The sequence below is a fragment of the Strigops habroptila genome, chromosome 5 (genome assembly GCF_004027225.2).
Source record: "Strigops habroptila isolate Jane chromosome 5, bStrHab1.2.pri, whole genome shotgun sequence".
In the NCBI taxonomy this organism is placed as follows: domain Eukaryota; kingdom Metazoa; phylum Chordata; class Aves; order Psittaciformes; family Psittacidae; genus Strigops; species Strigops habroptila.
Genome location: NC_044281.2, coordinates 81905718 through 81977806, shown reverse-complemented (window position 1 = coordinate 81977806; position 72089 = coordinate 81905718).

Genomic DNA, 72089 nt, shown 5'->3' with positions numbered 1-72089 from the left:
AATTACAAAAACTGTATATGTTATGTTACCAACCTCCATTACATGTGCTTTTTCTCTCAAGCACATGAACCTGAAAACATGCTTGTGTGTGAGCAGCCTTTCCAGGGAAATGACTGTTATCTTGTAATCCCAAAAGAAGGATTACACCCGCTGGGGGATGGCAGTGATGGTAATGAGGAGCAGCCTGCAGAGCATAGCCCACATGGTCTGAGGTCAGCCCTGAGTATGGGCTGTATGGAGGCAGCTACATCGACTAAAAGCATCTATCTGGTCTTGGGTGGGAAAAGGCAATAAAATAGTAAAATCAAATTTATGTCTTACTAGGTCACTGTGGGCATGTTCTGAGGGATGTCTTAAACCCTATCATCCATCTCTTCCTTCAGGATCAAACATGGTCTATTTTAGGTTCTACCATAATCAGCTGCAAGCTACTGAACATAGACAGAGATGGTGGGTAAAGCATCATGAGTAGAGATCAACAGGTTACACACACACAAAAGCTAAATTATGAGGAACACTCCTTAAAAGGGAGAGCATATGGCACTGATCCCTTCCAATCTGCTGTGTAAAGCCTAATTCTATTACTTTTATCACTTCCCATCCCTGGCAGTGTTCAAGGCCAGGTTGGACAGGGCTTCGAGTAACCTGCTCTAGTGGAAGGTGTCCCTGCTCATTGCAGGAGATTGGAACTGGATGAACTTTAGGGTTCCTCCAACACAAACCAGCCTGGGATTCTGTGATTCTTTTCTCAATTTGAACAAGCAAGAGCATTATCTGTCAGGAAACACCACAGCCCAGTACCACCAGCTCTCCCGCTCCTGACAATGGCAATAATAGCAACTTCAGCTCTGGTTATAAAAGGGCTTAAAATTCACCACCACTAAAGCTGCTATAACCCACAGTCATTACAGAAATTTTGAAAAGGCCAAAACAAACTGTAAACTCTTCTAGACAGTAAACCACACGAGGCTATGTTTCCCATCAAGAAACTGGAACAAAACTGAAATGCACTTCCAATGAAAGTTTAATAGTTATGTATTTTCTGCATATAAGTGATGGCAGAACTTGGATCACTGTCTATACTTTCAAAAGCAAGGATCTGAATAACGCATGGAAGGTAAGAATTAAATAGCTGTCTTCTGCCAGGAGGAGATGGAGCTACACTCGCATATTCCTTTCGCTTCCTAGTCATTAGATTTATAACCAGCTCCTCACTAGTTCATGAATATTAGAAGAATATGACAGTGAAATATATTGTAATTGAAAGAATATTAATTAAGGTTCATTTCATATTCTATGGCTTTCTGTAATATCATCTGAAAAGGGTCATCATACAAAGCTAGAAAGTCATGCTTTATTCAGGACAGTGTTATCTTTTTAAGCAGATGTGAAGTTATTAATTTAAAGCAGTAAAACAGTTCAAAACCTGTATTCTTCATTGTTTCAGATATTAAGAAAAGCTCTTACTCACTTAAATAATCAAGATTTTACTTGTGTAATTTCCTTTTCAGTGAACTGGAACCGTGAGTTCTTTGTGATCATAACGTTCCTCCTAGCAGATCAATGCAGACAGCAGGACATGTAAATTATTTCTCCAATAGCCACTAGACAAATGTTTTCTTCAGTGTTTCTTACACTTTGCTTCATAGCATCTCTGCTTTTCATGACAGTGCCAATGCACACTTGCTGCAAATGAACACTGCTGGAAAAGCTGCATAACTTATTTCTTCTGATTCTCTTTGTTGATATATCCCTATTTAAATACTCAAGGGATCACCTATTCAAACACATTAGCAAGTTCTCCAGCACGCTGTTTTCCAGGCCCATAGGGATACACTTATTAAGAGTGTCCTGGAGACGGACTATTCATCAGGGACTCTAGTTGTAGGACAAGGGGTGATGGGTTCAAACTTAAACAGGTTAGGATAGAAGGAAGGATATAAGGAAGAAGTTCCTCCCTGTGAGGGTGCTGAGGCACTGGCACAGGGTGCCCAGAGAAGCTGTGGCTGCCCCATTCCTGGCAGTGTTCAAGGCCAGGTTGGACTGGGCTTGGAGTGCCTTTTTGAGATGTGATACAGCAAAAGAGATATTTGGGCTTTTTCAGTGATGAGTTGTCCATGAAAAACTGGTAATGAGTTGTGGTTCTTGGGCTATATATCATGTACATTAAAGTAATTAGTATAAGGATGGTTTAATGATATTGGTCTCTATTGTTAGCAAAACCAGCTGGACACAGTTCTCTGTGGTAGAAGCAGCTTTAAAATTCAGCAGTCATCCCCATTCATATCTTTAAGAAAAATTGCAAAGGATGGGATTAAACGTGGAACTTCAGAGAGAGCAGTTTGCAGACAGTGAGGGTATTTGATACAAAACAAAAAGGATTTTCTTTCCTCTAATCTATTTTATCAGTTTGGTTGACAGAACACCAGTTTCCTAAAGTTAACATCATGATAAATTTGTATAGATTAAACCCAGGAATAAATACTCTATTTTCTAATTTCCTGAAGCATTCCTGGTGTGTGCCATTCATTCCAGAAGGGCCATGTCCCTATTCCATCATTCTCCCTAAGCCACAGGTATTATATAATGATTTTCAGACCCAATGAAGCTAAAAAGTCTAAAATCATTCTGACAACCAGTAATGTTCCAGGAACCAAAATGGTCAAGCCGAAAGGCGAGGCAAGGTTTCTACTTGTTGTTTAGAAAGAGTAGAACAGAAAGCTAGGAAATAAAGGAAAACACGTCCTTCTTTTCATGGCAGAGACATGGAAAGATGCTGAAATCTACTGATATTCCATACCTCCTTTATTCAGTGTTTGCCTCAGTTCTTAGGTTCGTTAAAATCCAATGGATCTAAACACTTTCACATCTGCATTTCTAATGCAGATGGAATATGAATAAAATGCATCATCGCACAGCCTTCCAAACAAATGTGGAAAGAGTAAGTTTTTAAGAAAGCTCTGAAATAGTTTTCTGTTCATTGAATTTTCTCCAGATCAGCTTTTTCAAATGGGGAGAACTAACTCCACTGGACAAATTCTCCTGATTCTGAGGGATTCATAGATCCCTGAGATAAAAAAGGAGATACAAATCTGAACATAAAGATTTGTTTTGGTTTCCTATAGAAAAGACAGTATAATTAAAAACCAATCAGCCATTTTCACAGCTAATGCACTGTCTGCTACTCACACATCCTCTGGATCTCACAAGCCAACACGTATCAGTAAAGACTGTTCCAAAATAGCCCACATTTGGACAACACAAACATTATCACAAGTTTCAGTGCTTCTACTACTTCTTTACTCTGATTTTATATTAAATAGAAGTATAGGATTTTGTTGAAAATGTATTATTTTTAAACCTTTATTCTAGCATTAGAATCAGGCTGAATCTATTCTTCAAATTCTAAATGTAACAGTTATTTAGCAGTAGAAATGTATTTGTTCAATAGGAAGCCTTCCATGGTACTACAGCAGTGAATGTGTTTTCTTACACAGGTTGCAAAATTCACTTCAGTGCAAATTCTGGTAACGTTTTTGGAATGATCATGAATTAATGGCCTATGAACTAAATAAATAAGTCTGGGTTTGCTAGCCTGTGAATAAATAACAGTCTGTAATACCATCATCATCATCCCATTTTTAATGCAGTCTATTAAGTGCTGTCAGGGTTGAGAGAGCATGGAAACATTGAGATACTGCAATCTTTTGATTTATTCACTCTGTTCTCCTACTCTAAGTTGTTCCAATCCCACGCAAACTTGTAACGAGATGTCTGAGACCGTCCACCTTGTTCTACTCAACTCCGGGCATGGGTTTCCCTATTGATTTCTATCGAGTTTTACTTGGGTCCTTCTGCAAATCATTTGGGCTTCACATTAACTTGAACAATTGCGTGAAGACAGAAACATGAGAAAATAACATGGCCACAAACTACTAACTAATGTGGTTTATGTCTCCTTATACCCACCCTACCTCCCCAACTAAGATCCAGCACACCTCCCGGTCCCACAAGGCAGACACTGCCAGATCCTGGTAGTTTTCATAAGTGTCCAGTAAAATATGGGATGCCAGCACATTCCTGCATGGAGCTAGTGGAAGTTTGCTGGTGGCAAACTCATGCCAGTCTGCAAGGATGGGTTCAAGGTAACATAGAGCAAGACCCCAACCTCCCAAGCATCAAACCAGCGTGGCTGACAGCAGTTTTGGTACCTCAATACGAGATGCAGCCACAGCAAGACTCAAAACAGACTTGCCCTTAGATTTAGCAAGCTTATGGCATTGGCTATATTACATCTTTATTAATTTCTGTCCTGTCTGTAGATAACCTTTCAGTAAAGTTCTCCTCAAATGAAAACACGAATGAGCCTGGCCAAGGACTCGTCCACTTTTACAAGAAAGCTAACATTGAAAAGCCATTAATCTTTGCTGTATTCCCAGTTTTACTGCAATTCTCAACCTCACAGAAAAGAAGCAGACAATTTCCCTGCAATCAGCTCATAATACTTTTAATTTCTGCTCCACTTACGAACAGTGATTCAACCTGCTTCAATTGCTTACCTGTAAATGCTTGCCTTCCAAGTGGTTTATTGCTTGCATGAAGAAGGGTCAAAACACTAAATTGCCATTCAAAAATAACAGCCTCTTTGATAGTTTTATAGTCATTCTTTAATTAAAGTGGAGAGAACTGGAAAAGTGTCTTAAAAGCCCATCAGAATTCTTATATTATAGTATATAAATACAATTACCACCCACTTTAACATGCCCTGCAAGTAATGATCAAGTCTTAAATGTCTGAAGTTAAAGTTCAATTAAATCTGATGAGGAGAAAGCTGAAAACTGGCCAACTTATTAAAACCCATATAATTTGACAGTACACAGCAGCTAGATGTGTTAAATGGAGTCAGAGATGATGTTAATAATAATAATGCTGTTTCATCTGAGAACTGACAGACTCTGATCTCCCCAACGACAAGAAAGAGGAAACCAAAGGCATTCCCAGGAGCAGGCAAAAAGTCAGCCACAAGCTGAGGGAAAGAAGGAACACAGTGCTGCAACAGCAAATGAGGTGGGATCTCCTTACCTTTTAAATTACTGAAACTGTCGACTGCATTATTAGTCCTTCAGCATCCATTGAGCGAAAGCAGTTCTGAGACACCAAGAGATGGACACTGCTTCTTTCTTGGTTGGACTTTATGATCTTAAAGCCCTTTTCCAACGTAAATGATTCTATAATTCTATGATTCTCTTGCTACTCTCTAGAGAAAATCTTAAGTGACAACTCTTCTTGTGGTTCTGGGGAATCTGATCTAACTGAAGATGTCCCTGCTCATTGCAGGGGGTTGGGACTAGGTGAGCTTTGAAGGTCCCTTCCATTCTATGAGTTTGCAAACCAAAGGTTAAGATTGATAGTTGAGCATGGTACCTTCAGAATTGCTGAAATCTCCTAAACCAAAGCCCCAAATACAGACAGCCTTTAAGATCTGCTGTTCCAATGTGCAAATTAATGGTACCAATATATTACAGTGCCTATTTTAGGTGCTTTTAAGAGCTTGCTGAAGCTCACTACAAAGAGACACAGCTGCTACACTAATTCCAAGTGGCGTTTATTAGGATGAACAGTTTTTGAAAGAAAACTTCATCACAGTAAATCCCAGAACTTTATCCAGTTTTCTCACTAAGTTGTTAATGACAATACTACCTTGCAGCATCCTATGTAAAAACGGGGAGAAGGCAAGAACCAGCATCGTTCTAAGGAGGGGGAGGAGATGGCCAAGCCAACACATGGAGGGAGGTAAGGGAAAAGTTTCAACTACAAAAGTGACTTTAGAAATGAAATTAGCTGTATTCCATATCCAGGTGCCAAGCAGTGCTCTGGGCAATTTAGGAAGATATAGTAAAAGAAAATTGGTGATAGACATCTATAATGATGACAACAGCAATCTTAAAACCCCCAAAACTATTTACGTCTTCTCTTTGCTTTGTCTGGAGGATGTGTACTGACTCTGTAGAATCACTGTTGTAAATGATGTATGAAATGAAAAACCCCTGTTCAGCCACTGCAGAGAGAAAGTGCAGACCAGGCTTTTCACTCACTTCTGAGCTGGGCGATTTCTTGTGTGAGCTTGAGCACAACCATAGTAAAAAAGGCCACCAAACTTGCATGTGTGCACACATGCCCCAAGAAAACCACTTGGTGTGAGCATATTAAACAGAGCAGCACTGTTTAGCAACCAAATGAAGTTTAAACTTTTAGAAGGATTCTGATTTAAGGGAACTTTTACTCTGATTGAAATAAGTAAATTGCTTGCCTTCTGTTGTTTAGATGAGAATTTTATAGCAATCTGACCAAACTGACCGCTGTGAGTTATACTGCACATCTGTTTCTATCATAACTCCTTGCCTCCAACCAACAGGCATCTTTTTCATACTGCATCTCTGTCCAAAAGAAAATTAAAACTACAGCCATCAGGGCTGGTGTCTTAGAAGTCCTGGAGGGTTTTCACATTTTCTCCTCTCTCTTTTCAACCATTCCCCTTTGTGTACCTGCAGAAACTAGAACAATAAATAGCAGCAATTTGGACCATACTCTCCTCTGACATTCTTCTGGAGGTCATGAGCATTATAATGCAGATATTTAGTTATTTTTGAATAGCAATATATTTTACATAACTGATATTTCTCTTCCTGAATGCAGAGATTCAGGTCAAGGGAGCCCATGGTGGCAACCAGGTGAACGGGCAGCACTGTACTAAGAAGATACACTGGAGGACTTCGGGTTTTGCAGGTAATAAAGGCAAAACAAGAGACTCTAACAGAGAAATTAGCTCTGCATAATTGCTACCACTGAAATACAGCTGAGCTGCACTTGCTGGAGAACGTGGTCTTTTCCTTAGCTCACTTTAGAAGATGAAATATCTGGCATCTCTTTTCATACCTTAGGAAAAAGAATTTTGTTTCATGTTGTGGTGATTGCTATGGAATAGAGGGCCAGAGGTTAATGGCCAGTTTGTAAATTACCACAGCTGGGGAACACATCTGCATCTTCCTGCCTCTTGGCTGTTGTGATTTTAAGTTCTTTTATTGTTCCATTTTTTCTCTTACTTTCGCCACCATACAGAGCACTTGCAATTTCTTACTCATAATATCAATGGTTTTTACCACAAAACAATGGGACCAGGAAATATATCACAGATAAAGGGTTTTTTCTTGAATACAAGCCCCCGATTTAATCTTTTTGAATGTTCTTGAGTTTCCCTTAGAAAAAAAACTATATAGGATCTGTGCAAACAAATCAGCAAAATGGGAAGCTGGAACACAGGTTTAAAACCTTTTGCTAAACAGCTTGCTGCTAGGTATATAGATGTAAATATTAGCCAGTAAAAAACCACAAACTTAATTAATTTTTCTCCTTTAATCCAGTAGGAGGGAAAAGCTCTTTGTCCCACACCCATGCCTGCAGACAGCCTTCAGTCCCAGGGAGGGCCCCTCTCTGACACAGGGCTGAAATACCAACACCACAGACAAGGATCTGTGATTTTCATAGAATCATAGAATCCTGGGCTAGTTTGTGTTGGAAGGGACCTTAAAATTCATCCAGCTCCAACCCCCTGCCACGGGCAGGGACACCTTCCACTAGAGCAGGTTGCTCCAAGCCCCTGTGTCCAACCTGGCCTTGAACACTGCCAGGGATGGGGCAGCCACAGCTTCTCTGGGAAAAGTCTGTGCCAGCGCCTCAGCACCCTCACAGGGAAGAGCTTCCGCCCAAGAGCTCATCTCAATCTCCCCTCTGGCAGGTTAAAGCCATTCCCCTTGGCCTGTCCCTACAGGCCCTTGTCCAAAACCCCTCTCCAGGTTTCCTGGAGCCCCTTTAGGCACTGGAGCTGCTCTAAGGTCTCCCCTTCAGGAGCCTTCTCTTCTCCAGGCTGACCCAGCCCAGCTCTCTCAGACTGGCTCCAGAGCAGAGCTGCTCCAGCCCTCGCAGCATCTCTATGGCCTCATCTGGACTTACTCCAAGAGGTTTTAACTGTTAGTGCTCAGCATTAACAAAAAATTACTGAGGAGTAAGAGCAGCAGGGATATCAAAGATAATGGGTTAAGAAAAACATCTGAAGATCTGTACTTGTAAATCTCTGTAATCAGAAGATTACAGAGACTTCACACTGGGGATTTTTCCAGGTGACAACCATGGCTCAACTAGTGATTCTGAACAGCCCTGGAAAATCAAGATAGGGACCCAAAAGGGAGTGAGGGGTCTAGCACTAAATGAAGCCTTGGACTCCAATACAAGAATTTCACTCCCAAGGAGAATCAAAAACCTGCCTTTAGCTCTTTAAGAGTTCCAGGCAGAAAAAAGCCTTTAGAAATAAAGTGTATAATTGTAATCTCCAACTTAGAACCCCCTTTTGCAAATTTAGCCCTGGGGACAGTACAAAAGCACGATGGCTGCTGAACGCCATGCTGAGCTGCTCTGCAGCTTTAAAAAGCAGATTCTCAGAGCATGTGAATCAAAAAACCTATGGGCATGTTGTGATCTACATTTTCCCACAAGCAGCATCCACAGCCCAAACTCCATCTACTCATAATGGCATCATGATGAAAGACGAGATTAAACACAGCTTTGCTACAGTCAGGGCTTCACCCCTCAGTTCTCGGATTAAATAAATTTTTTTCTCTAAGGACACCATTTCAATGAATGGCAGCAATTAGGAAGAAACAGGATAATCTCTGCTAACGAGGCTTTCTGATGAAGGCGTTACATGGGCAGTAAATCTCACTTTTGGTTTTTATTTGGTTTTACATTTTGGTCAGCAGTGAGAAATACGACAAAGCCAATGATACGTTATCTCAGTGAGCTTCTGAACTACATTCCTTGCTAAGATAAAAGAGATGTTTGTACTTTTATTTTCTAATTAAGCATGAATCCCAGTCCTGTAGGTGTCTAAGCCAGTTACCAGTTTAATTTTGTTCCCATTTTGAACATTATCTTTTGTAGATCCAAGGGAAAAGCACCTGATTGCCAAGCTGGGAGCCTGGCCATGGGGACCGAGCTCAGCACCGCTCTTGTGGCCTCCAGAGCCCTGCCAGGTGGAGCTCAAGGGGTTAATGGCTGTCACGGATCCAGGCTAACACTGTCCCCTATAGCGAAACCTCTGTCACCTACCAAAATCCTCCAGAATTACGGCTTTTTGACTTGCTTCAAATCTGGTTTTTATTCCTTATTGGCAATAGCATTTTCTTAACTTCAGGGAATCTTCCAAATCCTAATGATGATTTCTGATATCAAGAACCAAAACCCTGAGCGTTCATTTTTTGTTCCAGGAGGTCTGGCCTCCCCCATTTCACTTTAATTTCCACAGACAGATGGAGAACAATTAATACTGCAACAACAGTGACAGTATTTCACTTTCTTGTGTCTTTCCTTCTCCATAATTAATCCATCCTATGCAGCCCAGCACTCCATAATTAAGCAATTAGGTAAAAGATTTGCCTGTTAATTTAAATACATCGTGATATTTGATGCATATTCTCTTTTTCAGTTAGCACATCATGGACTATCATATATGTATAAAAGAGTCCTGTACAACCTCTCACTTGGGCTTTATGATGACTGGAGGTGACTGAGTTTTGCTCTCAGGCTTTCCACAGATAATTTCCCTTTCCCATAAAAAAGTGTTTTATGCAGCACTGAGCAATCCAACTACACCCAAATTTTCTTATTTTATAGGAGCAGAATACATAATAAATCCATTCCTGATTGCAAAACACTCCCGCCTGGAATGACCTGGTTCTCCGGGATATTCAGTCACTGTGCATCTATTTCAGTGGTTGCACAGCCTGGTCCTAGACACTGTGCTGCTCCTCTGGGACCATCACACACCCTTGCTGGTTCCGTAGAACAAAACCTCATTGTGGACAAACATTCTATAGATCACAGGAAAAATCTTCCAAATTTCAGCCTTCAATGGCATGTTTCTATTCTGACACAGAAGTGGTTTGGGTCCCTTTGGTATATTCACCCTCCTTAATGAATAACTGAATATTCTTATTATCTGTATAAAAATTTAATCCTTTTCAAATCTTCTTAAATCCTTAAACTCAGTATTCACCATTTATCATCAGTGATCTGCATGGGGCAACTATGGAATATATAAGAAGTAAAAGGGTTTATTCATTGTCTGGAATTAGACCGGGTGGTCTTCATATTTCTGTTCAGCAAGAACAGCCAGAGGAGCTTCGCTACTCTCTCACTGCCTTCTTTGGAAGGCAAAAACCATAAAAGCTGGATTATTTTTTGTTTTCTTTTAGTAGTTCGATCCAGACCCATCGAACTGGATCGGTCACAAAGTCAGAAGCTATTCAGACATGTAAAGGAACTAGTTAGTGGAATCCCGCCTCTTGGTTATCCTTCCATCCCTTTGAATCCATACATTTAGTAGCATGACACTGCTGCCATGCTGACATAGTGCTCACCACTGCCAACCACATGAGAAAACCATGTTTAAATGGGTGAGAAGCAATGTGAACTTAAAGACTCTGCAACCTCAAAACCTGACTATCAGCTAAAATTGGTTATTCAGATTTTTATTACCTCCAGTGTCTCTGTGGTTACTTTTTTCCAAGTACGTGGCACCAGAGCTACTCTCAGAGATATCAGTTTAGAGGAAAGTTGAAAACACTCAATCCTCTTTGCTCTCAGTTTGGTGGAGGAACCCTCCCGTGAGAGGGGATGCTGAGGAATGGCGCCTTGGAAATGAGGCTCCCCAGGACAATCCTTGGCAGAGGATCACTGCCAGGTTTTAAAAGCATCCTCTAATGTATTAACTCGCTGGTAGAATTTAAGGGTTTAATAGCTGCAATGTTAATATACCAGAGCACGTTCAGCAGAGGATGCTGAAATGCAGAACAGGAGAACAGCTCCAGGGAGGCTGCTCCTCATGGCCACATAGATTTCTGCACAATTACAAGTGGTCTTTGGTTACAGAAAAGCCTTCCTGGAGATCTTCAGCTCATGTTCATCTCCATCATCCAAAAGTCCGCAAAAATCATGGACTGGTTTGTGCTGAAGGGACCTTAAAGCTCATCCAGCTCCAATCTCCTGCCACAGGCAGGGACACCTTCCACTAGACCAGGCTGCTCCAAGCCCCATCCAACCTGGCCTCCATAACTGTCTCTTTTATGGTCAGTCCTTAGACACTATTCAAAGACATTGAAACTGCCTTTCTTCAAAGCAATGTTTAGCTTTGTCTGCAAAAAGAATAGCTCAGAGAAATAAATGTAAAGTTATGTTTTCCTAGTCCTAACCCAAAACCTGCTATCTTTTCCTGCAGAAGCTGTGTACAGCACAGCTTCCACCAAGCTTCTTGCACTTACTTTCCTCAATTTTAATAAAAGTCTATCTTAAAATACACTCAGCACTGAATGTTGCACATCAACAGTCAATATGTAATTACTTCGAAAGAAAATATCATTTTGATGATGCCAACAATAAAATAAATAAATTTAAAAAAATCAAAGTGCAATTTTAAGACCAATTAAAGGGATACAAAAAATATTTATCAGCAAGGAAGGCTCTTTTGGTCCATTCTAATAAAATACAACAGCTTTAAGTTGTTTTTCATGACAGAACTCACTCTTAGAGACTCATCTACAAGAGCCCATGCACCATGTTTTCCTCCTCAGTACTACTTAAATACAATCGATCAGAAATAACGAAGTTACATTTGATCTAGAAATACAGTAGAAATTCTGGCAGAAAAAGAAACAAAAATACCTTTAGTATGTGCTAATGGTTCTATTGAAATGCTAAAAGTGACAATAGAAATTTTAGATTAAGCTTTGGTAAACAAAATCACTCACTTTGTGTGAAGTGAGATTCATCATGGGGCTTTGAACCTGCTGGAGCTCTGTGCAGGAGATGGATGCTCACACTCCAGGAGTGGAAATCCCAGTAGCAACTACTGTGTCCCACTTTTGGCACTTAAGAAACCTGTGGAGCTTTGGGAGGAGAGCAGGAAGATTGCTTGGTTTTGGAAAACAACCCCAAGAGCTGTGTTGGATAGCACAGAGGGGTTTAGCAAGAAGCAGTCAGAGCAACACGGGGCAGCAGGACTTACCTACTGTGGTGGTTCTCATTGCGCCCCAAGGACCTCACCATTAACCACATCCACTCCTCTACCACTGCTTCTCCACCTTCTACCTCCAGAGCACCCATGATCCCTCTTCTCACCACATCCCTTACATGCTACATTGATATTTTTTCAAATCCTCTTCTTCTTTCCCTAAAACATTCCTAACCCTGTCCACCTTCTTTCTCCAGTTTCATTTCTGTGCTTTCTATCATTTGGCCAAATCGTCCTATCATACTTCTGTTTGTGTAGATATATCACTTTTATTGCCCTATTTCTTTAGTCACTTTTAACCTCTGCTCACTCACTTCTTCCTTTCCTCCATTCATCAATAACTTACCAGGCAAATCGTAGACTTGTTCAGCCTCTGCCGTGACTTATTGCACTTGCAAGAACAAGACACCCTGTTTGCAGACTACCATGTAACCCAATGGGGTGAAGTGTTTGATCCAATGACTTCCCTGTTGTACAGGACCTTTCCTGTTTACACTGAAAAGAATTAATTGTTTGAATGAAAACCTCACTAGAGTCTATATATACTATCATTGGTAAATCATCACAACTTTGTTCTTTAGTCTTTTTCTAGATACACTTGTGAACATCATAAGAAAACATATAATACATGGTGATTCCAATATCTGTATGCTGAACTTGTATTTGATGCTGGTTAACTGTTGTTTTTTCATCTCAGTATAATACAGATTGAGTAATCCTTCCTCAGGCAAGGATTGTATGGCTTCTCCAACCACCACGCTGTATCTTCAGACTACAGGAAATCAATTGCATTCCTCCTGTGCTTGGCTATTCAATTAAATCTGCTCCACACTGGGAAGTTCTGCAAGTAAATTTGGTCTACAGCTAATGCACACACACAAACAGAGTAGCTACGCTCGTGGTAAGGAAGGGTTAATGCATGGTTTGGAGGCACATGAGAAGTGCTCATTGGTAAAATCTGACATTCCCTTTGAAGATGCTTTTAGCACCTTGTGATCTTCTCACTTCATGAAAGAACAATGCACAAGTTCTGGGAGACACTGCATTTTCCTGCGTGTTTTTGATCCTGATAAGGCCAAAGCTGAGGGGGCAATACGTGTGAATGGATTTTGTGAAGTGTATTACACATAGCACACTGCAAAACACAATCAAGCAAACATAATTTTATGTATATGAAAATTGGCAGACATTTAGGACAGATTTAGATTAGATCTTAGGAAAAAGATCTCTTTCAGAAGAGGTGAAAATATATATACTGGATATAAACATACTGGATATGTTTATATCCAGTAACTTAAGTTAAATAGTCTTTTTCTCAGCATTTAAGCATTCTCTCAACACTTTTCTGGTGTCACTCAGCAGCAGCTCCATCAGTGATGCAGCTCCAATACTGGACTTATTTACAGCCCTTTGAACAATGACTAATTCCCAGCTTCCCTCTCAGAAATAAATCCAAAATCTTGCCTTCCCAAATCCCAGAGAAGCAGTAGGAATACAACCCTTTTCTCTAGGGCTTGAATGAAGTGTATTTTCCCAGCCCACAGCCACTGTTCCACCTCTGAGCCAGAAGCTGCCAGGAAATCTTCTCTTTTCTATAGATCTTATGAAAATAACAATTCCTCAAATTAAAAACATCCAAGTACCGTGCCAGAAAATGAAAATGAAATCATTAGCAATAAATTTACTGCCCCCAGCTTATCTTGAAGAAACGGCCTGCAGGCTCTGCTTTGTCCCTGCTGAAAGCCACACATCGAACACACAGTGTCATTTTACTATGATGTTTTCAAGATGTTTTCCTCATATAATGTGCCAGTGCCCTATATGTGTTTTAGGCAACTACTCTGGGTGCTTGTATTTGTAGATCGATGAAACTAATACCAATCATTCGACAAATTCCAAAGTATACATTAAATAAATAAAGTTCCAACTAATTCTACAGATGAACCATGGCAATAAAAAATGATAACAAGTAAATAAATGAACAAGTGATCCCAGCGGGCTGGCCAGCAGTGAGCACTGAGGGCAGGGATGGAGCTCAGCATCACCCCAAGGGAGACACAACCATGAGTACAGAGCAACAGCAAACCCTGCACTTGAGGATGTGCAGGACACAGTTACCTTCCCAGGCACTGCTGGGCAAGAGTTATTTGCATTCTGGTTTGGGGTGCTTTTATTATCTCCATGCCAGATTCTGGTGTCTGGACCACGGAGCCCCATCGGCAGAGATCAAAGGGAGGGTAACAGTGATATCCTGCTGGATCATGGGCTGGGAACACAAAAACCCTGGAGAAACCCCGAAATATTTAACCTTAAAATTAAGGTTAAATAAAATTTCCAAGAGGCTGAGGATAAGTCTCCGGGAAATTAAACAATATGTGTTATTATAAAGGGAAATCAATTGCAAACAGCAAGTAATGACCGGTTGTGGTAAAGTAATGAGAGGATAATCTCAAAGTTCACCTTTATATTTTCATGGTGCAGAAATACCTGTAACTAGTAAAGGAGCAGCTCTTCCCATTTAAAACCAGGGTGATGTCTGCAGCATAAACCTGAACAGCGAGTGGATCTCTGCATAGGTGCAGGGAGTTGGAAGTAAAGATAATTACACCAGTTGCAGCAGCATCTCCATGGCATTCCCGCCTGCTAGCTATCCCTTACCATGTAATAAAGCTTCTAAATACCAGCCTAACACCAAGGAACCAACAGCCTTTTCTCATATCTATATTTTTAATTGTCATGTATACTATAGATACAAGGAATGGATTTTTGTTAGTATTGCTAATCTTTCAGAGATATTTACTGCACTAGACCAGCAGAGCCTCTTTTTTCCTTTTAATGTAGAATCTCACAGAGTTTATGCTCTGTATAAACCACATTTAAAGTACATAAAGAAATCACTTATTTCTGCAATTCAACAAAGATGGCAATTGTCTGGCAGCTCCTTAATCAAGAGACAGCTCTATTTGAGCTGAACTGAATTATCATCCCCTCATTCACACACTTTATGAATTATGTATTATTTGGTAATATACGATCATTTTTAATGTAGACTGATTCACAGAACAAAAGTAATGTGGTATAAACCAGGTATAGGCCCCTCAAACTAAAGTTAATGAACATGGTTGAGCTCTATTTCCTAGAAACCTAGACTGGTTTGGGTCGAAGGGACCTTAAAGCTCATCCAGCTCCAATCCCCTGCCACGGGCAGGGACACCTTCCACTAGAGCAGGTTGCTCCAAGCCCCTGTGTCCAACCTGGCCTTGAACACTGCCAGGGATGGGGCAGCCACAGCTTCTCTGGGAAAAGTCTGTGCCAGCGCCTCAGCACCCTCACAGGGAAGAGCTTCTGCCTCAGAGCTCATCTCAATCTCTCCTCTGGCAGGTTAAAGCCGTTCTCCCCTGTCCTGCCACTAGTTACACGCAGATGATTGCTTTTCACATTACTGCTTGTGGACCTAAATCCCTTCATGCTGGGGAAATTATAGAGAAAATGCATAGCAAAGGTTTCTATCCAACTGTTGAAAAGCTAATGGGGCTCCAGCAGCAGACTTGTAGCAAAGCAGACAGTAGTTGCCAATTTTCAGTCAACTATTACATAGTCCTACCATTATCTCAAGGAAGAAATGTTTCTTTGCCACACTGCTATGCTACATCCCCAGCAAAATAGCAGCTGGTTTCGCACTGCTAAGTTTACAGTATTTCAGTGACCAAACCAGCAGCAGAGAACATCATTATCTACTCCTCCACTGCTGCAGAAAGATGTGCCACTACATGATTTCCCATTATACCCTAATGAAGGAGGCAATTTGCGCTTTTGCTCACACGCTTCGCTTACGTGAGCCTTTCGTTTCACTTGCAAGTGATTTGGGGAAAACTTGTATCTATCTACCATAATATTCTTCCAGATCATAAATTAAGCTCCTAAATTAGCGTGTCTCTATAGAAACAGCCGAAAGAGATTAAATTAAAAAAGCAATTTTCTTTATGATATGATGATTTAGCAAGGATTTCATCCCACTGAATGAATTACAGCCTGCTGCTTGTTCAGGTTATTACAAAGAGTATTTGAGAGTTAACCTTTTGATCTGTATTCCTCAAACCAATTGGTTGACCACTGTTAGAAATAATCATCAAGTGATTTGTGTCTCTCATCCCCAAGAGAGAGGTTGGGCACAGAGTTCAAAAATTTAATTGGAAATGTTAATATCTTCCAGATTTTATAGCATTAGATATGGAATAGAGCAAAGGTCTATCCAAGGGTAGAAAAAAAAGCTAGTTTGCAAACTAGTCTTGAAACTGGAGGTGAGGTCTTTGTTTTAAATACAGCTGAAAAACCTACAGGGCAGACAACAATTCCAGTTTTCCCCATATTTATATCATTTATAGTTACTTTGAATTACTTGCAAGGTGTTGGACCTTACGCTGGCTCAGCACAGTCCTCCTACCTGCCCTTCAGCCTGCAGCATTGCTTCCTGCTACCTGCTGCTTAACTCCAAACCGGAGCAATCATCTTCCTGAAGTTGCCTTGGCAACTTGTCATGGGTTTGATAGGTTTTTCCTCTTTCCTTGTTCTTTCCCTGGTTTCAGGCTTTTGCTGTGATTTCCGTAAGCCAAGTGTAAATATTGAAGTTACAGGGCAATGAAGGAACTGTTTTAGACATATATTAAGGATTTACATTGAGGAGAGAGCTGCCACTTGCAGGCCAGAGCAGCAGGACATGTTGGGAAGAGCTGAAGGTGTGAGGAAAACAGAGGTGGACAGTCTGGTGTGCCTGCCTGCGGGTTTTACGGAGAAATCACCCCTCCTCTTTACAGTTTACAAGAGCAAAGCTGTATAAGCATAGAATATTGGATAGTTTAAATCACATCTTCTTGTTCTGCCCACCTTAGAGTAGCATTTGCTACCACATTTGCCTCTTGGAGAAGGGCAGCTGAGGAGAAGTGTTGTTATGCCCAGGCGTAACGATAGCAAAGGACAAACTGCAAAGGAGCAGCTGGTAAATCAAACCTCTCCGTGCTCACAGCATGCAAGAAACTGAAATTCACCCAGCCACAGATTTCTTACATTTACAAAGCACGTACAGAAGCGAGAAATCATCATGCACTCAGCAGTAGCGCTTCCATAGAGCAGCATCTATTAGATGATCTCAAACTCCTAGAAGGATGTATATGAAAGAAGTTGAAGCAACCCTCCATTGAAGCAGAAACACCTCTTGCAGAGGCACAAACACATCCCTAAGAGCATGGGGCTCTGCCCTTGGGCAGTGACGTGCCTCCAAGAGCCCAGCATGAAGCATCTTCCAGCTTTTCATACCTCAAGATGCCCTCAGAGATCAGAAAAACCTCGTGCTCCCTCTTTCCCAAGCCATCTCTCCAACTATTTCTCCATCCCCTAATTCCCCCCGCACCTCCAGCTCTTTTCCCACCCCCTTTAGCTTCCACCTCCCTTTTTCTCCCACCCTCTCTGCTTAAGTCACTCCCCTGCTTTTCCCCCATCTACAAATAAATAATTCCAGGCCCTCCCAACCTGCATTAAAAAAATAAAGAAGAAAATAAAGATTTATATTTTTTACCTTTATAATTTGTAACTCTATTTCCTGCCTCGGTACATTCCCATGTAGCTTCCTCCTAGTAAAATATCTCCTGTAGAAGTTGCTTTCATTGTCTCAGCTTCCTATGCTGTATTTCTTATCAATTAGATAATAAATTAAGTCTCTGACAGCATTACTTAAATGGAGTTCATGCTCATACTGACTCCTGAAGAATCAAACACAAGTTAATCCATCCTGGGCAGTCCCTTTAGCTAGAAAACCAGGGGACTGGCACTGTATCCCAAGGGAAAATATGGAAAAGAGGGGAAAGGATAAAATTAGGATCTTGTTTAACAGAGACTTCTTCAGAAAAGCCTGAGATTTTGCCTCAAGATTAATCACAGCATCTTCACCATCTTTTTCCTAAACCCCTCATTTTTCCTGTTGGCAGCCAAGCCAAAGTCTCTTGCAGGGAAATAAAAAGCAATTGTGTTAGAAAGTGATGTCACCGCATCCGTCGCGGCAGACTGATGCTCCCACATTTCTTCCTGACTGCTTTTTTCCCCTTTTCCTTTCAGAGGAGTGTGCTGCAGCTGCACCCGCAGTCACTCAGATGTATGTTTGCTAAATTTATACATCTCTACTTTCTTCCACCTTCCATCTGCGACAGTTTCCTCGCTCACAGGTTGTAAATATCTGTGACAATCACTGAGCCTTGCAGTGGGGATGCTGTTGATATACTGAAATGTTCTCAAGGCTAAAAACTGTTTGCTACAGAAGATTTTTCCCCACTTTTTCAGAAGACAGGATTGTCTGAAGCTCCTTTTTCTGCCTCCCCACTCTGCAAGAGAATTGCACTGATCCGCTTTTGCATTCTATCAGGATGGGCAGCCAGAGATGATTTCCATTGAAGAAATCAAAACTTCTAGAGCAAACTGCACTTATAATTATTTTCATATGGAAAACTCTTTCTAAACATGGAGATCTCAAAAGAGGAGGAGGTAAATGGGGAGAGCCAGTGGGAAAACACAAAGTGGGGAGTTATTGGAACAAGTTGCCCAGAGAAGCTGTGGCTGCCCCATCCCTGGCAGTGTTCAAGGCCAGGTTGGACCCAGGGGCTTGGAGCAACCTGCTCTAGTGGAAGGTGTCCCTGCCTGTGGCAGGGGTTGGAACTGGATGAGCTTTAAGGTCCCTTCGACCCAAACCAGTCTGGGATTCTATCAAAAAACCAAGATTCACCCTAATATGAAAAAAACTTGTACAACAGAGACATTTATTCTAGCAAAAGACATTCCCTAGCTGATAACACTAACGGAGATTCAGGGTTTAGAGTTTTATCCTCTCTGCTGTATCTTCGGATGCTCCTCTTACAAAACTGCTTTTCTCAAAGGACAAGGACAGAGTAAGGATGGCGAGATGAAGCTGAGGTTGCCTGACAAGCCTTACATCTGCGGGTGCACGTGCTTGATACAGTGAAGAGCAAGATCAGATTAACAGACTGTTTTGAGAGGGTTGCATGGTGGAATATAAACGGCTATACCACAGAAGCTAAACTCAGGGCATGTTCATGAGGACCAAGCAGGCCAAACTGAGCAGTGTCTATCACACAGCAACAGGGCACACTTTATCAGCACGTAGCAAGCTTAACCTCTGCTCAGCAGAGCACAGGACTTGGCCGTAATATCCAGTGGATTACCTCCAAGTCCACATTAAACAGAGTGATGTGATGAACTGGTGTGATGTCTGACCTGTGGATATAAACACAGGGCTTCATTCCACAGCACTTCTGGCCTTTAGTCTTCATGAACAGAAAAATAATCGCCTCATTCAGAGAAAATAAAAGCTATTTCTACACTTAAAAATAAAATCAACCAACAAAAAACACACCCTTGACATATTCAGAACATAGAACATTGTACTGAAAATATCACTTAAAATGAGTTTAGCAAAAGCAATATATAAAATTAATGAACGGCCATCAGAGCAACTGATATAAAATATCACCTAAGGGAAGCAAATCCTTATCATCACTTTAATGGTTTCATTCACTGGAAGGATACAACAGCTGAAAGGCCCATGAGGAATAATTTTAGTTACCTCAAGGCATTTTTTTTACTACACAGCTCTTGCCCTCAGAGAAATCCTGTATTCACTGTGTCAGGCCCCTACTTAACCAAGTCCTTAAACACCAGCCAGACCCCATCAAGTGCATAAGTACTTCCAGGCAGGCTCCAGCCCCATCACTCATATTGTGTGAGCTGAGATGATGCAGAAGAGCAACATTAAGCTGCTTCCTTTCAACACACTCAATGAGGATGGTCCTGCTCTAAAGTTTCCTTTTGGAGTCTTAAACCAGGGATGGGTCCTCCTGAGGGTTTCCACCATTTTGAAGACCAAGGGCTTCATTCAGGCTTCATTAGAATCATAGCACAGAAAACACTTAAAAGAGGAATGGAAGCTCAGTGCTGACATGGTTTATTCTTCCTTGTTTTGACTTTGCAACCCGAGTTATTTATTATTGTTTGGGAGTCTTTTAAGTTGTTAAAAATTCACAGAAATTCCATCCTGCCAGTAAGATGTGCACATACATTCACAGACCGGTTTGGGTTGAAGAGACCTTAAAGCTCATCCAGCTCCAAACCCCTGCCACGGGCAGGGACACCTTCCACTAGAGCAGGTTGCTCCAAGCCCCTGTGTCCAACCTGGCCTTGAACACTGCCAGGGATGGGGCAGCCACAGCTTCTCTGGGAAAAGTCTGTGCCAGCGCCTCAGCACCCTCACAGGGAAGAGCTTCTGCCTCAGAGCTCATCTCAATCTCCCCTCTGGCAGGTTAAAGCCATTCTCCTTGGCCTGTCCCTACAGGCCCTTGTCCAAAGTCCCTCTCCAGGTTTCTTGCAGCCCCAACACCACTGTGCAGTAATTGATGCAGGCATTAACACATAGGGGGAGAAGTAAAACTTGGTGATAGGATCACAGGTAACCTCTGGTAGCAGCAGAGTGATGAGGCTCTGCAGCCCTCTATTCCAGTCATAACAAAGAAAATCCCTCCTGAAAATGGAAAAAGCACTAGGAAAAAACTATTTTCTCTGTTGTTTTTGCTGCAGATTGGTGCAGTCTGTGTTTCTCCTTCCAAGCCTTTGCTTCTTTCTCTTTTGGAGAGGGGGGCACGAAGAAGGAGAGGTATCAAAAGAAGACAATTATTTCCTGCATTTCCTTTAATCTGTTACTGAGGCAAGTCCAACTCAGTCCCGGGTGTGCACAGCACCTGAAGCATGAATTCTTATATGGAATATGTAAAAAGCGGTATAAACAAACCCCGAAGCAAACAAACCACAAAAAACCCACACACAAAACATCATCAAACAAAAAAAAAAAAAAAAGGGGGGGAGGAAAAAAATGCATAAAAAGAGCAAAGCAATCTGCAGCAGGAAACATACTGTCCCTCCCAGAGCCATCATACCCAGGACAATACTTATCTATAGCAGAATACCAACACTGTATTACTGAGACAGGTAAATATTCCACCACATTGCTAACAATTCCCCTGCTTTCCCATGCGTGCTTCTCCCTCCCTGATACAAATATGCTTCCCCTCCTATTTCCTGGACATGGAGTCATAAAGCAGTTTAGGTTGGAAGGGATTTCAGAAGGGTTTGGGTCCACTCCGTGTAGGGTCACCTTCACACAGGGCACTCACCGTTTCCCTCATGATCTTCAAAACCTCAGAGCTCATCACAAGAGCATTCAAATTTGCCCCAGTATATTTAATACTATAAGAAACTGTTCTGAGAACTTAACTTCCAAGAACTGATGGTTTCAGGGAAACAAGCTTTCCTTGCACATTCTTTCTGTTACATGACAGTTCCCTGGAAATTCAGGTAACTCTAAAAATGAGCAAATACTTTAATTTTAAATCATTCATATATGGGTTTTCACAAGTATCTCATTCTGAAAACCACTTAAAGGAAGACTAATGGGTTGCCATTTGTGTGGGAAAAAACCCATATGGAAAGTCTGTTATTCACCAAGAAAACCTACGTGCAGCTGAACTAAACCACACATTTGGTCAAGCAAACAAAGCTGATTAAGTGACTTGCAGCATCTAATGAAGTCGTACCCATAACAGCTATTTCAGCCGGAGTTGGGAAGACCTGTTTAATGCGATATAGAGATACCATATACCAGATTTCAGATGCATCAGTATTGTAGATCATGTGGATCTGGAAGAGGCTTCTTTTCAATGAAGTAAAATGCACTTGATGCTCATAGCAGCAATTCTACCAAGCTCTGCCTTGCCTGAAGGCAATCCACCAAGGGTAAAGACTTTGACCTGACAGCCACACTTGATCATCGCTCTTCACGCACCTGCAGTGGGTTCAGTGTTGTATTGCTATTTCCCAGTAACATAGACCTTTCTGACTACACTGTGTCCTTCCTTCCACTTTCTCATGCTTTTTCAATTACTATGCCCAACCAGCAAGAAAATTCTTATAGGATAACTTTATACCACATCACTTACAAAACTACCTCTGCTTCTGAGCTTGGTGGGGTCTTTTAACCATGTTTTTACTAACAAATACTCAGTTAACTGTTAGGCCTTATTTAAACAACTGGAGAGATAATAAAACTTAGAAAAATCAACCAAGCAAGGCAATTAGAGCTTGCATGTCTCCCACTGAAAGGAAGAAAACTTACACAAGAAATCAGTCACACTGTTTAAATGGTAGGTTTTCAGATACCACAGTGACAAGAATTTGAGGAGAATTATATAAAGTCATGAAAACAAAGCAATAAAAGGGTCATTTGCTTAATTCCATCATTACCAGAGACAGGTGTCCTTGGGTTTAATCAGAATGTCAATTTGTGAGTTTTTTTCCATTGCAACTGGAAAAACAGGCAATAAATAGAACAATAAATAAAACATCTTTTCTGTGTTTTTATATTTTAACCACTTTACTGGTTTTGTTTCTAGCACCCAGCAATGGTAACTCACACCCACCCCTGTTCTGCCCCATGGGATTTCTGCAAGCTTGGGGCACTACTAACATTTGTTCTTGACACCTTTGGTTAGCTTGGTTCAGGTCCCTGATGAGTTATTGTTCCCTTCAGCTCACATTTTCCAAGTCCACATTAACTTTTTGACTTTGAAACTGAATTTTTGCAGCACTGAATTCTAAAACACTTTTATAAAGAGAAAAACCAACCAACTGATGAAATCCTTGATTCTTGTTGGGAGAAAAACATTAGCATACAGGTCAACTGAAGAAGTTTATGCCAGGATGTTGCCTTTCCTTCCATAAAACTAAGGATACATGTTTGAATTGATCCTTGCATGCATTTAAAAACAACTTCCTACTATGGTTGTTGTAGTCATTTATCACACAATCCATTCCCTTGAATGAATTTGATGATTAAAAGCTGATGATTAGTCAACCTGCAGCAGTTAGTAATCAACCCTGATGTGCAACAGGGCTGCAGTGAAATGCATCGTTCCAGGGTAAACTTAGTTTTAAGTCTCTTTATCACAATTCCATTATAAATAAGTAGATTTAAATCTTTTTGTCCAGTTTTCTACCTGCTGGTGCTGATTTTTGACAATGCACTTGATGGAAATTATCTGCATCACTGAGAAATTTCAGAGAAAAGGTTTTCCAGAGGTGATCAAGCACCATAACTGAATATTAAGAAAATTAAGAAAATACTGCCTGAATATCTAATCCATCATTTGTTTCAGTGTTGGCTTTCCCCTGCCAGCTCTGTTAGTGAGCGGAAAGGTTAGAATGAAACCGTTTTCTTTAGAATACAACTGTTAGAATTAAGTTTAGTGCAAATATTAATAGGTCACCCACCCTCTGCAAGCACCTCTCGTGCCCAGGAGGAGAATTTGAGATGTCTTATGGCCCATTAGCTGCAGCTACACACTAATTTTCCATGTTTTCATGTCACCACTGGCTGTGGTAAGATGACTTTTTGAGGCTCAGCTCTTCCTTTCAGCCACAGAGCTCAAAACCAGCCCTTTTTCTTAGCTCTCTGGGTATAACAAACCAGCTTCCACATGGAAGGAAAGAAATAAATCAGAGAATTAAGACCTCTTTCACCATAGGATAGAGTAGCTGTTTCTGTTACCTCTAATGCAAGACTACAGAGAACAAGCTGTTTTTGTCACAGTTTAACTCTCAAGAGCTTTACCAGAAAACCTCTCCACGTCCTTCATATTCAAATTTGGAGGTTCTCCTCCTATTGTTTCTGATTGGTCTCCCCAGCATCAATAACACATTAGATGTTCAACAGAAGGAAAATATGCATGGGATAAAATGTCTCCATTTATTAGAATCCCAGACTGGTTTGTCTTGGAAGGGACTTTAAAGCTCATCCAGTTCCAACCCCCTGCCATGGGCAGGGAAACCTTCCACTAGAGCAGGTTGCTCCAAGCCCCATCCAACCAAAACCAAATTTTCCAACTCTTTTAAAAGAGATATGACACTACTCCTGACACAGTTTCGTCCTTAAAGCCTTGATATTTAAAGCTCTGTACAGCTCGGCACTTTCTTCACCAAGCCGTTGTAGCCTAATAAGAAGGTACATCACCACATTGACTTTCTCTCAACCTCTCCACCAGAGGAATAGTTCACTCTTGCATGGGAGTAATAGTTTAGATCCAACAAAGCACTGTAAATAATAATGTTAGCAATGCAGAGAAAAAGGAAGAGTCACAAGTAAGACAGGCACAACTCATTTCCAGCTCTGCAATTAGAGAGAAGCATGAATTACCAGCTGTCATTTTGATCACCCTACATCAGATTCATGGTCTCTGCAACTCAAACCCACAGCCCCTTGAGAAACTTTCTAGATTTCTTTTCTTTTTCTCCTTTTAATACACTTCCTGATGGTATTCTATCAAATGAACCATCTGTCAACAACAGATATAAGCGGTTTACATTTCCACACTGTGTGTTAATGGCTCAACATACAGTACCAGATCACCACAGCATTTGTGCATGGTCAAATTAAGGTGTTGAAATTACTTCAAGCACTTCTGGCACCTCTACAGTATAATTTCTCTCTACTTCTGATTTGCATAGCTATGAAATCTGTTTGGACTGAGGTTTTAAAGCTTCATCATAGAGATGATTTTTATACCCAACTCACAAGCCCTTGGATATAGCAGGTGAGTAACTGCTGACACGAACTTCACCCACAGGGATTTGAACGGCTCCAATGGGCAGTAATTTTTAGCACTGTGATTTTATTTCCTCTTTAAAAAAAATTGGTGTCCCTCATGTGGCCACAAGATCAAGCCCTCAAGACAGTACTTGGGAATGTTTATTTGTGGCACTTAATATTGCTCTGAAACATACAGGCTCTGCTTCACCACTTAGTTAAATCTGAAACCCGTGTTTAAGGCAGCCTGTGTGTACATGCTGTCCTGAAACACCACCATCAAAAAAGCTAGAAACAGCCAAGAAAGAAAGGAGGGATGAAAAGATACGTTCCTAGGAAGAGGATATGCTTTTCCATGTGAGATGAAAGACATTTCTGGTCCTACTTTTACGCCACTCATTGATTAATAGATAAATAATGAGTGTTTCTTATGCTCTTTACACACTTACTGTGCTCCCGATATCATTGCTCTCCTTTTTCTGGCTGACACCCTAACAAATCCAGCTGACATATTTTCATGCTGTGCTATTAGGATGACATATCAAATCCTAATGCTCTGACATGCGGGAGCACGTCAAGACTGATGCTACGTGCTGCAGAGCTCATGGGTTCTGGAGCTCTGAGTGACAGCATCTGCCACCATGCTCGAGTGACATTCCATCAAATGAGATAGAGAGGGCACGAGGAAGATTACATACAAACCTGACGAGGATTTGATTTTGACAGAGTATCTTTGTTTAGCATCAGCATGTTACAGAAACCTGTGTCAGAAATACAATTTCTGTGACATCCTTTTCTGCACCAGCAGGAAAGTGCCAGCGTCTTCCTGATGGACACTTGTGGCCATCAGGTGAGGTTTCTGCAGGTGGGATGCTGGTGCCACAGGGCTTTGTCACCAGAGACAGGCAAATATAGAGGGCTTTCAATGTCACACCCTTTTGGTCTGCTCTTTGACTCACTGTTTTCTCATTTAAAAAGCAGCTCAAACTTTGCTTCAGCAGCAATACAAGTTCCTCTTAAAGGGAGTACATTAATCGCCTGAACCATCAGGACATCCAGACTCAAACAGTCCCCCCATCAATTTTGATACTTCCCTCCCAACCCCAACAGCACTTTTCTACCTAAAGAAGCTGGAAATGACAGATTTTAAATCAGTCCACCAATCGCCACATCATGAAGATGATGGTCTGTGCATTGCACACCCCAGCTCGGGCAGCAGCCAGTTATTCTATCCTGCTTCACCCAGTGGGATATGCAGCAAGAAAGGATTAATTAATGTTTCTACAACATTTTGAACATGTGAATTCCTGTACAAGTGTAAAGCAGATAAGACTGATATTTCTTATAATTCAGAGCCAAATTAAAAGTAGAGTTAAAGGAAAAGGCAGACAACAACCTGGGAAAGAAATCACCAAAGGTTATTTCAGCAGAGGAGTTGTTATCCCTGGCTGTCCTCTTTGCTCAAAAGCTGCATTTGATCATATATTCTTCTGAATTATCTACTGCATTACTTGAATGCTAAAGGCAGAAATAAATATAGGATAAATATTTCAGATTGCACTGATGCTTGAAGCTCAGTCTGTAGTTCCAGCTTTCTCAGGAAGAATTTTTCAGTATTGTAGGAAAAATTAATACAGGTCACTGAGAAGTTCTACATGAACAAAAGCTAGAATAGTATTCCTTAAAACTATCACTGTAGTATATTTTGCCTACAAATAGCTCATCAGGGTTCTTTTGTTTGTCTACAAAATTTATAGCTTTGGCTGTCTCTTGCTTATGAGGCAGAAATGCTTGTGTCACATGCATGACAGGGCTTCTCTTTCCTGTCATCCAAACTCCCAGCTCCGATAGAGCCTGCCTTTTTAGATGAAATAACAGTTTATCTAGATGTGGCTTGTGAATCTTAAACATGGGAGTAGTTACACACCCACTCATGGGGAGACCTGCACTGGTGGGAACTGCAGAGGGTCTCGACAAGGACCTGTCAGGGCTCCCTCCTAATCATGCAGGTGATGCACATCCCCAGCTCCTTCCTTGATTGTCTTTAAACAAATGTTTTTGAGAAACACCTTTCTTCAGCTGCTCTGCACAAGACCAGGGGCTGAAGGCAACACACGCTACTGCAAACAGCATCTCCCCATCTCCTAGTGGCACTTTGACTGGCACGGTGCACATCACGCTCAATAGACACATTTAATTTCCAGGGAAATACAGTCCCTCATCATTCCGCAGTGACTGCCAAGCTCTCAGAAAGAATTACCACATCTATCCCTCACAATAGGAGCAAATTTCCTCCTAAATTGCTAACTAGTCCACCTCGGTGAGGGGATCAGCTTCCCCTACGTCGATGAGATTCATAGAAATAAAATAATAATAAGAGCCCTGTCAGAACCAGGGAAAATCCATATATATGCTATATATATTCCATCTTCTCTACTCAGCATTCTTTTATCCCCACTGTGATCACCCTGAGAAGCTGTGAATGCTTCTGACAGCCTCTCTCTGTCATGAGCATTGCCCATGAAATATCCCCAAATCAATACAAGTTAAGGCAAACGTGATTTCTAAACTAGATTTAAATGTATAAAACCTGTTTGAAGAAAGACTAATAATTCTAAATGTGAAGTATTTCTATTAGACAATCTCCACTGCCAACACAGTCACATTGTTCTCCAAACACCAAAACAAGTTTTTGTTGTTTTCCCTGTAATTTTGCATGCAGAGTGAGAGAATCCTGCTCTGCCCCAGCCGCAGCTCCTCTGGGCATGGCAAAGGGCAAGCTCAGCAAAGCTACTACAAACAGGGTCAAATACAGAGGGCTAAAAGGATCACATAAATTTAGAATAAATATAAATACCCAGCAGGCTTTAAGAAATACAGAAACACACCAAATACTTTGTTTCTTCAAATTCCTAAGTCATTTACAGCCTGTTCATTGGACTAAGAGAAAACATAGTGAATTCATTCATTCCTTCCTTCCTCTTAGCCAAAGTAATAGGAGAGTAGGCATTAATATACTCCACATTACTAATATGTTGAGTAATATGTCTTCAAATAACATTTCAAGAATTAGTAATAATGTTTCTCAACAATTTCTTCATTGCTTACATTGATGGGTTTGGCAGTTTGTAAACCAGTAGCACCCTAAATAAAAGTCAATTACCCTGAATGTATAATAATTACAGTATGCTCCTGTCAGTATCTGAAAGAAACCCTAAAAATTAACTTTGCTCCAGCCTATCTTAATTAGAGCAGTCTCTGGGTAATTCCTTCCTCAGCTTGCATGCAGAACAGGAGTGTACAGCAATTGGAACAGCAGATGAAAGAGCAGTTTGCTCTCAGGAGAGATAAACCAGTGCAGTTTCTGAGGAAACAAGGTGATTAGCTGACATGAAAAGGAAAAGCTCCTACCTTGGCCTTCCTTGTACAGTCCTTCAGATAGAACAACTGTAGATAGAGCAGTTCCAGTGCCTCACAGAAGAATTATCTTCCTAATATCTAATCTAAATCTACCCTCTTCCAGTTTAAAGTCATTTAAAACTCCTTGTCCTGTAACAATTGAGCTGGTTGTGAATTTACCTATTATTTCCCATCAGCCATCTTTGTCTGAAATAACATTTCTATAAATGTTTTATATTTCCATAAATATAGTCATTGAATTTTACCTGATGCTCATTTATAAGCACAGTTACCACAGATCCTCCAGCATCAACCAAGGTAAAAAGTTTTCCATGTCCCCAGCTGCACCAAGATCCACCCATCGCTACCAAACCTGGTGCTCCCCAGCTCTCAGGTGTTGTTTCTCAGCACGTCAGGCCTGATTGACACCACATGGGTCACAAGACAGGAATCTCTCAGATTCTAACTGCCTTTAAAGTGCTATTGCTAAGGTAGCACATCCATCGTGATTTGTAAACCAACAGCTCCAACATAAAACCTTAAAAGAAGACAATGAAAATCAGGAGTTGAGAAATTGGAAAGAAAAATCTTCATGCACAAGAAGCCAATATTTAAAGAATTCTTGTCCCAGGACCATGCCCAACCATCAAATCAAACTGATTTATGCATATGATAAGGTATAGAACATCCCTCAAAACCGGTGCCCTTGGAAAGCACTCCCTACACAGGTGTTGAAGCCAACACCAACCCTCACCCACCACGAGAAGAGCCCTGTCCCTCTGTTTCACCTGTGTGAGGGATTCAACTGAAAGGGACAGAAGAAGCCTGAGGTCCTCAGTTATGCTTTGAATTATCATTTCACACTCAAAGACATCTCAAAGACCATCCAGGCAGCCCTTTGTGTCAACTGCAAGAAATGATCGCTAGACACCAAGTTAAACATTCACTTGAAGTCTATGCAATTTGTGTAAAAAAAATGAGCAGCAATCAGTATATCAATTAGTAACCACCACCAACATACCTTAACCTATTTTAGCTCTCTTGTCATTCCAGAGCTATGCCTTCAGAAACACAGGCAGGATTTTTCATCCACTAAGGATTTTCCCCCCTCAAACACTCACAAATCATGTATTAACCATTTTCTTCTCCCAGAAAGGTGAACACCTTTAAAGTTTATGATGGATGACCCAACCCAAGGTGCCACAGCAACTCTAGGAATTGCTTGATTAGGACATGGCTACATTCTCCTAGAAAAAGGGAAGCTAAACCACATTGATCTTTGTCATAATTCACAGACTAGTATTTCTACTGTCTTACATTAAGGATATGTGGAATAACTACTGTGAGGTTACCTGAGGTGAGAACCATAATCTAACTACTATAATCTAATGATGTCTAATGAGAACTTGGAGGGAGCCTGGGAGACAGCTGGGAGGGAAAGGTGAAATCCCACAGTAGCTGTTAAAATAAAATAAACCCTTTCTTTGAGCAGCTCCTCTGCTTATTCCTAAGAATGCTGTTAAATTACTGGATTCACTCTGAATTTTTCCAAGGGGAAAAAACCCCAACATCTAAGAGTTGTGTTCATGAACTTGCAACAAGTTAGTTAAATACTAATTATCTTCCAATTCCTCAGTATCTGAGCTACTACAGCAGTAAGACCAATTAGCACATGTACTGATAGTGAGAAATGATCATTTTAAGTGCAAAAAACACAAACCCAGTTACTAGAAGCCCAGTTAATCATAAGAGAAAATAAACACTAACAAACCATGTGTGCTTCCCTCTGCTCCCCAACTCACTGGGATAGCCCAGAGAAGGCTCAGGGAGCTTCTCCATCATGTCCAGTTTCCATCCGATGCAGGGAATTTGTGCGTAAGGCTGAGCCCTAAGTTCAAACGAGGGCTCATGCCCCCAGTGAGACCCAGCACTGCTTCCGCTGGCAAAGTCTCAGGCTCCCTGAGGCTGTATCTCTGTATGAGAGCCCAAAGGGTTGCTCCAGTGGGAACTGGTGTGAATATTTTCTATTTTAAACGGACAAAAATTAATCTCTTTGCCTTCATTTAGAAAAGACAAGTGACCCTTGTATCCCCATGAAATGGCCACAAAGTTAAACTAAGCAGTTGAGGAAACTTTTGGCAAGTCTCTCAGCTAAGAAAGGAGTCAAAACACCTGAAAACTTGCTTTGCCACGTATTTACTTTTCTGTTAAAAACTTAGTATTAATCAAATTGGGAAAAGGACTGTCACGGCAAGAAAAGCCAGTGACAGACCCGGGATTACCGTGGTACCTGAGAATCTGGTTTAAAGCATGGCCATTTGGGTGTTTATATTCTCTACAGATACAGGTGTGTTGAGACACACTTCCACTTCTCAAGAAGAACTTAGAGAAACAAATGCTGCAGGAGAAGTCATTTCTTTGCAGTCTGAGGTCAGCCAGAAACCTCCTGAGAGCTCAGCCCTTGTGCATCTTTGTACAGTATTGGGGTCTTCCAGTTGTGCTGTTCAAGCCATATTCTCACAGATTTGGTAAAATTGAATTATCCCTTCTTTCCTCCAAACTGAGTTCACCTGCTCCTCTCCTGACATTTTATACTATTAAGTAGTCATTTATTATCACTGTTGTTTCATACCCTCAAGAAACGCAATGTGAGTTTATCACTTACAGTTACAGCGAGCATCCCTCTCATGTCCCTTCCTCAGAGGCATATCTTAATTAAATCATAGAATGGAGAAGATTGTGCCATATTTTCATAACCTTTCTGTCTTCATATGCATAACAGGCACACTACTGACTTAAGTAGCCTTTTCTTCTTTACAGAAAGACAAAAGCAAATTCCATTAATCGTTCGCTAGATTCACTTTCAGTTTTTCAGAGCACAGAGCAGTTGGAAATGAAATTGATCATCTCCCTGACCATTATTTATTAACTCAGCCAATATCATTTTAGTTTGGAGTTTATTTCTTTGGGTTTGTTTCACATTAAGGTTTAGTATTTTGTAAACATGTTAAATATTAACTTATTTACCTGGATTATTTTACTTTTCCTTATGTACTGTGTGGTACAGCTATCGACAGTATTATACAATCACAGACTGGTTTGTGTTGAAAGGGACCTTAAAGCTCATCCAGCTCCAACCCCCTGCCATGGGCAGGGACACCTTCCACTAGAGCAGGTTGCTCCAAGCCCCAGTGTCCAACCTGGCCTTGAACACTGCCAGGGATGGGGCAGCCACAGCTTCTCTGGGCACCCTGTGCCAGCGCCTCACCACCCTTATGGAAATAAATCCATAAAATACCACCATGCTTCTCCTTTTTTGGCAATAATTTAGCATTTATATATTGCTGTTCTATAACCTAGAAGGTACAGACATATGCCATCAGAGACCAGACTGGGAAATGGTGAGCTGAGCATGGCTTTCCATACAATTCACTCAAAATATATAAAGAATATTTCCAATATCGATTAGGGAAATATTAACAGTTGTGTGTCCATTTCTTCCTGCTATTTTGCTGTGAGCTTGATAAACCATATGAGAAGAGGCTGGTCTGCTTGAAATCTCAGGCTCATCTCAAATCCCTATTTGCCAGTGTGGATGGCAATGGTAACACTGGGTTGATGCAGAGTCTTAGCCCCAGAAACCTTCCAAAGCAAGAGGCCATGGTTTGGAGCATGCACAGGACTGGGGCAGCACTTAGAGATCCTGTGGCATGAAATAGGAGTTTCAATTACCATTTTTCTGGGACATGTCACCAATTACTCTCCACCTACCTGAATCCTTGTTTCCTTTATTACACCCAGGGCTGCCATCCTTTTTGAATGGATATTGAATGGCTGAAAGGAGGCAGCAGCAACTGCCAAGCTGCTACTCAGCTTTTTTCATGGTGCTGAACAGCTCTAGGTTAGTGGAGTATACGGGCAGAGGGACTCCCAATGCAGCTGTAGTGCTGGGAAACTCTTAAGAACAAAATAACCCCCTGGAAACGAATATCATAGAGTTATAGAATGGTTTGGGTTGGAAGGGATCTTAAAGCTCTTCTAGTTCTACTGCCCTGCCAGGACACTCTCCATTAGATCAGGTTATACCCTATACAAAAGTCATAATTAGCTCCTCAAAATGTCATCATCGAGGCAGAGGTACAGCTGGAGCTCAGGAAACCTCTTGTTTCTCTCCCTTTACCCGTCAGGGCTATCTCATCCCTTCATCTCAGCCAATATTAAAACACAAAAAAGATCAGGCAATAGGTTTATCAGTTTCCTTTCTGTTAATGAGGTTTTATAATACATTTTCTTCAGTTTGAATAATTGGGACTGTCAGAGGGGTAGGTCATCACACCTCCCATCCACCACAGAAGCTTCCCTGTAACAGCCCCGAGTCATAGCTGTTAAAAAGTTAATCAAGCTGAAATGTCATGGAATTTAATAACTGCCACAGAAGAGGGTTTAAGTTCAATATAGCACTAATGAAGTTATTTTCCTACAAGAAATATGCCTTACGGTAATTACACCAAGTACTGTTTACAGTGATACTTGGCTATTTATTTTTGTTTATCCCAGTTTTGTTCCTTCCCCAGGTTGGGAACAGCTCTAAAATTAAGCAGGCCTTTCCAGTTAATCTAATTACATATACACACAGCTTTGCCTCAGGGGTTTACTTGCTTCCCCAATTTCCCCTTCATTATGAGACATTACTTCCACCCCCTAAAATGTCCTGAGGGTGGAATCTTACCTTTCAACATGACAGCCGAGATAAATGACTAACAGCAGCCACTGACATTTATAAGGATTTATAATAAATATATTTGAATAAAATCAAAGCACAAGCACAAAGACAGACAGACTGCAGTGTCTTTAAGGCAGCAGACATCATAAACCAGCATTTCTGACTTCATCACACTATAGCAGGCATAAATGCTTTCTGGCAGCTTTAAAACACCAGAGAAATGTTTCACCATGAACATGCTCGTAGTAGCAACCAGCTACTCACAGACAAGTGTGGATCCTGTGTGGCTTTGTGAATTTTAAATGACTACATCTGATGCTGGGAGCCGAGTCAGAGCTGACACTAAGCATGTGCAGTGCAGGTGAGAAATACAGAGCAGGAAGAAACACAAAATCTATATCCCATTGATTGGAGTTCCTCTGTTAAACACGTTATTCTACAATGCAGCACAACAAAAGTTGTACCTTTCCTTTCCAAAAAAAGAAACCTCAAGGCAAAGCAGAGCATTCAGTTTGAACAGTAGTGGAGCGTTGCGGTGCTGACTGCAGGAAAACAGTGAATTATGTCATAATGTCATAGAATCCCAGACTGGGTTGGGTTGGAAGGGACTGTAAAGCTCATCCAGTTCCAACCCCCTGCCACGGGCAGGGACACCTTCCACTAGAGCAGATTGCTCCAAGCCCCTGTGTCCAACCTGGCCTTGAACACTGCCAGGGATGGGGCAGCCACAGCTTCTCTGGGCACCCTGTGCCAGCACCTCAGCACCCTCACAGGGAAGAGTTTTTTCCTAATAATATTAATTCATTTTTTCATAATAGTTTTAGTTCTCTTCTGTTTCCTCTTCCCTTCCTTCTTCTCTTCCCTTCTCTTTTCCCTTTCTTTCCCTTCTCTTCCTTTCTGGATCAATACACTATGGAAGACAAACTTTAGAATATACATCTAAGGTACCTTGGAACAATATAGGAAGAATATTCCTTGATATTTTAGGAGCTGACAACATTTTTTAAGAGGGTTTTTTTTTTTAAGCTAAGGACATTTGCATTATGGAAATTATAGTTTTTAAATTTTTTTAACTGGAAATGCCAACTCCAAAGACATCAGCAAAAAGAAATCCAGGATTTATTTGACAGCTAATGAAAACGCTACTGCTTGGCACGGTCTGCAAGTCATGGTCAAGGGTCAAGTGATGAATCAGTAGGATGGTCATGAGCCAAGCTCGCTCTGTAATTGCCAGGTGAGAACAAACCGGACCCGACCCCAAATTCCAGTGAAGGCTTCTCCATCTCTCAAAGCCACCAGCAATAACATTTCACTGTTAAACAGTTTCCAAAGTTGCTTAACTTCAGCCTAAAGCAATTTGCAGACACGTTTCTGTGGAAATCCACACTGATGCACTTATTCCTCTGAAGAAAACCACCACTCCTCTCCTTTGGAGTTTATTGGACTAAGCACAAAAGCAATTCTTAATGAGCAGATTATGACCATTCTGAGAAAATTCATGCAACGCTTTGCAAAGCAAATGAAAATCTGCTGGCAAAGAATGAAATGATTATTTTTATTTAAAGAATGTTTGTTATTTCCTTTAATAAACACATTAACTTATATTCAAATTAGCCACAAGGCTGGGAATCTCAGTAAGCCTTGATTGCCAAAATTCCCAGAGCTGCTGTTAATTCATCAAACAAGGCTAAAAAGCTCTTTTATATATAGATAGATACAGAAGTACTGAACTAAAACAAATTAACAAACCTTTGTGGATTATATATATGTGTTCTGACACAAATCCAGGGCTCATAAATAATCAAGGCTGCTGCATAATGTGTATATAACACAGTGTATTAGAGGTAGGCGTCTATAACAGCATTTATCTTGTGGTCTTCATGCCAAAGGACAATATACTCCAGCTTTACCTCTGCATCGCAGGACTTTCCCTATTTTCTTGACTTACCAGCTTTCCTTTTTTCTTCCATTATGTGGATGGACAAGGATGAATCAGCAGCAAGTTCATAAAGAGAAAAGGGAATTTAAATGAAGTGATGGACAACTGATGCCTGCGAAGAGAGAGTCAAGGGAACCTGGCTGAGTGTCTGCTGAAGTCAGCCACAGCTTCCCCTTGGTTTCAGGGGGGGTTTACATCACCTCCTAAGTGCCCCACGCCAAAGGCTATTTCACTACTTGCAAACCCTAATGAAGATTTACATTAAGCTGTAAAGTGAAAACGTGTGAGGACGTGATCATTGTTCCCTTTACACTGTGTCTGACAGGGGACGGTAAGTCCAGCATTTACATTGGGAAAACTGCTGAAAGTGGAAACTAATGAAATCCCAAACATCTTCATAATCAGGGTAGCTTCATGCCCAGGAATCCCCCGTGTATTTTTAAGGGAAAGGGTGATTCTTTATATTTGCAAGGAGAAAGTATTAAGAATATCACTGCTCTTGTTAAAACCATTTTAAACTGCAGGCAAGGATTTCTTCAGATACTTTTAGGCTCAGATTTAGTTTAAGTTTCAAGGTTAAAAAGCCTCCTTATTCCCTGTGTGCCCTATTCTACATGCTCTGCTGGCATTTGCAAGTGGGGAAGAGCTTCCACAAACCATGGGTTTGGGCATTGAAGCCAGAGAACTTATCAGCTCTCTTCCCAGGGACCAAATTATTGTAAAACAGTATGCCTTGGACTAACACTGTGTCGTGGTTTAAGCTGAGATGTCCACAGGCTGCATGAGACATAAATGCCCTTTTGACATGCCCCATCCCCGGCAGTGTTCAAGGCCAGGTCGAACACGGGCTTGGAGCAACCTGCTCTAGTGAAAGGTGTCCCTGCCCATGACAGGGGGTTGGAACTGGACGAGCTTTCTGGATCCTTCCAACACAAACCACTCTGGAATTCTATGATTCTCTGACCTTTATGCAGAGGTGGATGTCCTGCATAGGAAGGTGCTGGATGCAGGGAGATTTCCATTCGTACCTGCCTGGGATAACAGTTTAATGCCATGTTAAAAACCCCAAGTTCTCCTCTCAGTGTCAAAGGAATAAAGCTGCATTGGTATAGGAGAGAGCAGCAGCAAGTCTACATTAAATTTAACTGGAAAATTGTTTCCTACAATATTATTTCCCATTTTTCCTGCATCACCAACAACTGCACAACCACATCACCCAGTAGCTTACAACCTCTCAAGCACGAAAAACCTACCAAGTGGTAGGTAAATATTAATTAGCTTTAGGGAAGAGACTGCATGAGCTTTAAGAACTAGATGGACTGTGTCAGCGTTAGCTGTGACCAGGAGGACTGTCCCGACCTCTATTTCACCATCTGCTTTCATGAACGGCACCAACACAATGAGACTATTTCAGGAGATGTGGCACCTCTCTACTATCCTATACAAGGAAAGAAGATAATGGACCAAGGCATCACAGGAAAAAGATCATCTTTTTTTCCATCTAATCAGTTCTCACATTTTTCCAGCCATATTTATTAAGGAGACTGTTTCATGACAGGGCTGTGGAGGCACCACCAGCCTTGTGCTACAAACTCCTACTGCACAGCATGGAAACATCACACACTGAGTGAAGGGAGAAGGGCCAGAGCTGCCAAGTGGTGACTCAGAGACTTTCAGACAATTATAACCAGCCAAAAGACACCTTTGTTCTAAACAAGAAGAGACATTTAACTCAAATCCTGAATTCCAGTGAATTTGGGGCTGTGTCCTCTTTAGTCTTCTGCACATTTATCATGTATATTTTATGAATACTTCATTAGAATTTCAGGGACATTTTCTCCGTTCTGAAGTGAAATATTCCATCCTTGGCTTTATGCACTGTTCCAAGAACTTAAGTATTTAGACCACGGTTTTAAGTACAGAAACTGCATTTTTAATGGCACTTTTCTTAGATGCATAAAGTTCCCTTTCATGCAACTTTATAAAGCTTTTCAGTTCTGATCTATTTTAATGTCTCCTTTAACACGTAGCAGTATTGAGATGATATGTCATATTTTCTCCATAAAAGTCTGCCAGGAGGCTGTACTTATTAGGAGACTTTTGCTGGAATTATGGGTACTGTTAGAAATGTTTTCTTCAATCATTTATGACTATTTTCATGAAACCCTCTGAAAGTCACTCAGAATGTGTCATTACAGTTTCAGTGCATTCAATGCAAAGATTGCATTTGCAAGGTTTAGTCACTTCTTCTAATGGAACTTGCATTAAATTTTGATGAAAATTCACGGAATGGGATTTTCAAAGTAGGCTTTGCCCCAAAAGTACAAAATGTCCTGTATGACCCTAATTACTTCTATCTGTAATTTAGGGTTTAATATCTGAGATCACAAAAATCCTCTGTTTGAGGGGGCAAGGAGAAGTCCACTGCCTTCATTCACTAAATCAGAGACAAGATGCATTCATCATCCATCTACAATCATTTCACCACAACACTAGGAATTTTCCAAGCACATCTGCTTTCTCTATGTATATTTCAAATGCACAAATTTGAACCTACGTGGTGGCTGGGCAGATATTTGTAATGAATGAGCAAAGGAAAATGATGGTGGCCACCAATTCCCTTCCTGGCTGCTGAAGTAGCAGGGTGGGCAGAGCTTTCAGTGGCCACCAGCAGCAGAACTCTAGGAAGAGGGTGAGCAATTGCGTCTAACCTGCTCCAGCCACTGCCTATGGCATTATTCAATGTAATGGGATTTTGTTTTCACCAGAAGGAAGATGCCTGGATACTATAAAACCTCTTTTGAAGTTGCCATGATAAAAGGATGGGGGCTGCATCTCAGTTGCAAGTGTACTTTATAGAGTTATGAAATGCTGTTCTATCAGCGCTATGAAAATGATGGCCTCAAGCAGGGCATTGATCAGACTGGAGACATTTAAATTTAAACATGCTGCTTGTTTTGCTGCTCAAACACTGGATTGAGCTAATTTTTGAAAGGAAGAAGAAAGAGACATATCTTTGGTGGTTCGTGGAGAACCTCTTAGATCTCACCAAGCCAACACTTCAGATGGGGTCCCACCCTTACTCCAATGGTGTGAAAGAAGCCTGGCCATCAGGTCAAGCAAGGGGATTCTGCCCCTCTGCTGTGCTCTGAGGAGACCCCCCCTGCAGTCCTGATCCAGCTCTGGAGCAACAGCACAAGAGGGACGTGGAGCTGCTGGAGCGAGGCCAGAGGAGGCCACGGAGCTGCTGTGAGGGCTGGAGCAGCTCTGCTCTGGAGCCAGGCTGAGAGAGCTGGGCTGGGGCAGCCTGGAGAAGAGAAGGCTCCTGAAGGGGAGACCTTAGAGCAGCTCCAGTGCCTAAAGGGGCTCCAGGAAACCTGGAGAGAGGCTTTGGACAAGGGCCTGTAGGGACAGGCCAAGGGGAATGGCTTTAACCTGCCAGAGGGGAGATTGAGATGAGCTCTGAGGCAGAAGTTCTTCCCTGTGAGGGTGCTGAGGCCCTGGCTCTCACTGCATGTCAACTGCACCCTGCAGATCGCACCACCACAGATGGTGAGCCTATGTATAGATTCACTGCCTACCATAATGAAGCTTCACATTCTGCTGGGCCTCCAAAATCTATTATTTTTCATTTCCGTTATGTGTTAACAAATTGGGCCTGTGCTGCCAACAAGAGAAACGGAAGCGCAATCCAATTTGACTGTGCACGTTTGGAGCGCTGGGCAAGCCACAATAACCTTCACAGTTAAAATCCAGTAAGGGACAACTTCCTAAGTTTTCATGTACTGAAGATGTGATTCCTTTGCTTTACACAATTGAATTTGCATAATTTGCTTGATGTTGCAGCCTTTTCATGGTTTATATATTAAACCAACATTTTATCTCTAATAAACCCCAATGTAGTATCAATGCCCATGAATTGTATTGAATTAGGCAGATTTTTGTCTCACACTAATAACGATGAGAAGCAGCCCCATTTTTATGACATACTAAAGTTTAGATTTTAAATGTTAAACAACAGAACACTGAATTAAATTTTACATTTAGCAGAGATACAAATCCCATAACCAGGAGTATCAAGTCTTTGGAGGTTTGACTATATTGCTTTAAAGAACCCAAAGACAATTATTGGCAAAAAGTCATTTTAGCTTTAGTGTTCCCTGGTTACACAGGGCGGTGTTATAAAAGAGACTGGGATGGTTTTATTGTTTTTCTTTTACCTTGCTGTCAAACCTATTGGAATTCTCTGTAGCCACACACTTTATGACATAATGTTTAATATCTAACACAGACACTAAACAAAATAATTTAAAGAGGTGATGTGATACATCACTGTTTCTTCTTTCATTAATACAGCAAGGTTTCTTGTAACATAAACCATTTTAATTAGACAATAAAGTCATTGCTCTGACACCCTGGAGCACCTTTGAATTACAGTAAACTTAGATTTTGAGAAGCATTGGAGCAACAGCCCTGGTGAGGAGACATTCCCCACAAATCACTGCAGCATCCCCTGCCGTACTTTCCTTTGGAGCAATAGGAAAACAGACCAAGGCCAGGTCAGACAGGGCACAGTGCAATGAATCTGCATCCTTGAGAGGGTTCAGGATGCAACCCTCCACCTCACATTTAGTCAAGAGCACTGTGTCAATCAAATTTACTCCAACAAAGCTGGTTACCAAGTATCCCACTTTAAGCTACAAAACTCCCGCCATGTAACTCGTACACTGCCACACTAATACACCATCTTTTCTCTCAATAAAGATCCTCTCTCTGCAGCATCACCGGAAAATTTTTACAATTGCTTCAACAGGAAAAAGAAATATTTAAAGGATTTCTTACCATGTCAGTAGGAGTTTTCAAGATGGAAGCATGCATGGTCCCAGTACCGAGCTGGTCCAGTTTACTGCAGCTTCACAGCATCCCACGATGCTTGGCTTCACAAGGAGCTTGGGGTTTACATCCTGGGGAAGAACTGGTCCTTTGGGAGACAAAAAGATGTCATCCGACAAGATTTCTGATTTATCTGAGCAATAAGTGACTTACAGTTAACCTCATGGGGGATTTTCAGCTAAATAGAGATGGATTCAAATCAACTGAGCACATGCCTTTGAGCTGCTAAAGAGAAGTAAGCTCAGGATCCAAATCTGGGTGCACATTTTATTAGAGGCCCATTTCTAGCTCTAAACCCTCTCTTCAGCACTGCTCCAAGAAGAGACAGGGCAGCCTGGCAGAGATGCTCACTTCATGAGGATGGCAAAACAAAGACAGACTAAGGATAAACTGAAAACACAAACACTTTCACGTGATGTTTTGCCTCCTGCACTCTTTTTAGTAACATCCTACAACTCCAGCAGAGGTGAACTGTTAAGCAATAATGAAAGAATAACCCTTCCAGGCAGAGCTTCCCATAACTACAGCCAAAATCAATGAAATATGAAGAAACTCAACACCACAACATCCACAGCAGGGATGGAAAACCCTGATTTACAGACTTTACCACTTCCTTACCTGGGCCAGTGTGAGATCATCATCATTTCCATGCAGCAGCCACATACAGCCCATGGATTTATAAATGTTTAATGATAGAGGTGGTGAAGTTTATACCAATCTCAACATTTTTTCATAGAAACCATTCACTTAAACTCCCCAAAACCGAGTTTTAAAGCTCTTAGTAATTTACAGAGGAGGGTAACTTTTCCAAGCACCCATTGGACTGCAATTTGAATGCAACCAGGGAAATTGTCTGTACTAAAGCAGGTTTTGTGGAACATGCTAATACTGAAGGTGAAATGAAAAAATAGCAATGAACATGAAATATTCTGATGTGGCTGAAAAGAAATGCTCTGCAGGAACGTCCGCAGCAAGCCTTAAATACATCTTTCTGTTGGATTGTATATCAGGGAGCACTTTGATTAACATCCCATTGCACACAGTAGGCCTGTCAGTGGTTGTAGATACAAATCAGGAACTTTGGCGTGGTGAAGAAGCGACACCTCTGCTTGCCTCTATCAGATACAGGCCTTTTTCATTCCAGGGAAGCTCCAAGTGTCCCATTAGCTCCAGCTCCAACCACATTTTGCTGTGTGCTGTGTGTGGTAGGAAGCTGTTTAGCTGCACTTTCAGTGAGGATTTCCAGCAGTCATCAGGAGTCATTATATCCCAGCCTTCAGCACCACGAAACTAGCCCAGCTTGGAACTGGGGAGCTGTCACCAGCATTCCTGCACTTGAGGCAAGAGGAAAGTCTGCTGCTGGTAGACCTGAAAGGGTTTTACTCCTCCTTAGCAGCTGGGCTGCCTCTAACCCATGTCTTCCACTCATGGGAGCATTAGGGTCCCCCAGTTGCACCATGTCCAAAGTCCTTGTCCCTTCTCCCCCAGACACCCCAAGAGCCCCACATCCTACCCACACCCACTCTCCTTCATTTGAAGCATGGAAGAGCTCATAACCCTTACAGTTTCTTGTAATGGTCTCAAAACACCACCCAGAAACCTGCAAGAATTGCAACGTTTGCTACAGAAAAGCAATTTCAGTTTATTGCAGCAGGTAAGAAGTTATTTATTGGTCTTCAGCTGTTGAAGTCTTACTAAGATGGGAATGGGCCAACATCCAGCTTCGCTGGAAGCTCACAGAGACATGCAGGATAGTTCTTATTAGACACACAAGACCACCGTGCCTGGGTTTCAAGAGTGATTCATCACCTCAATCATCCACAGTGTTGAGATACTTAAAGAGAAGATTATCCAAAGGATCTTTGTGATGTTTCTAACTGGATTGTTGAGCCCAGAAGTGTTACAAGATCATCTGTTCCTCTGGAAAGCACAGGTCTGCTGCTCCTTGCACCAAAGCTCTATTAAATACTCTGCAGAACCTATGGAATAAAATGCAGGGAAAGAAAAAAAGCAAACTAGAATGCACTAAGTCCAAACAAGTGGAGCGCTCAGCTGAGCAAGGCTGCTCAATTGAGAAAGAGCATTTTCTACAGTTGCTGTTGTAACAGTAATCACTTTAAGGGAATACAAATCCTCTCCATGCAGTTAGTCCCAGGGAAGCTTGAAGCAGAGCACAGAAGTGACAGCTTATTACTGCTAAGGCAAATGAATCCCTGCTCGCTCGCCCTCCAGTCACAGCCTCACTCTATCTGTCCCCAGTGGAAACACTCCTGTGCAGAATGACTTGAAGATGCTTTTAGTGTACAGTTATGGAGCCAGATCCTGCAATGGTTTTGAACAGGGTCTATTTCTGGGAGCATCACAGCTCACCTCTGTGTTATCAGCACATGCTCAGCTGCAGTGGGGAAAACATATTGCACTATGAGAGATCCTCAATACAATGAGCACTGCCTGGACAAGAGCATCTCCTGCTGGGGTTGACCAGAGGAAGCCAACACTGGCACAGGATGCCCAGAGAAGCTGTGGCTGCCCCATCCCTGGCAGTGTTCAAGGCCAGGTTGGACACAGGGGCTTGGAGCTACCTGCTCTAGTGGAAGGTGTCCCTGCCCATGACAGGGGGTTGGAACTGCATGAGCTTTTAAGGTCCCTTCCAATACAAACCATTCCATGTGTCTATTATTCTATTTTATTAAAACAGTGGCACCTTTCACTTTCAAGACAGACATTCACCCTACTTCCCTTCATTACAAGATTTTTTACAGTGGAGAGGGCATCTTTCTGGATCATGAGGATGGATGAGCCTCAGCCAGGCACTGAAGGATGTGCTGTGCACAGCTTGGAGAGGATGAGTGAAAGCACAGGGATATTTCTCAAGCTCCAGGTCATTACTTTAAAGCTCAACCAAATACGAGAGATAGTTGTGGAAGTGGGATATAATTTTTCACTAGTTTTCAAAATGCTCTTACCAAGCTGTTTAATTTTTTATATTTAGGCAGATGTTGTCCTCAAAATTGATTACAGAACCTGTGACAGCACATGTATACCATCTACCTAAGTCAATGCTAAAACCAAATCAGTCTATCCTCCATGCCCATCCCAGGCCCAGCCATACTTCTTACAGGTGAGTCTTTTCCTCAGTCACAGTGATGAATGTTATTAGCTAACCCTGAATTTGAGGAACCTGAGGTACTACTCACCAGTCAGGGGACATCTATGGAAGGTGAAACATCTGGCCTGGGATTTGCATAACCTACTGAGCTTCTTGTAACGACTAAGGCCCAATGAGCCCTCTCAAAACCCACCTTCAGCTGTGGATGTTGGATATCTCACCACGGGTTTTTTTCCCTTATTAGCAACGGTGAAAAGAAGCTATTTCAAGCTTTGATGCCTTTCTGAGAAATCTTCTGCTTGGAGAATGTTAGTTACATACAAGCAAAGCTGGATGATTCTGCTGTGGCACTAAGGAATTAATATTGCTGGTTTTAGATGAGTATTTGAGTAAATATTTTCCTCCCATGAAAATCAGATAAATTTTTATCTTTCTTAGTATATTTTACAGGGAAATTTACAGTGTTCACGAGTCTTAAAACTCATAGATCACTTGAACACAAGAGTAAATCGTGCAGCATCATGTGCAGCCCCGTATCAGCACTTTGGAGGAAAGCATTGCACGGGCTGCCGTGGTACAGACTGGGCAGTATTATCAGTAATAATCACAGAACGGTTTGGGTTGGAAAGGACGTTAAGATCATCTAGTTTCAATCTGCTGCCTTAGAAGTCTCTAAATGCGGGTATATAATGAGGGAAGCACACTTCTATAAGCACTCAATCAAAATAACATCCTGCAACCCTGTGGGCAGTGCTATCAAATTAAAAAGATGCATTAAATTCTATTATCTGGCAGTTTATTTAGCAATTTGCAGCTTACAAACACGGCCTGCTTGTAATGCATTTGGAAAAACACTGCAAAAACCCAAAGAGCTCTTGCTTTGTAATGGTGCTTTAAAGGCAAACCCAAAAGGTGCTCATGGAAAATAAAGCACTTCACCCCCTCTCCCACACACACACCCTCAAGCCTGGGGATTGAGGCAAAAAAACTTACAAAGATCTTGGAAACCTTCATTTCTGATGCTATGAGGAATGGCTGAGGGACCTGGGGGGTTTATTCTGGAGAAGAGAAGACTCAGGGGGCTGGAGCACCTCTGCTCTGGAGACAAGCTCAGAAACTGGGGCTGTTCAGCCTGTAGAAGAGAAGCTGTGTGGAGACCCCAGAGCATATTCCAGTGTTTGAAGGGGTCCTGCAAGGATGCCAGAGAAGGGCTCTTCATCAGAGACTGTAGCAATAGGACAAAGGGTGATGGGTTCAAACTGAAATAGGGGAAGTTCAGGTTAGATCTAAGGCAGAAGCTCTTCCCTGTGAGGGTGCTGAGGCGCTGGCACAGGGTGCCCAGAGAAGCTGTGGCTGCCCCATCCCTGGCAGTGTTCAAGGCCAGGTTGGACACAGGGGCTTGGAGCAACCTGCTCTAGTGGAAGGTGTCCCTGCCCGTGGCAGGGGATTGGAGCTGGATGAGCTTTTAAGGTCCCTTCCAACACAAACCAGGCTGTGATCCTATGATTCTTGGTTCCCAAAAACCCAGTCCTACCACCTCGGTCTCTCCAGCCAGCCACACACCTTCCCTTTAGGGTCAAAGCAAATGCTACCACAGAGCAGGACCCGACAGTCTCCTGGTGTGAAAAAACTCATGATAATTTGTTAACTACTTCCTCTCAGTTAATAAAAAATGAGTGCTAAGTCAGCCAATGTAATTGCCTTCCCTTTGTCCCTATTACTCAGCTGTAATTGCACCGATCTCTTCCTACAGAAAAGGCACTCTGAAGGCACGACGCTTTGTATGAATTTGGTGACCCATCAAGCATTTCGATTATACATTTGTCAAGCTGAAAGTCATGAATAAACATATCTTAACACTTTGGGGACTATCCTGCTCAAGCAGTGTTAACATCCCTCATCATTTTCCTCTTGGTGCTTGCACGGGATACATCCTGCAGTGGAGCAGCAGCAGGATGAAGCACAGTTTAAGTCACTTAGCCACAGTGTTTTATTTTCAATTTGTGTCGTAGCTCTTTGACCCCAAACTGATTGCTGTAGCAAATAAGAGCTTATAATTGGAATAAGTGTCTGCCTTGTTCATGATTTGGCAAATACTACAGTCCACCAACTGTCCAAATTAAATGTAGGTATTTTGGCAAATCACTGTCTAACAACTGTTCCACCCAGCGCTGTGAAGTCTCAATATCCATAGGCATTAAAAACACTCCAGTTTATTTCTGCCCTATCTAAAGCACCTGGATTCATCCTGGATTTCACAAAACTCTGCCACAGCTGTGCGCAGAGCTGCAGACAATTCAATAGCAGCCTTGAATCCTATTGACCATTACCTTTGAAAACAAGGAGGCACACCTTCCTTTTGTTAAGGTCAAGGAACACCAGGATGCTAAACCGGTCAATGCATAAAAGGCAGATGAAAAGCATGGTTACCAGGGCTGCATTGCAGTGAGAATGGACACAGAGCTGAGGAGCAGTGCCTTTGGCTCTGAAATCACAGGGGTCTGCTTGTGGCAGTCAGCTCCCTGCTCCAGCCTGGTCTTTATTTCCCAGCTCTGCTCAAGTGATAACCATCAATGGTAATGGATGGGTCTGGGTCTTCCGAGTGACTCCCCCAGTTTACATTCTGGGCATGACATGCTGTGGTATGGAATACCCCTTTGGCTAGTTTGGGTCAGGGGTCCTGTCTCTGCTTCTTCCCGGCTTCCCGTGCCCCTTCTCACTGGCAGAGCATAAGACTGAAACATCCTTGATTGGAGTAAACATTACTTAGCAACAACTAAAAACATCGGTGTGCTATCAGGGTTGTTCTCAGACTAAAGCTGAAACACAGCTCTGCACCAGCTACTGAGAAGAAGAAAAATAACTGTTACAGCTGAACCCAGGACAGTCGTGATGGCAATTGTGGGGAGACGGATAACACCACAGTAGCCAAGGGCTGATCTGAACAATGTGCACCATCACCACCCCCCTAACTATAATCCTAGTCACAGTCCAACTCAAGCCAAGTTTCTGGAGTCAGGATGCAAACATGAGTCAATTATCTTACTCCATAACCAGTGGACAGCCCAGGACCTATGGAGCTCTCCCGCATGGCAGCGGCTGCACACCAGGATCCGCCCTTGAGTAGGGACATCTCTCAAGGTTACTGCCCACGGCGGAGAGATTCCTTGCTGCAACAGATCCTCGGTAAGTGCTAAACTGAAATCTCAGCTAAGTGATATATAGGATTGATTGCACATATATAACTCTTTAAACACAAACCACTGACCAAGCCTGGGACTAAGTCTGGATCCAGCCGCATCTTGACTCCTCTCTGAGAAGGAGTTTAGACACAACGGGGTCCTTCCTGAACCTCAGGGCTCAATAGGAGGGTCTCCCTGGCAGTCTTGTCTGACCCTGCCCTATGTCCAGTACATAATCAAGTGCACCTCGCCATCGTATCTTGTTAAATCACTGTCCCATTTACTATCAAACTTGGTTAAATCCCTGATTTACACCAATAAACATTGCTGCTCCTATTTAATGAGTGAGATTGGGGCCAGGTTTGGGTAGGTCTTTCTTGCTTCAACACCTCCCATAAACCTGTGACAGGCTCCTCATTGAAAGTCAGCTTCAGGAGGCAGCGGGGACCACTGGAGGAGAGCACCTGGAACCCATCGATATTCAAAGCTCTTGGTCCTCCTGCCTCTGGCCAGACAGCCGATGGCAGCTAAGCCCCACAAGCACACCTCTGGGCACTCCTGGCCTCATCTTCTCTGAGCGCAACCTCTGCACAGCAAAGCAGAGCATCCCATGGGACACCATGGAGCCCTATGTCCCCTGACCCTAACACCACTGGCACAGCCGGAGAGCCACAGTCCATATGAAAAACCAACTATACTTTTACTGTTGGGTCTGTTTTACTGCACAGAAATGGCCCATGGTCACAGAACAGACCACCTTAATTTTTTTACTGCTGCTTCAGGCTACAAAAGTTCATTAAAAAACAAAAAAATTGCAAGAAATCTACAATCTGCAGCCTCTTAGAAATACACACACTTTTACAGCCCCTTGATAATGCCCTTGTAACTCTTGTTTGTGAATACTTGCTGTTCTCCACAATCAGCTGAATAGCAGGAAACAGCTCTGGGCCAAGTCAGAACCTCTGCAAGGAAAGCTTTAGAAAGCTCTTCCTGGCTTTTTGGGCTGTGCAAGGAGCTGTACAACCTCCCTCCAGTCCTTGAAAGCATTAATCTGAGGCAGAAGCTCTTCCCCGTGAGGGTGCTGAGGCGCTGGCACAGGGTGCCCAGAGCTGCTGTGGCTGCCCCATCCCTGGCAGTGTTCAAGGCCAGGTTGGACACAGGGGCTTGGAGCAACCTGCTCTAGTGGAAGGTGTCCCTGCCTGTGGCAGGGGGTTGGGACTGGATGAGCTTTAAGGTCCCTTCCAACACAAACCAGGCTGGGATTCTTGGTTCTACGATTCCCTCTCAAATCTACCTTCTCATTTTCTGGTCTCTTTTTGAGACACAAAATAGATCAATGCAGGGATGGAGAACAGAGCTCGACTCACAGCATCTACATCTTTGCACAGATTTGTAGCACCTTCAGCTGCAGAGGAAAGGATTTTCAGATTCATATGCAGAAATTTTCTGCATGAGTCGGTCTTTTCTGGCCAAAGGAAAAGGAATTTTCACAGGAAAAAGAAACCAACTGCATGACTCCACTTACCAGACTTCTGGGAAATAAGAACCTGTGAAAACCTGAATATGCCAGAACCAAAACTGCCTCTAATGTTTTGTTTCTTCCCTTGGAGATTTAGAGCAGCACCATCCTGTGTGCTCAGTGTGAGCTGGGGCAGAGCCACTTGCAGGCTCCAGCTCTCTCACAGCCCACCCTAGTAACACACATCCATAAATAATTCCAGGTTTTACCACTTCCAGCCTCTCCTCACTCCTTCTGAAGGACGGAAAGACTCCCAAGAGCACATAGTATGTGGTCACATAATTACATATCAGGGAAGCAGAGCTCAGTTTTCTCGAGTAAAGTGCTATTACAAAATAAATAAAAAGGTAATTTAAATTTTAATTTAGTTAATTATAATTTGATATCATTTTAATTTTAAGTTACTAATTTTAAGTTGATGCAAAGAAACAAGACTGCTGACAAAACCCAAACCACATAAGACAGCATATATGATACCCATCACTGTACAAGCAGCAAGATTGGGTCCATAATTAGAAATCATGTAAATTATGCTATATCAATTTAGTGAAAGCTGCTCAGAGTTAGGGTGAACCTCAACTAAACCTCCTCCACACCATGACCTTTGGAAGCCCCAGAGCCCATCAGATATGATTGAGACTTCACGGTGAGCTGGGGTGAGATTTCTCAACTAGAAAAAGGCTTTGGATGGCAAATTCTCACTGCGTTTAATGGAGATTTTGCCTGGTTAGAAGACTCACCACCACCATCATCAAGCCTTTCTCTGTGCTCGGAGGAGCAACATGGCTCACCAGGCTTTGCACCAAACTGCTGGCCGGCTTAGTCACTGCCCGCTTCATCTGGAGCTCCATCCACCACACATGAAGCTCTCTAATCACCCTGGTTACCAGCAGAAAAAGCCAACTTTCTGCTTGCTTTCCATGAGACTCTTCCAGGCAATTTCACCCCCATCTCGCACCACCACTGCTCACAACCACTCATCCTCCCACTGCAAGAAAACCCCAAAATTTTATGTAGAGTCAATGCTGATATTTTCCCTTGCTCTTGATACTTGTTATTGCAAGCCAGGCCTTCTGGGGGGGCTTCTCTGCACGAATCAAAACCGTCTATATGCTTGAGATCAAGTATTCTCCTCACGCATGACACAACGTGCCACCAGGCCAACATATTACAAGTGGTCCCTGTTTTAGGTGTTTTCTTTTCTAACACTTAATGGTGCCAAACAGCCAGTGCCACTCAGAGGTTTCCCTGCAAGAACCTGTGGGGCTCATCATGACCTACTGCTGCTTTTAAGGATTTGTTTGCCTATTTGTGTGTAATTTGCCAAGGTGGTTGCTGCAACCCATGCTGCGTGGCTCTTGCCCACAAATAGCCCTAGAAATGCTCCAAGGATGCAGGAAAACCACCTTTTCTTTGTAGGAAAAAAGAATGTGTTTTCTTCCACTGCTTTACCCTGAGGTATCAGAGAAGCAAGAACAGGGAAAGCCAGAAAACTCTCTATGGATCCCCATCCAACGCTGTGTAAAGGTTGGGGCAGTGAGGTCTTATTCAGGGTGGAGGAAAAGTGAGCTTTTCATAGGGGCAGTGCTTGTTGGTGGCATCCTCACTACAGTCTCAGTCTCACAGTGATACTAGAGAAAATGTTCCTCATTACATTATGTTCCTTATTACATTAATGTGTTGTGAACATATTATGAATGAATATTTAATAACACTTATGAGAAGCAAGCTATAAAGCCATGGCTACACTACTGAACAGGCCATGGTCCCCTCTTTGAGCCTTATGGCAAGGGATACAGCTCACATACACCTGGCTGTTCTCCCCATTCTCTTCCAAAATGGGTTGTTCTCACCCATACTGCATGTATTAACAGCCCTGGGTGTGTGCTGTCTCCTGAACCATGGCATTATTCTGGATGGAAATCCATGGGATGTAGCATGGAAAAGCATTGGATGGTACAAGCCAAAGCTGTGCCATGGAGGGCAGAACTGGAAGCTGAAGTGGTGTCCAGTGCTGGAGCATGATATTCTCATGTTGTGTTAGACACATCTCACATGGCAAGCACACCAGCCTCCTACGCTGAAACTGGAAATCTGGTATTTGGACACTGCCCAGGAAACCTTTCCCACTAGGAATTCAAAGAGCTTACACTGGAAGAATGAACATCTGCACAACATCCTAAAATGCTTATCTCAGGTTAGCTTTGCTTTAGCAATGCTATAAACAACTTATTCTAAAAATAACCTGACAAGCAAAGGTCAGATAGAGTACAGCCATCACACAGCCCAGGATCAATACCACTAAAATACAGAACAATTCAAAACACATCACCTCAGTCTTGCTCCTCTTTATCCATCATCAAACCAACATAACATTGAAAATCCTATCAGTGCACAAGACAAAGAATAAAACACGCTAAGCAGTTTTGAGTTATGGAACCACAGGAAATAAAAAGGGCTGGGGTTGAATAAATATATGTTCTTCGTTCTAAAGATAAGGACCTTCTTTTTTTGTTGTTGATAAAACCATAGCTTCCTTTTAGCCCCTGTAATTAAAGTCTGAATTCAGTCTAATAACGGCACATGAATGCATGCCTGACTGTGGGAGCTTGATCCCTGCCTTTATCACTTCCATGGACAGAAACACTGTAACTGAAGCAGACTCAGAAATCAAAATGCAGGTTTGGGTTCTGATGAGATCCCTCATGATGCTCCTCTGCCCACTTCTTTCTCCTCTAATAAGGACTTTTTGTGTCCATTTTTCACCTTGCATGAATCTATTTCAGTTTCAGGGATATTTCTCCTTTCCAAGCACATACACCAGTAAATTAATATATTACCATAGACACAACTGATATCAATAAAACCTCACAGAAGCATAAAATATTACTTACTGCAAAAAAGTGCAATATTTGGAAAGGCCATTTCTAATGCTGTTATCCTCTAAGGTCTTCAATTAAGGCTGCCTGCTTCTCTCTTCTTCAGGCACTAATAAATCTCCAGAAGAAATGAAACAGACATCCTATTACATTGCAAATATAAATACCTGTTTATCCACTAGTCAACATACAATATTGCAGAAGCTCTTCCCTGTGAGGGTGCTGAGGCGCTGGCACAGGGTGCCCAGAGAAGCTGTGGCTGCCCCATCCCTGGCAGTGTTCAAGGCCAGGTTGGACACAGGGGCTTGGAGCAACGTGCTCTAGTGGAAGGTGTCCCTGCCCGTGGCAGGGGGTTGGAACTGGAGGAGCTTTAAAGTCCCTTCCAACACAAACCAGGCTGGGATTCTCTGTGATTCTAGGAATAAGAAGTTAAATAATTGCTACTTGCTGAGGCCCAGATCCACAGCCCTCAATTTTCAAACCCTCTTTGGATAAGCAGCACAAATTCTGCAGCAGAATCAATTACAGGCATCACATGTGGATCAAAATACATAACAGCATAATATGTGGTAAAAGTGGTAAAAACTTTTCCATAAAACGTGAGAACAAATTCTGCCTGTCCAGAAAAATAAAATGAAAGACACATTATGATAAAGTTTAACAGACCCCACATATGGGTGCATGAACAGAGCACGTGTTGCAAGCAGCGATGCTCTAAGAGAGTGGTGAGGCACCTGCATAGGTTGCCCAGAGAAGCTGTGGCTGCCCCATCCCTGGCAGTGTTCAAGGCCAGGTTGGACACAGGGGCTTGGAGCAACCTGCTCTAGTGGAAGGTGTCCCTGCCCGCGGCAGGGTTCTGTAACTGGATGAGCTTTAAGGTCCCTTCCAACACAAATCACTCTGGGATTTAATGATTAATTAAAGCCAAATGGAGCAGCTCTAGTGACATAAACAGAAACATGTATTACTACAGCACTGCCTGTGGCATTGCCTCCACATGCTATGGGTAATCCACTGTATGGAGTGCAAATGCTTTCTCTTCCAGAGATTCCTGATCTGGTCCAGGGTGTTTTGATCATGATGGCAGCCATTGTCGATGACTACAGGGAATTTTTCATCTGAATCAGTAAGAGATATCTAATGCTGCATCGTGTGGGAGGAGATACACCCTGGCCTGGGTATCTGCAGCTGCATAAAGATAAACTTTTAAGGTGTTCTGCTTTTTATTTCCCTAATAAATAGGTGGTATCAAAGACCTGCTTTGGCTTTTGAATTTGTTTGGCTTTTTGAATATTTCAATGGGGATGTGTGTTGTACTAGTAGCTCAATTTCCTCTCTAAAGGAACAGTGTTTCAGCAACCCACACGTACTAAAAAGCTCAACTATTCCTTTTGTAGCTGTCAGAACCTGCATGTAACAGGGTGTCCAAACCAAAGAGCTTATTTCACTTATGGAAGGCTCTTTAGGAAGTAATTCTGATGGGTTATTCAACAAAGTTTTATTTATTAGTGTAAGCGATACTTCATCCTCTGCACAGTGCGTGTTTCTGAAAAGCAAAATGGATGAGCTGCTAAACGTATAGTTTCTTTGAAGAGAAATATGAAACAACAGCAACAAGAAAAGAAATGAAAACAACAAAAAGGTTGTATTGCAGCAGAAGAAATAGGTGCCGTTGGCTCATCCTAAGCATTTCTGTTCATGAGATATAACAGAGTTCAACTTTTAAATCAAGCGAGCTCATAAGAATTTCATGGTGCCCAAATAGAAGAGTCTTTTCCTAGAGTATGGAGGATTAAGAGTGGGTAAATGGCCATCTGTTCCCTGCCAGAAATAAAGAGGAAAGATAATAAGTGGATTGTTGTTCCAGTAAGGGGCAGAGCTCTGGCTTTGTTTTGTTCTTCCTATTTTTCTCCCCGAGGGAACTAGCAGATGGTTTGACAAAGCAAGAGGAGGTTTGGCTCAGTGCTCGCTCTGGTCAGGGAGTTTGGCAGGCTCCATGGTCATGTGCGCTGTCTGGGGAGACTCTTAAGACATTCATTACTCCAGGAGGAGTGGAAAAAGCATATTGAGCTCCATGGCACAGCTTGTACCCTTGTGAGGGACAGCACTGATTCATGAGGAAGGCCGTGCTGCAGAAGCAGCAGAAGGAGCGGGGCATGGCAGGACCAGGAAGCTGATGCTTTCCTCTCTCCTTAACTACTGCCTGGCTTTACATTTGGCTTGTTTTCTGGCAGAAGCCAAAAAATAAGTGATTTTTGCAATGACAAGTTCAATAAATGTGAAATAGCGGTTTCCTTCCAGCCTCGAACAGACACTTAAAGACTAACTTCAGTCAAGCCAGAGTGGGAAAGCATCTTTTCAAAGAGAAAGACAACAGTAAAGCATATCTCCTGAATGACAAAGCTTTTATGATAGTGGCAATTACTGTTCAGTCCAAGGGCTAGTTTGAATTCAACTTTGCTTTTGATATATATACTGCTTTGTGTGGCGCAATATAGAGAATCCTGATTTTGGGGCTTGTTTCTTGGTCACTGGGGTACTCAGCAGTGCTTCCCTGAGGGAGCACTTCCCCTGAGTGCTTCCCCGAGGGAGCACTACCATCACCTTTGGCAGATGAGGTGTGTTCACCTTGCTCCTGCTACCAGTACAATAACCTCCAAGAAATAGATGATTTGATTTTGAGGGGGAATTTTAGTGCTTCCTCCTACCACTATGGATGTAGGCGTTGGATTCAGTGGCAGCTCAAGCTTCTCCTCTGTTCATTCCCACTTTGTCTCCCAGCTTAGCCCCATGAGCCTCAGCCTTGTTTTCTTGGTCCATTATCTCTTAAATCCAGTTTTCCATCAGTTAAAAGCTCCTCATGAAGTCTTGTTTCTGAAACTTTAACCTGAATGTGTTCGGATTACATATCAACAGTTATCTACCTGGTCTAGTGGAAGGTGCCCCTGCCCGTGACAGGGGGTTGGAACTGGATGAGCCTTAAGGTCCCTTCCAACACAAACCATTCCAGGATTCCGTGATTCTTTTCTACATCCACCCATCAGCAGAGTGCCTGATGAACACGTCCTGGCACTGGGCACTCCTTAGCAGAGCCCTCTGGGGAATGACTGGTCCCAGGTCTAATGGGTACGCTCTGCCAGCCTGACCATGAATTACACCAGCTTCAAGGCCACTATAATTTATTCTGCTATTGGAGGATCCTTGTGGGAATATATTATGTGTGGAAGCTCAGCGATGCAGAGCTGTATCCAGCTCCTCTTAGCCCAAGTACCTCATTATTATTCGCATTAGGGTTTCTCCAGGGAAGCCCAGGGCCATGCTGTGCTCAGCACTGTGGAAATGCAGCAGCTCGAACCCTCTTCCAGCAAGGGACAAGGAGAAAATGGCCTGGGACTGGCTGCCAGTGGGGTGTGGGAAAGTCTTCTCCAAGGGAAATCTTTGCTGAACACTCATGGGCACAGTCAGCAGCCTAGAATTAAAAAAAACCAGAAAATCAGGGACACTGGGTTTGGTTTTTTTCTGAAAAGACAATAAAAAAGAAGAAAAGGAACCACATTTTTATACTTGGGCAATGTCACAAATTGAAATGTTTTGATCTTTACTTAAATAAGGAAACTTTGTTGAGGAAAGCTTCTCTTCCCTCACATCGGAGGCCAGGACTAAAACCATCCCTGCACAGACTTGAGGATGATTTCATTTGTAAACTTTCAGGTGCTCACTCAACATCGCAAACTGGATCTCAGGCACCAGAAGGGGAATAGATTTTTCTTTGACTCTGAAAATCTAGTGGGATTCCTTTGTAATGTCTACTTTTCTCTAGGTCTTTTGAAGCTTAACTTTAGGCTGAGTTCAAGTGAGCAGTCTTTCTTTCTGCTTCCTCACGGCATTTTTACTCTGGAGCTCACTGTTGCTTTGTTTACTTGGGAAAAGGATAAAAAACAAAGAGGGAATAGAAATTACTCTCTAAATAAATGCTTGGCATGCCTGCAGTTAGCTGAGAAATGATTTTATTTATTAAAGATGTGAAAATCCCTGCTTCCATTGCACATCTAATTTTCACTTAAGCAAGATAACTGCAGCCCTGAAAGAGGAACAAGCAGTGCTCAGGAGTAGCAGAAATGGGCACTTGTAAGATCATCACTATTTTATAATGCAAACTGGGAGAGAATAAAGTCTGAAATACAGTCTTAAAAACTGCTTCATCTATTCAACAGCAGCTCTCCCCATTTGCCTGACAGTTTAAAAGATGCACTTGATCCAGCACAAGAAGTAACACAGGTATTTGCCATAGGAGGTCACTGGCTATTTTGTCCCACAGTTGAGGTTTTACACTGTACAGCTAAACTTCTGATTCACTCAGAAATCCAACAAGCTCCTGACAGGCAGAAGATGATGATAGATGTGTGCAGTACTGACCTGCAATACACCATCCACCCCTCTGATGTGCTCCGCTTTGCTCAGACATTGTCCTTCAACAAATTCTTATTGCTATTGGTATAAATAGATATTCACTTCGTTGTATTCCACACATGTAACAGAATCACTTTAATATTAATCCATTCTCCTCACAGCGAAATTAAAGTTCTGCAGTGGCTTTCCACTAGTTCTGAATGAGAAAATTCCTATTTTAATAGAATTTACTGAATTTTAAATTTATTTTTCTCACTTTAACTTAAAAATTCCCATTTAGCTCAAAACAAAGAGTCATGATTTTAGTTTAACATGTTTGCCAGCAGTATCAGCATTGCTAACTAAGCAGGCATCTACACTGGCAACAAAGTTGGGTTCAAGTCTTACTTCTCTACTGAACAGCCCTTTCTCCTACCTGAGAGCAGGTTTGTTGCTACACAGACTCCTCATCTCACTTCAGAAACACCTCTCACCAGGCAGATGTAGTTTACTCAGCCAACAGCCCACATCCAGATTCCTGTGGGCTCTCAAGGGTGTCAGTATATCTGGGGATCATCATTCCAGAAAAGTGGCGGTTCAGGAAGCATATTATCCCTGTAGGGAGAGTGGAGAAAGCAACTGTGAGAACATGCTACTTAAACAAGTTTCGAGTAGATTAAGCGCCACTATCCTGTGGATATTTTAACATAGAGGTATAGCATAAGAACAGGTCTTTCTTTGAAGAAAACCTCTCATGTTGCTGATGGAGAAATATTAAGAGGCTATTCATGTATTATGATTCTATGAAATAAACATTGTCCTCTTGTGTTGTGATATCTGCATCACACAGTGAAAATCACAGGAGGCATCATCATCTCCAAAATCATAGAATGGTTTGGGTTGGAAAGGACCTTAAAGCTCACCCAGTTCCAACCCCCTGTCACGGGCAGGGACACCTTCCACTAGAGCACGTTGCTCCAAGCCCCTGTGTCCAACCTGGCCTTGAACACTGCCAGCGATGGGGCAGCCACAGCTTCTCTGGGCACCCTGTGCCAGCGCCTCAGCACCCTCACAGGGAAGAACTTCTGCCTTATATCTAACCTGAACTTCCCCTGTTTCAGTTTGAACCCATCACCCCTTGTCCTATCACTACAGTCCCTGATGAAGAGTCCCTCTCCAGCATCCTTGTAGGCCCCTTCAGATACTGGAAGGCTGCTATATTAAAATGTTAAAGAAAATAATACTCTAGTGCAAGGGAATCACTTTCATGAACAAGTTGTAACAATCTAATACGCTTATTGAAAGCTAAATTTCCCATATTTTCAGCAAGTTCTTGTGCCCTTTGGGATATCTTGTGTAGCTCAAACATCCAGCTACTGTCCCCTCCAGCAATGAAACATTAATAGACTGAAACATTTCAATTGCATTACTATGAATGGGATGCAATCTAATTTTATAATATATAAAAAATATTGTAAAGCATAATGTGCTGATTTTAATTCCTAGAAGTGGGTCTGGAGAATCAGTACTAGGCAGGTGCCAAATACAATTATTTACTCCTGTTAAATTCTGCACGCCCAGAGCTCATCAGACAATGCCCATGCAAACACCTTGCACCTCCCTTTAGTCCTGTTAATTAAATCACAGTCCTAAAAGACTAGTTCTGCCTAGCAAACTACATGAGCCTCTGGTTGTGAAGGTTAATTAACTGTGGAGGAAATAGGTTGTAAAACAGAGTGACTTTCAACCAACTTAATATTTGCTCTTAGGGCAGATGCTGGTGCTTGACCAGGTGTTATCCACTCAGGGTCTGATCTCTGGCCTAATGACACAATGGGAACACATCATGGACTTGTCACTGGGGATGATCACAAGGATAAAGTGTGAAGAGAAAGAGAGTTTAAAAGACATTTTCACCTCTGAAAGGGTCTGAGCCTTGATGACAGAAGTGGGACAGCAGAGACCTACAGTCAGCAGTGCCCTGACAATGCATCCTGCAAAAACAGCTTTCCTGTTGTTCCCATGCCCGTGATTCCCAGGGATGAAATTAGCCCTTTTCATTCAACCAGGTGACATGAAGCAGGTTGCATCAACTAGATGTGAGGGACCAGATGTGCAGCCTTTGATATTCTCTGTGGCTGCAGCTCTTTACAGGGACCTTCTGCTTCCTCCTGGAGCCTACCATGTAAGTCTCAAACATAGTGAAAGGGCATTAAATAATGTAAGGTAAGGAGAAAGATGAGGAAGAGACTTTTAACCAGCAAGAGCTCTCTGTTAGAACTTAGCTCTCCCATTTGTGCCTTCATGTCCACTGAATAGCAGGGTAACCACTGAGTGTTCAACTACAGACTAATTTTTAGTTTACTAAAACTTTTAGGTTTAGCCCAGACTAACTTTTTTAGTTTACTTCCCTTTTAACTAAAAAGATAATTTATCAGGTCTTTAGCTAAAATATGTATAGTTAATTAGCATAGACTCTTTCTTCTAGCACCTGTAAGAACCAAAATCCAAGAGTCAGCACAAACCTGCTCTGCCATCCAAGTACGATTAAAGCTAACTCTTTTATTTAATGTGATGTGAATGCACATCATAAAGCTAATACAACATGAGAGATGTACTTTATAACAACAAAGCAGAGCCCAGATAACCACTGAGCCTAAACTGCACTGCAGACTTTGAGTACAGCCAGGAGGAGACATTTCAGTATTGAGACAAGGCCAACGTATCCTCCAGTTGTGTACAGCAGCATACACACACTTTGCCAGTAAAGGCTCACTGTGCTTGCCAAATCAGCATTATTCCCTGGCATAAACTTGCCCAAGTGCATTATTTACAGAAATAGCAGACAACTTGGCTTCAAGAGGAGCTCTGGGACAAGTCCTCGGGCAATTCAAACATCTTCCCTGGACTTAAAGCAGTGGGTTTACTCACACTGAGGATATGGTCTGGAAAGGACATGGCAAATGCTGTTATCCGAAAAGAAAACCTGATATTCACACCTGCAGATCTTTTCAAGCCAATGTAAGGATAAATATCATCTCATGTGTGGGACACACAGTGATCAGGCACCTGAGAGCTGGCACAGGAGGAAATGACAGCTGGAGACAAACAACACCTGAAAGATATCAGACATTATTCTTGTATACTTGAAACAGCCTTGTATGGTGGAGGTATATACACACTGCGCTTATTTTCATCTAGGAAAGCTGTTAGCAGAAGTACCTGGACTGAAACATTCCACGAGAAGAGGACCCGAAAACAAAGGCTCTTCCCATCAGCTTTTTCTTTGAACAACTCAGGCAAGGACAAAGCTCGACAGATTGTGGCTGATGTGCTGGGTTGTGACATCTGAAGTCAGTCTGTAACTCGACATGAGAGATCCAATCTGACAGCATGCATCAGCTTCCAATGCAGCGGCTGAAGTCTTAAAAATAGTTTTTTCTCTTTGCTCTGCAGTTTTGACAAAAGCTCCACTTAAAGCAATCACCCATCAGGTAACTCCTGCCTCAGCTCCTGGCTGGCTTCAACTGGTGGGCTTGGTCACAGATCCTCACAAAGATGGTTCTTTGTGAAGAAACATGATGAATTTTTGAGATTCCACAGTGTATGTTCATGTTTCAATGCCCAGATCACTGGCTGCATTTTCTGGAGGATAATACATTCAAATTAAAGTAACACCTGTGAGGGTGACAAATCAAAGGACTTGGCGTGCAATGTTCCAGCTCTGTCCTCCCCCTTTCCCACTGGTTTGTGTTGGATGATAGATTTGAACTGTTGATAGCAGCCTCATCCTTCTACCTTTGGCCCGGCTCCTTCCCGCAGTGTTCCCATGTTCCCATGTCTAACCAAGGCACCAGTGAATCAAATTAACTTCTCCATCCACAAAGCATGAACCTTCACACAACACACAAAGTATCCTCTTTAAATTAAGCCTATTTTGTAACATCCCTCATGGGCAGCCATTTCCATTCTATCAGTATGTGAAGGAGACTGAACAGACACAATTTACCTCCCAAAGACCCAGAGATGTGAGCTAAATCAAAGGGATCTACACGATAACTTGCAGTTAGTTAAACCCTTTTCACTATACGAGCGTAGATCCCCACTGACTTACCCATTAGTATATTAGTAGTAATTATGTCAAGAAAAAACTAGCTGAGCCTATAAAGTAAAGTTTACTGACAAGAAATTTACAGCAACTTGCTTATTAGTATCTGAATTTGGGAAGCATGGAAGCTCAGGACCTCCTCTCCCCCCTGCAGAGCATTAACACCTAGCACTTTATGCTGTTTCTGACCCCAGGAGACCTCTTTGGGGCTGTTCTTTGACTGCAGCCTTTGACTGCTCAGGAACACCGGAATTTTGTTAATCCTCAGTAACTAATATTGTCTTCATTAGCAAGGAAGGAACCAAACCAAAACATAAAGGCTACTACTAAGAATTGCTCTCCACCATCTTGGCGCAGCTCCAAATATGAACAAAAGCCCAAGAGCAGATGATGGCATCAGCTACTCTACAGTGAGGCAGAGTGACTTATAAGGGAAAACATCTGAACAACACTGACATTGGTCAAGGGTAAAGTGAAAAACATCTTTCACTTGGTGGTGACCAACTAATCCAACTCAAGTATTGGTCAGAACAAAAGTCTTGATCTCATTTCTTACTGAACTTTCCAAAGGAAGCATTGCTGTCATCCAGGACTGGGTATGTTTGAATATGATCACATACTGACTCTTTCCTGGCTAAATCACATGAAGCTGGAGAAAAGTATATCTGCCCTAAACAACCAAATGACATAAAAATCAATCACATCCCTATCACCACAGTTAGAAAATACCCTTGGGGCAACACTACATGGAGTAATCTCATTAAATCCAGTGCTAGGATTTTGTGCCTTCAACTGCTTTTTTTTTTTTCTGCCTATGAAGCTCACAAACAGTTTTTCAATGCTTGTGTCTTCATAGGGACAAAACAAGGAGACAGAAAAACATCAAAAAGAGAACAGCTATGGAGGGACTAATACAACCACCCTCAAAATTCTTTCAGGTTTGAATCAAAGCTGATGTCAGCTTGGGAGATGGGTCCCACATCCTACCCTGCCCTGCTCCAAGTTGCCAGGGCTGAAGAACATGTCCTCAGAAACAGCAATTTTATACTGAACTGTCTATCCTCTTTTTCATATTTCTTTCAAATATCATCATTCATACAGGAGATAGGAGAGATTAAGAGGATAATTTTCTTAATGGTGTACTCATCAACTTAAGCTCACATTGATAACTGGGTTTGAGTAGCAATTGTGTTACTTGCAAAAAAAAACCTAGAAGCCAACTTAGGGAATTAGTAAATAATTAACCCTTAGGGCATGAGCACTGCTGTAGGCATCAGCCCATTCTGGGCACACCATGAGGAACCTTATCTGCAGGAGATGGACAATTGTATGTCCATTCCCAGAGAATTAAACACCCATTTGAAAACTCACCATGTGTTTTCCAGCTATCTGAAAGCATCAAGTGTGCAAGGAGTGCCCTGGGACAAAGCACTGCTTGTGCCTGTGGAAATTCATCCAACTTTAGGTCCTGAAGCAGCCCAGAAGAACCACCAACCTTTCACTGCTAAATCCTGGCCCAGTTGGTTATCAGTGTTGGATGGAAAAGAGCAGACATTTTGCATCACACACATGGTCAGATCCTCAGCTAGGATGAGCTGCCAGAAGCTCCCGTGAAAGAAACTGCACCACAGAGATGCTGCTATTATGGAGACAGACAGACTTTTTTCCCAAAACTCAAATGTCATCACAACAACTGAAGTTAAAATGGAATGTGAGTGTTGAACAGGCCCACAAACCATAACCACCAGCTTATAGAACCCAACTTCTCTGGGCTACTTCCAACACCTCATCAATGTTTGGTCCTGATGGCATCTGCTGTACTTTGCTCACAAGAATCTCCAAGACCCATAATGTAGGTTAAATCCTCAAGCCAATTTCCAATCCACATGAAGCATCACGAGAAACATCAGCTTGTACCAAGCAGCCCATGCAGCAGCTCTGGACAGATTTTGGGGTGAGGTTTTCAGCTTGTGCAAAAATACACTTCTTCCTTAAAGTCTCTCCTTACAGCAAACAAGGACACAGCACAGGAAACATACTGCATTAACCACACTTCAGCTTCCTACAAGAACTACAGACCCACAAGGCTCTGTTTTGCCTTTTCTGCTCAAGGGAGGAATTCACTGTGGGTGCAGAGGACCCAAGTTCAAAGGGCCAAGAGCTGAGAAGACAGCCAGCGGCCCCAAGTCTTCTTAGACCTGGTTTGTTGTTGTTCTGCTTTACAGTGCAATCACCAAATGAAAAAGAATATATGTTTTCTGCACGAGAAATGGGTTTCTAGCCCAGACTAGGAAAAAGTATTTCAGTTTTTTTAAGGAAGAGTTAGAAAATTGGCTATTTCTGAAAAACGAGCTCTGTGATTATAAACTACCCAAGTCCCTGGAGATCTGCAGCTTCCCAAGGAAACCTTTATGAATCTTGCCTAGCACAAGTATGAATAATTCCCCAAACCATTATCGGGGGAAGTAAATAGGGGGCTCAAGAATCTGATGTGTGCCTCTAAGGGTGAAAGAGACAAATCTGAGCCCTGAAGTTCAGTGACATCCCACTGATGCTCTGCTTTTCCCACCTCTGTTGAGGTGCCCTGGCAACAGACCCCAGCTCCCACCACTGAACCCAGGCACTCCCCCCGGCAAAGGCTGGCCCTTTGGTTACCTCACATAGCAATTTTGAGATGCTCATTGTAAGTTGTGTTCAAAATCCATGAGACCTAATGCATCATTTAGCTCTAATGACAATTGCACTTTGTCACCCTCAGAAGGGACCAAAGACATGATTGCTCCACACCAAGGGGGAAGAAGGGATACAAGGAGCAAGGGCTTCCCTGATGTCTGCAGGGAAGGCTGTCATTTCCTAAATGAGAATCAGAAGAGAAATTACTTTCCTATCAAAGATATGCAGGGGGATATAAATATTTATATAAAACCTACCCAAAACCACATGGTACTGCATAAATAAAATAGTTTTCAAAACAATTAAAAATTGAGAAGTGTTTTGTGACAAGCGTGTGGGTACTTTTGTTTTCTGATCCTAGAAGCACTCATGCAGATCTGGCACTGCTGTACCATACCACTCTTGTATAAATCATCCTAAGAGATACTGGAGAAGGAATACAGGTCTAGGTTAAAGAGCTGTGTTAAGGACTTCCCTCCCTCTGTGCTCTGCAGGTCCTCTCTGTTCCTGCTCTGCTCTCCCAGCAGGTCCTCACACACACGATGCTTCTCTACCAACATAAAGAGAGTGTGAAAACATTGCTTCAGCAAGTCCAGCTCCTACAGAAAATGACTGAGTCCAGAGGGTGCCACGGAGATGCTGCGAGGGCTGGAGCAGCTCTGCTCTGGAGCCAGGCTGAGAGAGCTGGGCTGGGGCAGCCTGGAGAAGAGAAGGCTCCTGAAGGGGAGACCTTAGAGCAGCTCCAGTGCCTAAAGGGGCTCCAGGAAACCTGGAGAGGGGCTTTGGACAAGGGCCTGTAGGGACAGGCCAAGGGGAATGGCTTTAACCTGCCAGAGGGGAGACTGAGCTGAGCTCTGAGGCAGAAGCTCTTCCCTATGAGGGTGGTGAGGCACTGGAACAGGTTAGCTGAAATGGAAGCATCCTGCAAACCTTTTCTCTTCCCTTTGCGCACCCACTGGGCAGGAACTCGAGGGGCTGCACATTTAGATTCAAACACAAGCATGCCCCAGTGCTAACATTCCCTTTTTTCCCCATACACCTTCTCCTCCCATTTCTCCAGATTAAAGCCTACCAAACAACAGAGGCATGCCTGGAATTTAGGGTAATGCAGGAGAGGGTCTGTTTAACAGGGAGAAGACGCTGCCCAATCAAAGATCCCCATGGGCACGGGAAGGTGTTGGATGTAGAAGGGGACTGAGGAGATCACAGCTCCAGCAATCACTGCTCTGCACTCCTCTGTCCAAGCTCATACCAAGTGACTGCCCTGCTTCTCTGAGTTAAGGAGCCAGCAGCAGTTCTGTGAATATCAGCCCCTAAAAAACTGTCAGTTGAAGCAATTTGGAGAAAGCATTTGCAGGCCTCAGGAAAACAGAATCTGTTTGCCAGAAAAATAATAGTAACAATAATCATAGTAATTTATACCGGCATCTAATCAATTCCTATGGGATTTTGAAGTTTAGGCAATGAATTCAAATGTCCTCAGTTTAGCAGAATAATTTTGTGGTTTGCTCCCTACCTTTCCCTGGAGTTTTATGGTGCATTTCTAACAGCAATGAAAATCATTGCAAAGTGTCACAGTGTCTTGTGGATACATAAGGAAATGTTTTCCTCTAAGCTCTTTTCCTATTAGGAGATCTGCATACATAAAAAAGGAGAAAAAACATCTTATCTATAATTTTGCTAAGATGCTGGAATGAAGTGCAGTGGGGTCTGGTCTGTTCCCTGGCTGGCCAGGGATCCCAGGGTGAGGGCTGAGGGGCTCCCACAGACTTTGTAACCCCCCGTACAAGGAAGAAATACAGGGGAAACAACAATACCAAAGTCCCCAACTCCTCTGAAAACAAAGATGTGACTGTATGGCTGAACAAAACCTCCAGGTTTCACCTCAGAAGTGTCATCAACAAAACAACCCCACCAGCTTGTTCAAAACCTTCTGCTCTGTTCAATCCTGTGAGACATTGCCCAGGAGCCCTGCCACTGCCCTGACCCTGACAGCACCAGGAATGGAGGTTTGGAAGGGGGGGAAATTTGTTGTTGTTCATATAAACGTGTGTTGTTTATGCAAAATGTCTCTAATCCAAATGTCTGTCGGCAGTTCCTAACATTGAGCTTTGAGAATGCAAAGGAAAATAAATCATCTTTGTGTTATCAGAACTGAACAAGAGAAGTCATTTTGCTTTAGACCCAGTTCTCCAATCTGCTCTTTTCAACCCATTATCAGCTCCATGCAGACTGTGTTTTCCTTCTCTCTCAGATTAAGTACACAGTTAGGTGAGTAATATAATCAATAAATAAAATGGTTATCATCATCTGGATGTCATTAAGAGACTTAGAATTACTTTGTGCCACTAGATCTAACTTATCACAGATTATCTGGGACGGATGTTATTTAAGATCTGTGTTATAATCACACGGGTTAAAATGAAGAGAGGGTATAATGAGCTTCTTAAATCACAGGGAATGTCACCATGGGAAACATCCGATTATTTGTTAAGTAGCCCAGCTGTCTGACTCAGGAGGTCATGATACTCTCCCCAAACAGTTCATCCTTCCACACCTCATTGCTCTCAGCCTTTTGTACATTCAATATATATAAAAATATATATGATCTCTTCTATTCTACCAATATCTCAGGCTATCATTAAAGCATACAGCTCATTAGACTGCATGGCTTCATGTCTGTAACACAGGTATTAGACAGAAATTGCTATTTCCACAAGTGGTCTGTGCTAACATTCTAACTTCTGGGACAAAAAAGCAGGAGGAGAGTTCATTTCTGTGGAGGATCTTTCTTCCATGGGATCTGTTCCTAAATCTGAGAGAGGAACAGCAACATGGCATGAGGATGAGACCAGAAACATCAGTCATTGAATCAGAAGTAGAGAAATGCTGTTTGAAAGCATTAGAGATCCATTGCATTTTAAATGCCAGGGCAAGAAAACACAATTTTATGGAAAAATACATTTAAGACAAATGACATTTTACACACACCAACCTAAAAGGGTTAACAGTGCTAAATGTCATTCATTATGATGTCGTATTATGTTATCTACCTCCATGAAATTCAGTTTCCTGGTAGAACAGATGCACATGTTGTTTTGACCACTACGATTAAGAATAGAAACTGTGCAGCTGATGTTAATGGTGGGTTTCCTGAGCAGAGAACGTTGGAGTTACTTTGTAGATGGAAGCTGTGGGTGCCTGGAGTTCTTAGCACTGACACAGAATAACCAGAACCTAAGTCCCTTTAATTACTGTATTAATTCCCAGATTGTGTTCATTGAATCTAGATCAAATTTAATCAGTTTTTACATAAGTGTGACCAAAAGAAAGTCGATAAGAAATGTGGGAGGCTCACAAAGGAATACAGGCAGGAAAGGAAAACGCAACCAAGGACTATTTGTGAGCAGAAAAGCTGTCCTGTAGTGGGAGCTTGGGTCAGTGGCATCCACAGCATCATTCCTCAGTGTTCGTCTCAGCATCAGTCAGATAGAGAGGGGCTTCCTCAGGGTTTTCTCCAAGTCCCTTACCCAGCCTTACCTTATTCTGTCACAGTCCTTCGGCCTTATAAAGTTCAGGTTTGAAACTTCACCTTTCCACATGCGAAGGGAAGGAGACCAGGATGCATTAAAGTCTAGGCATCTTCTAAGGACTCCGTGTTATTCCTCGTGAAAGGCAAAGCAAAAGAAATAAATGTTTATTGTGGCTTTAATGGCTATTTATTTTATCACAGCCAATTGCAATCTCCCCAGAGGGATGCAGTGAAAAACACACATCCCTAGCAAGGAGTAGCAATTAGGAAAAATAGGTAGCGCCAGCTATGAGGACTCTCTTTCTGATAAGAATAGGTGACACTGGAGCTTGTAGTGGTCCCCACAGCAATGTATGGGAGCTAGGTCCTAGCAGAGGGGAGGATGCCCCAGCCCAGCTTTGAAAGCCCAGCATGCACCTGCTTTGGAGCAGCAAAATACTTGCTCTTTCAGATTGTCTCCAATCTCCTTGCAGACAAGGTTTTTCCTTTTTTCATAGAATCACAGAATCCCAGACTGGTTTGTGTTGGAAGGGACCTTAAAGCTCAGCCAGCTCCAACCCCCTGCCACGGGCAGGGACACCTTCCACTAGAGCAGGATGCTCCAAGCCCCTGTGTCCAACCTGGCCTTGAACACTGCCAGGGATGGGGCAGCCACAGCTTCTCTGGGAAAAGTCTGTGCCAGCGCCTCAGCACCCTCACAGGGAAGAGCTTCTGCCTTAGATCTAACCTGCACTTCCCCTGTTTGCTTACATCCTACTGAGTCCTTGCACTTGGGAGCACCAGTGAAGTAAATAGCATCTCTAACACATCACTGTATGCAGGCATTAGCCATAGAGTAAAGCAATATACCTGCTCAGAAGTGTCTATGAACTCATAATTATTGTACTAAAAGCTAAAGATTTAATTGCTGGGTAAACCAGCAGCATGGATATTGTTAGTAATTGAGGGGAGGAAACAGAAGAAAAAAAGAGCAAATGAAACCCTGGCTAATCCAATTACAGGAGCACATTTTCTCAGCTAAATATAAGTTAAATTAATTCCTTTCTGGTATTATATCACTATGTATGAGGAGCTCTAAGAAGCAGCTGTAATATAGACATTTTCTAAAGATTTCCACAGTAACAACCACTTGTACTCATTTTAAGGAGTCTCCTCATTCAATCCATTGGCAGAAGCTGTTGGGTATTGCAGAGGTTGACTTCAGGTCCCTACAAGCACCCCTCAACAGCCATCAACAGCTATTCTAACAGCAGAGAGAAAAAATCCTTCACAGTGCATTAGTGCCTGATGTCATGGCTCCTTACAAGGACCAGGATCCTGCATTGATAAATGCAGCAATAGCAAATTGTACATATTTACTGTGCATTCATTGCTACAAGAATGATAATATCCATGATCATGACCTCCTGAGGTCAGTATTACTAAAAGAGAAGCAATTGTTAATGCAACTCCATAAATATCCTTGCTTTCTGTCTGGGCAGGAGGCCTGGAACCAGAAGCATTTTTCAATCATGACACACTGAATGCCAAGCAATGTTTTTTTGGAGATCTTCTCAGGCAAGGTCGAGTTGAAAGAGGAGAAATCTAACCTGGGCTGCATTTGAGAGGACTATATTCTCAGTAAACTTCTATTCCTTTGAGTTCGCTTGTTATGCCATGAGAAATGAACACCCCTAAAGGCAGGTTCAGGTGACTAAGCGCAGATTTGTTGAGCTAAGTGCAGGCACATATGTCTGCATCGCTGAAGATGTGACTCATTTTTGGCAGAAACACCAGAGATTTGCTATAAAAACCGACTCTACTGCATTTGTTAATTAGCTCCTGGTACTGAAAGCTCATTCCCAGAAGGACTGCATTCACTGCAAACTCCTTCCTGACTCACAGCACTATATGTAACACAGACAATTCAATCATGACAGCACAAACCCGATGCGCACAGCTCTCAAATTTCTTTAGACATCAGCCTTCAGCAGTGAGACAGCCTTGGAAGCTGAGCTAGGAGAAGATGGATTACATTACAAGGACATGGAAGATGTGTCACCCACCAACAGAGAAGGATCTTTTTAAAATGAAGATGGAGGGATTTAATGAATCCATAACTGAATCTCTACACATAACTGTTAGAATGAGACGTATCAAAGTTTGCCATCAGCTACACATTGCTGTCTGACTCCTCTTCCTGTCTCGTTTAATGGGTAAAGTGAATTTCCAACCCCATCCCCATTGATGATGTGGTGGAAGAACCCGGTACTCGAAACAGGAAGCTCATTGGCAGGGGCTGGGTGCTCTTCTAGCACATGCAACAGGAGGGCAGGATCTGATGAACTGCAGCAGCATGAAGCTGGCAACGAGGGGCAAAACAGGTTTCCCGAGAAAGCTGTGGCTGCCCCATCCCTGGCAATGTTCAAGGCCAGGTTGGACACAGGGGCTTGGAGCAACCTGCTCTAGTGGAAGGTGTCCCTGCTCGTGGCAGGGGGTTGGAACTGGATGAGCTTTAAGGTCCCTTCCAACCCAAACCACTCTGGGATTCTATGAAAAAAGGAGAAACCTTGTCTGCAAGGACATTGGAGACAATCTGAAAGGACAACTATGAGCCTTTCCTTCACAAGTTGCATTCATTTCCAAACATAAAGTAGTTCCTGTTCCCACTCTCCTAAGGGGGTAGGATATTTTATAAACAAGCAGGACTCTGTCAAAGAAATATCAAGTCACAGCATCACTTTCTCCTAAGAGAAATAACCTAACAAGAGCTTTACTTTTGGTGAAATGACTGCTCAGGGTTGCAGTTTACAACAGGATGAAGGAAGAGGATAGTGAAACTATACACACAGAGCACAGGTTCTCACTAAATAAAGATCTTTCAGGTCCCTTCCAACACAAACTGTTTATGATTCTAACTTTGCACTATTGCCTTAAAACAATATTTATATCTAGTTGTTGTTAATAATGTGGTATATTGTAGCAGAAGCTCTCAAATCTGTGCCATAAAGGACAACGGCCAACTGTAGCCTGATATGTCCAAGACGGAAGTTGATGGCACTGCCCTTAGATCCAACCCTTTCCCTGCCTCACTGTGGGTCAGGGGACTCCCATCATGCTGGAACACACCCCATGTACCCCAGGGGATGCAATGAACTTCAAAGACACCTTCATAGGCTCCCTGGGACTCACAGGTTTTTCCCCACTTTGGGTTTCCATTCTATGGCCAACTCTATCCATCTGCCCAGAGTTTAAATGAGGAGAGTAAATCCTTACCATTTATTTTAGAGAATTTTAAGCTGGTATTCTTGGTATTCATCGCCTTGCCTGGTCTCCTGCCTCATAAAGTAGAATCAAATAAGATCTCTAAGGGCCTTCTTGGAGCTCCTGTTTCAATAATGGAGCTACCACTGGGAATAGTTCTGTCATTGTTTCTTCAGGCTTTTGTTGGTTGACATGACACACCACCAGCTTGGGAGTTGAGGCAGGGGATTTTGTTCTCCCAGCTGAAGAGGAGGTGAAGCATCTGTTCTAAAAACAATACTCACAGTCCTTGTGAGGCACTTTCAAAAGGGAAGGTTCTGGGTTATTTTCCAAGCACAGTCACTCTGCTTTCACCTTGAAGCCCCTCAGAAATGTGTCCTGCTCCTAAGTAGGACAAACTAGACAGTGCAGAGCCCCAACTTGGTCCAGAGGGGTATTTCTGACCCAACAGAGACAATTTTGTACCTATTCTGTCTAAATAGGAAAGACAGTGGCAATATTGCTGTTTTGTTTTGCTTCCCATTCAATGCTCCATCCTGCAAGGACTTCAGCAAGTGTTTATCTCTGCAGACATCCTGAGAGACTGCAGTAGCACAAAACAAGCTGTTTGTTTATTGGGGTGGGAGTGAGGATGGGAATAATCTACATGTATATAACCTTGCTGAAAGGAATTTGGTTTGTCTGAGATTTACACTGCCATCCTTGCCAGCAGAATAACATTACAACACGCAAGTAGTCCAATAAAGCCATTCATTTCTAATGCCGGCTCGGCCACCTCCTTTGCCACTGCAAATTATCAGAGAAAGAAAAGAAGTGAAAAGGAGAAGAGGAAAACCTGAAAACCACAAACAGGGCTCAAAATTCACAGTACTTTGAGCTCACAGCGAAGTCTGAGTGCCTGCATGAGGGGAAATCTCCACTGACTCCGTTTCCAAGAGACATCTGAAAGTGCTCTGTGTTACCCCTCATCCAGGCACACACAGCTCCTGTGCCAACCAGGACATCAAGCCACAGCCTTCAGCCTATTGGCAAGAGAAAACCTCTGTGTTTTGTCACAGTGAATAATCTGGGTAATGAGAAATCTCAATTCCTCATGGTGTTAAGGAATGAGGTGTTGCATGACTTTAACAGCGCTTCAAAGACCGTTTACATTGCTGCTCTACACTGTTAAAATGGCATAGGCTTATTACCCACAAGGACTCTGCCTTTTAACTCCACAGCAAGCTTTCATAGCTTCAGTGGTTATTTATGAACCCCAATGTTATTAGTCGATATTTCTTCTTCACTGAAAAATAGGATCAGCAAATTTAGCAACCTGTGAAATTCATCTAAGACCATTGTCTTACATCTGAACAGCTCCAATTTTGATATATGAACTTTCTGCCTTTGCACTCATCCTCTCTGTGCTTAAGAAACCGCTTCCCTCTCATGAAAAAAAACTTTTCATCATAGAATCCCAGACTGGTTTGTGTTGGAAGGGACCTTACAGCTCAGCCAGTCCCAACCCCCTGCCACAGGCAGGGACACCTTCCACTAGAGCAGGTTGCTCCAAGCCCCTGTGTCCAACCTGGCCTTGAACACTGCCAGGGATGGGGCAGCCACAGCTTCTCTGGGCACCCTGTGCCAGCGCCTCAGCACCCTCACAAGGAAGAGCTTCTGCCTCAGAGCTCATCCCAATCTCCCCTCTGGCAGGTTAAAGCCATTCCCCTTGGCCTGTCCCTACAGGCCCTTGTCCAAAGCCCCTCTCCAGGTTTCCTGGAGCCCCTTTAGGCACTGGAGCTGCTCTAAGGTGTCCCCTTCAGGAGCCTTCTCTTCTCCAGGCTGCCCCAGCCCAGCTCTCTCAGCCTGGCTCCAGAGCAGAGCTGCTCCAGCCCTCGCAGCAGCTCCGGGGCCTCCTCTGGCCTTGCTCCAACAGCTCCATGTCCCTCTTGTGCTGTTGACCCAGAGCTGGATCAGGACTGCAGGGGGGGTCTCCCCAGAGCGCAGCAGAGGGGCAGGATCCCCTCCCGCAAATTTATTTACTAAGGTACAAGTGAGGAAGAGTTTCTTCAAGCTTTGAATGACTTGCATTTCCCCCATTATTTATTTCTGGGTTTTTTGAAATTAAAGAAATCCTACCCCTGGGACCTTGTTATAGGACACTTGGACGTTTCATACTCCTGCTTGTAAGAGAAGCCGGTAGGAACTGCCCAGTCTGGATGGAGACCTGTGCTATCAACAGGCACAGTAGGAGTTTCAACTGGAAACCAGAAACTAGATGTGCACCACTTCAGAAGACCCAGAGTAAATCAATGGCTTGATTATCTATAAGTTGTGCTGCTGCTTAGTCACCGTTAAAATCCTAAGCAGTAAAATCAAGTTAATCCAATCTAATTTCTTGAACCCTACTGAAGAAGACAGAATGAACATATCAGACTCTGCAGCTTTGCTTTGACACTTATTACTTCATGCCGTCCTCACAAATCGCTCATAATACTTAGCACTTCAAAAAAAGGTTATGAACACTCAGTGATTAATCCTCCTAAAGACCCCAGGAGATCCCTAAACAGATACTAGCTTCCCTATCTACAAAGGGCGGAATCGAGATAGCAAGGATTAGACAATAAGCTGACCCAGTGGCCAAATGACACCCTGCTTTATTTACTAATCCTTTATCATCTGTGCTCTGAGATTTAGGATGATGGCAATATTTTAAGCCTTAATTTAACAGGCAGGTACAGAGCTGTGGAACACCCACTATCAGTGCAGTGGGCATTAACTTCTCTCAGTGGCAAAACCTGTCTTGATAAATGACTGAAGGGCAGGTTGCAGCACAAGGAGGGCAATGGAGGTAACCAGCTTCAGCAGCATGGTTCCGAGCCCAGTGCCTGGTTTGATTCAGGCATCTCCAGGCTCCTCCACACTGCAGGGTTGACAGAAATGCATCTTAAAGCATTCTTGAGTCATATCCATCAAACACAAATGACTAAACCTGCTCTTCTTAAAAGCTGAGATGCAGCACGTTTCATGTACACCACAACTGTCCCCTGCTGCTGCCCACTCTGGAATGAAGTAGCACATGACAACGTGTTGGTTTTCCACTTTCTAAGCACCACCACACTGACAGTTCAGGGGAAATGGCCACATGCGGCACACCTCTGGGTACTCAGCAAAGCCCATGCTCAGTGCAGAGTGAGATGACCAAGACCTGTCTCCTCTGAGAGCTAGAAGCTGCTGAGCTCATGTCCAACAGTGTCTCTCTCCAGACAGAGCAGCTCCTGGCTCTTTTCTCCTGCCAAAATCCCAGTGTGGGGAATGCTGGAGGCTGGTACCTCTTGGAGAGGCAGGAGATGTTGGTGTCCAGCAGATCTGTCATTTGCCTCTGTGAGTGCCTTTCTCCTTGCACCCTACCTTTGTACTCTCCATGGTTAAAGAAGGCTCTACTCTGCTTTTCCGTTCCCACACACCCCTGAATTTGGAAAGAGGTCTAATGTGGAGCACTCTGAATGCATCTACTATTTCCATGCATGGATTCTTGTTCCCTTCTGTGAGAGCACAGATATAATGCTTCTAAAGACCTACTGTACAACCTATTTTGAATCAGCTGCCACTGAAGCAAGATCCCCATCTGTCACCTCCTATATCAGACATCCAGACCTCTTTATGGGCCTCTGTAAGTAAATATATATATGTTTACACAAGCACACAAC